We start from the raw sequence: 72,089 nt of genomic DNA, 5'->3' as shown, positions 1-72,089 counted from the left end.
GTACTGGTCACAATCCACAACTCTTGGTATTACTTAGTCTGTCATACTGATGAAAATCCATCATCACTAGGTAACAACCTAAAAAGATCAAAACATCGAATTGCTCTAAGGAAACCCGGCTAGAACAAACACTCATGCCCCCTGATGAATTACATCATCTCTGGGAAACACTTGGCTTACTATAATATTTTAGGTAAAACATCTAGAACTATTCATTGAAAACATGCAAAATCCCAAGTACTCATTTAAACAATGATCAATCTTTTATTCAAAATAACCAAGTTAATCTTCAATGATTACAATACTTGAACTACAAATCCAGGTTCTAATACAATCTTTATTACAATCCCATGTAATACATAACTTAACTAAAAGATTACACTGAAAGATGTACAATACAACAATAACTGAGTACATCAAATACTGAAATCTTTAATACATCTGATTACAACTAAAATACTGTTTACAACATAATACAGTATTTAAATTCCTGCGGAATTCTTTCATTCTGTCTACTGATCTTGAACATGAAGTTTCCTGTCTGCTACTGATGTCAGCAGACCTTCTTCATCACAAGATCTAAAATATAAATAAAAATATATCCTACTAGAGATGTCCAAAGCTTCTTGAGACATCCTCTTTGTAGGATCTAACGGGGTGGCTTCCTTGGTCGACGGAGAATGGATGACTACATGTTACACATTCCGTTCAACCCTACGAAGCACCTGGCGTTGAAAACTGGATCTTCTCTTCCAGCTCCATCCTGCTGGGATCCAAATAATACGATCCTCTGCTGCCAACCTTGACAATGACGATCTTGGAAAAGCCTAGACATCCTGTTATTCCAATTCCTGATACTGCTATCGTCATTGAAACCAAATTGTAATCCTACAAAGGATAATCCAAAATCAATACTATGTCCCAAAGAATCTTATTGCATGCTCTGGTACCATAAATGTAGTGACTCGCACCGTGATCACCTACTAATCAGAACTTAAGCATGCAATTAATTAATAAAATAATCTTAATCAGAGTAACTGTGGAATCTTAAAATAAAATAATACCAGTTAGGCAAAACCTAGTGGTCAACCCTGCTATCCAGCCTTGGTCACCACCTAACCTCCCTGTCCCCGGGAGAACTACCTACAACTGCCCCATGGAATAGGGCATCCAGCCAACAGAAAATAACCGAAATTGAGCCTAACATGCTCTGTACGAGAGTATGAGTATACACTATTATATGCGCATGAATGCAAATAACTGGGTACCAAGACACTCAGGTCAAGAAACTAGCTCATAGACCGGGCCCAGGGTATATAGCACGCTGCGCCGTCGCCTCAGGAGGTGGCTCATATACCCAGTGGATAAAGGTGACCTGATACTAGTGCATGTGTCCAACCATCACGGTGACCTGACACAAGACTTACGTATCCAACCATCCACAAACTCGTAGGGTGAGCACCCTACTACAGGATAACTCTAAGGTAAAGGCTCAATATACTCATGTATGCAATATACAGTCATGATATGTTGTATATAAAGGCATATAAAACATGCAGTCACATAATCCATGCAAACACATAATACATGCATACCCAATCTGGATATCTCGAATAATACTTCCGTACATTTCTAAGGCAGATCCTAGAAGCTCCCCCTCTAGGTACAAGCCTAACATGCAGCACTACAACATAAATAACCATGCATTACCTAGCATGCCAAACATCACCTACTAGGCTTTAAAAGCCTTAATTAAACTATAGCCTACTCCCTATTTACTATAGAGAACCAAAGTCATACCTTCGTCCGTCGTCAGCCCGCTGATGACGCATGCCCCAGATCCTGGGCATAGCCTAGCTACCACCCCTAGGTGCCTTGCCAGAGCTCCGCCGCCTGGCTGCTACTGCGGACATTGTCCGCAATAAAAATACTATTTCCTACTCCAAATCTTAAAGAAAGAGTCTCGAATCCCTTAAATAGAGCAATTATCGGGAGAGGAGAGGAAAAATTGCTCTTCAAAATGAGGAATTAGGACCCCTATTTATAGGCGAAGTTCGGACGGTCCGAACTGGGTTCGGACGATCCAAACTGCCACTTGTCCGAGCCTTTTAGACATCTGGACCCTGCGGAGTTCGGACGGTCCGAACTCGGGTTCGGATGGCCCGAACTGGTCCGTGTGCTCCGAACTATTTTGGTCCTTCCGAAGTCATTTTTGGACCCCCGGGACCTAACCCATCATTTTCGAACGTTCCGGATCTGATTTTCCACTTATTTTCACCAAATAAGGACTTTTTAAACATGTTTTGACAATTTTCAAATTATATGTCATTTTCTAACATGTTTAAAATCACTTAATCTTGTAAAATGGAACCGGACTACTACAGATACTCTCTAATACTAATAGTGATCTCGAACTATAACTGCATCTATTTTCTGCCCACTGATGACGAAGGTTCCAAGAACAGCTCCGCTACAAGCCTCGTATCACCTTGCTAATTCCTGACCCTCGAGTATAAGGCTAAAAACCTGAGAATATATACTGAAACACACTCAAACACATCCAAACATACACTAAATATGAGAAACTAGACCCATATTTATAGGAAAGGGTTCGGAAGCTCTGATCCTGGTTCGGAAGCTTCGATCTCTGCATGTCTTTTACCTACCAAACTTTCCTGATCGGAAGCTCCGATATCACCCTTCGGAAGTTCCAATCTCCTGCATGTGTGTGTGTGTGTGTGTCCAAACGCTAGCGACACATCACTAGTGCGCATGGCCTAACATTCGGAAGCTCCGATCTCACGTTCGAAAGGTCCGAACTCACCCTTTGCTTCCGATCTCAGCTTCTATGGTTCGGTTCTTCCGAACCTACTTTAGAAGGTCCGATATCTTCGGCGGTTCCAAAGTCCTGATTCCACATTTCTGATTCGATTAAATCACTTGGTTAATTTAGATTGAAATCTCTTAATCATGTTTAACCGATTAACCTTGTAAAGTGGGATACGGGTTACTACATAAAATCATGAGGAGACCTACTTTTAAAACCAGAACTATGACGTGTAGCTCATCTGGCACCAAGATCCCGAGTGTGAGACGAGGTCTTGAGTTCGAGACCCAATTGTAACAACCCCTCCCCAAAACTAAAAAAAAAATAATATGAGAAGACCTACTTTAAAAACATTATTTTTTATCAACTATATATTTTTTTATTTTGATACATATTCTACGTACAAAAATATAAATTTCCATTTCTATGAAATGGATTATCAAAACAAAAATAAAATAGAATGGAATGCAAAAATTTAATATCATGCATCAGATATTAACTAAACACGTCTGCTAAGTTCGACATCAATATATAGTAGTTTTTTTAGTTGTTTTTAAAAGTAAAATGTTACGTGAAAAAATAGAAAAAATAACATTTTTATTAATTTTTTAAAATAATTTTTTTCCCTCTATCCTTTCATACTTTTATTTTCTATCACTAAAATAGTTTAATTATATGCATAGTACACATCTAAAAAATAATTCCAGTAAAAATTTTAGATCAAATTGATAAATAGGCCATCCAAACAATATTATTGGTTTTAAAATATTGTTCGGAACCTAAAACAAAACCAATTGACTTAAAAAAAATTCACCATTGTAGGATTATAACTAAAATCTATGGTTTTCTGCTTTTGATTTCAAATTGTGTAAGAATTTGTGGAAAAATGTATATATTTATCAATGTAAACAAACGTACATATATATAGTTATTACAGATTAACTAAACTATTAATCACAATTGATTCTGCCTAAGAATAAATAATCCTAACCGATTTGCAATATGATTTATTTACATAAATACAAGATATTTGGAATTGGAAATGATATTATATCCAAGCATTCCTTTAATACTTCCTCTCAAGTTGGAGCATGGATATCAAGAATTCCCAACTTGCGGGCAAGTGAGTGGAACGATACTTGCCCCAATACCTTGGTAAATATATCCGCAACTTGATTTTCACTTGATATGTAGGCCGTTTTAATCTCTCTTTTATCAATGAGTTCACGGATGAAGTGACAATCAATCTCAATATACTTTGTTCTTTCATGAAAAACTTGATTAGTAGCAATGTGCATGGCTGCCTGATTGTAAAAATATAAAAGTGCATGTTGATGGTGAATAATATTCAAATCTCGTAATAGATGCTTTAGCCAAGTTATCTCACAAGCAACTAATGCCATAGACCTATACTCTGCTTCGGCTGAGGATCTAGATATAGTTGTTTGCTTCTTGCTTTTCCAAGATATGAGCGCATTTCCAAGGAAAACACAATATCCAGTCACTGATTGATGTGTAGTGTCATCTCCAGCCCAATCAGCGTCACAAAAGCCAACTAAATTCACATCATTTTTAGAAGCAAAAAATAATCCTTGTCAGGGTGAATTCTTCAAGTATCTGAGCAGGCGATGGACTGCATCAAGATGAGGTCGTCTAGGTTGTTGCATGAATTGGCTAAGTGTATTAACCAAAAAAAGAAATTTTCGCCCTTGTTATCGTTAAATAAATTAACCTTCCCACAAGTCGTCGATAATGCGTAGGATTTTTTAGTAAATCACCCTCGGTAGGAGTGAGTTTCAAGGATTTCTCCATGGAAAACTTTTTTTGTTTCGCGCCAAGTAACCCTGCTTCTTGGAGAATATCAATAGTGTACTTGTGCTGGTTGAGTGATATTCCCATCTTAGAACAAGCTATTTCAATCCCGAGAAAATATTTGAGCAATCCAAGGTCCTTGACCTTGAAACAGGATGCCAGAAAATCTTTCACATTATCAATGGCCTCTTGGTTATTCCCTTTTATGATCATATCATCTACATATAATAAAATAGCTATAAATGAGTTTCCACGCACCTTAGTTAAAAGGGAATGATCAGCCTGCGACTGTTGGAAACCAAAATTTTTTATGGCTGACAGGAACTTATGGAACCACTCTCGTGAGGCTTGTTTTAAGCCATATAAGGATTTGTGAAGTCGACATACAAGTGACTCCCCTGTCGATGGAGACCTGGAGGAAGATGAATGTATACTTATTCGGTGAGATCTCCATGTAAAAAGGCATTTTGGACGTCCATTTGGTGGAGTTTCCAATCGTGAATAGCGGCAAGAGCAAGAAGTCTCCTCGAACCCAAACTCATACCTGAAAAAATCTTCCCGAACCCTCCACATTCGAGGTTTTCACTTCGAGGCCCTGAACTCGCGTGGAATATTGTCATACCTAACTTGAACTAGGAAGAAATATCTAGAAACCACTTGTATGTTATTTCCAAGTCATTGCTTTCTAGAATACTCTAGAAGGAATTAAATTAGAAGAATTTAGAACTACAATGATCCTTTGTAAATATCTATAGAATATCCAAATAATATTCCATATATGGTTCTGGAGACTTAATGTACACAATAGGATTAGATCGATTTCATTCATTCATTGTTATGTTGAGTATTATAAATAAGGTGCTCACTTCATTTGTAACCATCCAAGGTTTGAGAAGTGTTCAGGCAATACAAAGTTTCTTTATCTCAAAAAGCTTCAAGCGTTCTCTTGTTTTTTTTTTTTGCGTGTTAGGTTTACTTGCAACATTTCAAGGTATGATCTCGGATATGCATGTTTTGATTTGATCGGGGTTGTACAGGCGAGCAAGTACAAGACAAAATTTTGTACTAGTTCGAATTGTGGAGAGAGGAGAATCATGTTTACACAATGTACTACGATTTTCATCCTATTAATGGAAAGTCATTAATTTTTATGCAAAAATTATTTCTCTATTTGATATCCAATGCTCTCGAGGGAATATAAATGAGTAGAATATCAGTAGTTCGAAGTAAAGATATGATATGAGTCATAAAATGTTTTAGGTAACTGAGTAATGAAGCTGGCAGATGATGCGTGCAGGTCCACACCCCACAGAAAATAGTCATGGAACTCAAACAGTTGAAACTCGGCTACTAAAATCTTGATCGGACAATCAATTGTGTCTGAAAGAGGCTTGAATGACTGGCATACTTGGAACTCGCCGAGCCTTGATCTACACAGAACCAACATTTAGCCAATTGCAATCTTCTAGTGAAAGTTTTTTTAAGACGAGGAAGTGAAGCAGGAGGTGGCAACTATTAGGATTATCACTTGAAATTTGGATACGAGATAGTTTTAAAATGTTTAAGTTGTGAAACCAACCACGGGTAGGGCTAGAAAACTACAAGGCACCGCCGATTTTAGTTTATTCAAGGACATGCAATGGAAAAGATAGCGAGTCAAGTCTACAGCTTCACCAAGATGAACTATATAAATGCTCACAACATTTCTTGGTACAATTTCCGATATTTAACTCCTGATTTGCTCGGGGTTATACCGGTTACAAAGTACTAGCCGAAATTTTGTAGCAGTTGGAGTTGGGAATATAATCGTAGTTACAAATTCTACAACCTTATCCAAAAATATGATTCAAAATATCTTCAGGTAAGTGATAAATAGCGGTGATGATTTGATTCTCAATGGGTTCCATTAAATATGATTCAAAATATCTTCAGGTAAGTGAGAAATGTTGGTGATGGTTTGATTCTCAAATTAAGCTTGAAATTTAGGAGAAAATTCAAAGTTATTTAAATTTGCAAATCTAATGTTTCATAGATCTCAAAATACAGAAAAATATGGTATACACATACGGCTGACAATAGGGCGAGGTAGGGACAGCGATGTCGTCCCCATCCCTATCCTCGAATTATACCCTCGCCCCATCCCTAGTTCAACCTAACCAAGGAATCCCATCCCCAAACCCACGGGGATCAAATCCCCATCATCTCTATAGAGATGAAAACGAGGCGGGTTTGGGGTCGGAGCTCAGAACCCGTGAGGATCCTCGTGTTCGTCTCCATCCCACTGAAATTTTCATTTTCTCAACTCATTGTCTTTTTACATAAATTTAATTCTAATGTTTAAATCAACTATCGTTTTCTTAAATTTTCAAAAATTGAAAGCAAAAAATACAAACAATAACGAAACTCACATTTATTTTATAAACAAAAAATGCAAAGTGCACTATATGTCAACAAATAATAGAGTAAGTCTAGATAAATATTTTCGAAATTCATTTCACAATTGAGTATTAAATTTTAAAATAAATATATCAACGTGACCATTTTTAAAATGACATAAATATATCAACGTAACCATTTTTATGGGTAAAGGTACGATAAGCATGGGAAAGATTGGAATATGACACATACCTTGATAATGAGTGTTTGGTGTTGGATCTAACTGAAAGAGACGATCTTGTGACAGGGAGAGTATGATTGATCTGATAGTCTTGCAGATGAGCTGGGACACGTCGTTGACGAGTATATGTCCGAAATGTGGTTTCTGGGATGACTTGGGGTTCAGTCACCAGATGTTGTGTGGTGAGGGATGGTGTACTTGGTGGATCAAGATTGTGTGATGAGGATGATTCTTGTTCAGAATTGGTGTGAGTGACGGGAGGAACATGAATGTCTTGTGTGAGTGGAGTAGTTAAGGTGGTCTCCTCGTCGATTGGTTTTGGCGAGATGAGAGTGTCGTGTGGATCATCATGTGATTCAGTAGAGTAGAGAAATATATTTTCATGGAAAACGACATCGCGTGAGATGAGGAATTTTCTATCTTTCATATCATAGACAAGGTATCCCTTTTGTCCCGATGGATATCCAAGAAAAACACATCGGTGGGATCGTGCATCGAATTTGTGAGTAGGAAGAAGATTGGTAGCAAAACACAGGAATCCATAGGTTCTTAAATGCGAGTAAGAGGGGACCTGTTTGTGTAGTTTCTCATATGGTGTTTTCTGAGATAGAAGTGGTGTAGGAAAACGATTAATGAGATAACAAGCCGTAGTGACAAGTTTGTCCCAAAATTTTAAGGGGAGATGTGCTTGAAACCGTAGGGCTCGAGCAACATTTAAAAGATGACGGTGTTTACGTTCAACAACCCCATTTGTTGAGGTGTGTAAATACAAGACCGGTGGAAATTGGTACCACACTCACGAAAAAAAATTTCTAAGGAAAGAATTATTTTCCATTGTATGATCGTATGCCTTTAACTGAACAATTGTGTTGTGATTTGACCCATGCGAAAAAAAATTTAATGAGGGATTGGGTTTCAGATTTGTGACGCATAATATGAACCCAAGTGTAACGAGAAAAATCATCTACGATAGTTAAAAAAATAGCGTGCTCTAGAATGAGAATAAATCATATGTGGTCCCTAAATATCACAATGTATTAAATCAAAAGGTGCATTATTAGAAATATTACTAGAAGGAAATGGTAAGCGTGGTTTTTTTGCGAGATGACAAACATCACAAGTAGTGCTAAAATTAAAAGAGATATCTGGAATAGTTTTAGATAATAACTGTAGTGGGGTGGCAGAGAGGTGTCCAAGTCTTCTATGCCAAAGATTAGTTGTGTGGCGAATTGTGTTTAACAAGTGTGGACTCCGATGCGGGGTAAGGTAATAAAGACCATTACTCTGTCTGCCCAGTCCAATCGTCTTCTTTGTAGTTGAATCCTGCAACACACAAAAATAAAGATAAAATGTCACATTACAATTTAAGGCTTGTGTAATTTTGTTGATGGAAAGTAAGTTAACTTTGAAGGTTGGGACATGAAGCACATCATCAATAGTTATATTATTGCATAATCTCATGGATCCAATAGATTTGATTGGAGTGTGTCCGCCATTTGGTAACTGCATGATGGGATGTTAAGCAGCTAGTTCATTTGAAGTAGGAGGATTTCTTGATACAAGATCTGTGGCACCACTGTCTAGTATCCACATGTTATGAGGTAAAAAGGAATCATTACCTGATGTGTTGATAAGAGACTCATGGTTACCATTTTATTTGCGAAGAAGTGCCATAATTTGATCATACTCCATTGAAGTGAATTGCTTTGTATCTACGTTGGAAATGGATGGAGGATTGATACTTTTATTCCCTTTGGGCTTGACATTTTTTTCCGTGATAGAGATGTCCAGAGGGAACCCATGAATGTAGAAACATCGATCAATAGTATGGCCGTCCAAATCACAGTAAGAGCATTGAATTGGTTTATCTCCAATTGGAAGTCTGTGGGAGTCGGCTTCTTTGACTTTTCGACTTCGATTTTGCATCTTTTTGTTGGGTCAAGTTTGCATTATATCCAGTGTTCTTTCGATTGGAAGCGACTTCAAATTTTCTCTTGTGTTGTAATATGAGAGCATGGGCCTTGCGAGTGTTAGGTACATTTATGTGAAATATTTTAAAACTATGATTTTTTTTGGGGGGGTGGGGTGTTGGGGTTGTTCAAAGTAGGAGAATCAATTACTTTTGAATAGTCTTGAAGTCATGTAGTATCCAACATTAGAAAAAAGTGTATTTAATCCCATGAGGAATTGCATGACTTTTTCTTTTTCTTCTCTTTCGATAATAGCTTTGACACTTCCACAAGTACAAGTAATTGGGTCATAATAAGAACCCAACTCATCCCATAGATCCTTCAATTTGGTGTGGTAAATCGACACAGATTGGTATCCTTGTTGGTGTTCTGTGATTTCGCGGTGGATCTCGAAGATACGAGCATTATTCCCTTGTGGAAACCTGTCATGTATATCGTTCCAAACATCGAATGCATGTTCTGCATATATGATGCTGGCAGCGATGTCGGGCTAAACGGCGTGGAGAATCCATGATAACACCATATGATTGCATCATTCCCAAGCTGGAAACTTTTTGTCTGTTGCCTTACTATATGAAATTCATTAAAGTACAAACATTGAAGCATAAAGTACAATTATAACATGTCACAATTATCTTTCATTGAACCCAAAGATTTGTATGAATTTCTAATAATTATTTCTTTCTATTTCTTCTCTGTCTTTTCCAAATTCAAATATTATTTCTACACGTACCTCTCTTCTCTCTTTAATTCACAATTATATATACATTATTGGGTGCAATAATTGTTTATGCTGGTAGAGCGATCGAACCAAGCTGCTGTGCGGTTTAAAAGATTTGATTTGCACTATTATCACCAGCTATAATTTTTGGTAAAGCGGCAAGCGCTCAATCCTACAATTGGTATTAGAGTCAAGGTCATAGGTTCGATTCTCATTTATTGCAGGGAGGGAGATTGTTGGGGTGCAATAATTGTCCCTAGCTCCTTGCCATGACGCTTGAGCTGTTGTACGGTTTAAAATATACGAGTTGTACCATTACCACCAGCTATAGTTTTTGGTAAAGTGGCATGCGCTCGGTCCACATACACATTTTTCTTTTCCTATTCAATTTTTTAAAATAGTTTTTACATGATTTACGAAGAAATATTTTCTAGATTGTTGATTTAATTTTACAATTTATTAAAGAAATTCTTGGATACAATATCATTCCTGATTCCAAATCTCTTGTATTTATGTAAATAAATTATATTGCAAATCGGTTAGGATTATTTCCTCTTAGGCAGAATCAATTGTGATTAATAATTTAGTTAATCTGTAATAACTATATATATGTATGTTTGTTTACATTGATCAATATATACATTTTTCCACAAATTCTTACATGGCATCAGAGAAAACCACATTCTGAGAAATCACTTCCGCTGCAATGGGAGACGAAAGCAAGAAATCAGATACTGGAACAAACCAGTTGGATCCACTTACTTTACAACAATCTGATCATCCTGGTTTGGTTCTTGTCTCCAAATTATTTGATGGGAATAACTACGGGCAATGGAGTCGTGCCATGCACATAGCTTTGAGTGCTAAAAACAAAACCAGATTCATCAACGGAACGATCAAATTGGATGTTTCTTGTTTGGGCCTATTATTGGAAGATTGTAGACTCCTTGCGTCGGAACTACAATCTTGTTCATTATCTTTTGTTAGATCAGCAACCAGGTGGCACATAGGTTAGCAAGATTGGTTGGTTCTATGTCTGGTTGTACTGGACAGGTTCTTAACTTGTCGCCAGTCTTATCTCGTGTATCTTCTCTATTTTGATAGTTATGCTACTGAATGAAAAACATTTACCATTAAGAGCGCATCCGATTCGACGATAACATTAGAAAGATTGAGTTCCTTTAGCCGACTGAGGGCCTCACGAACTCCCATTGCTTCGGCCGTTGTTGAGTTAAATTCACCAGGAATACATCCGCAAATAGCATTGATAACAGCTCCAGAGGAGTCGCGATGATGCACTCGTATCCCATGCGTGGAGGATCCTTGAAGATAGCTGCATCAACATTGCATTTGAGAAAGTTGCTGGGTGGATTAGTCCAAGCTGTTGTGACTTGTGATCTGCTGAATAGAATCAGAAGGAGATATATCATTCCCCAGATTGACATGTTGCCATTGATTGAGTAGATCCATTGCTGAGTGAAAGATAAGAGTTGCATTTTTAGTATTCCTGCTCCAAACCACATCGTCCCTAGCATTCCAGGTGTTTCAAGATATCATAACTGCACTCTCAATATCAGAAGGAGAGTGATTGTTGTTTAAAGAGTTCCACCAATCAGAAAAAGATGTTGATGCACTCATGATGCTACCAATAGAAGAGAGACACCAAACGCTCTGGGCAAAAGGGCAAAGAACTAGACATGGAGATCTGTTTCGGGATCATGATTATAGATCGGACACCATTTTGGAATATCAATTCTCCTACCTCTTAAAGTCATCCTAGTTGGAAGACAGCGTGACAACGTTCTCCAAATAAAGTTTAAAACTTTGGTGGGGTGGGGTGGGGTGGGGTGGGGTGGGGTAGGGGGGATGTTGAGTTTCCAAACCAGATGCCAATTGATCTCAATGTTAACTGATTCTGGTGCTGGTGCATGGAGAGATGATAACAATTTGTAACCACTTTTCACCGTATACAGACCCTTGCAATCGGAACCCCAGATCCATCTATCTACATTATCGCGTATGCTCAAGGGAATGGATAGAATTAATATCATATCGCGCTCCTCAAAAAGATCATTCAAAACATCCCTATCCAAGTCTCCTACTTGAGATGTTCGCAAAGAACTAACCTTTTCATGTTGCAGCTCCAAGGGGCAGGCAAAAATAATATATGGATTTCTAGGATCAGGCAGCCACGGTGTATCCAAAATATTCGTCTGATTTCTAGAACCAATACGACATCTAGCACCACAACGAAAATCTTGTGTTTCCAATAAACTCCGCCACAATAACCTACAAAACATGTTAGTCAGATAACCTACACTGGGCAAGTCATGTGCAATAGACTAGTCCAAAAAAGTCTTTGTAGAGAATCGAACGTCTGACCACTAAAAAAGTGCTTATCTACTCATCAAATTACATGTTAGCTAATTTTAATTATACTCCACGTTGAGTTGTTACATTTAAAATTGGACATATCTACCACAATTCTTTTTATTTGGAAAGTTAAATTATATAGTCTTCCAACTATTACTACATTCTCATATATTTTTATACACGTGATTTTTAATATTTATTTTTGTAGTTTACTTAATATTTGTTCCAAAAAAAAAAAAATCAAACAACCACCAAACAGTTGAATGTGATAATGCGAGGTTACATGTTACTTTAAAATTTTTAAAATTTATCAAATTGGAGGTGAAATTAATGAAAAGCATGTGAAAATAAATAAAACACTAAATTTGACATTTCGTCTATTTTTTAATTTATTGTTCGAGGGTTAATTTTGAAAGTTCTGTTAAATATATCAAAAGTAGTTATTATAATATTTTTTTATTTTATTAAATAATATAAATATTTGGAACATGATATGTGAGATAGATCAATTTCATAAGATAAATATCTTACTTAACCCAAATCATGAAAAATTTTATGTTTTATGCAGGGATGAAATCAGGAAATTCAATTAAAGGAAGAAAAATGATTTTTTATTAAAAAGAGGGCGACATCAATAAATCAATTAGGAAATGAAAACTTCGTAACTGGTTTTATGTCAAAATATTTTTTTTTTTAATATATATATCGGAGGCTATCTCACATAAATAGATATCTATCTTTACCCTTTCAACCAAATTTTCTTCCATGTATAGTGTTTAATTATTTGAGTAATCTCTCTAAAAAACAAAGGCAAAGGCAAAGTAATAGTAAATCAGAGTCAAAATCTTTTGACTAGCCTAGGGTTTTACGCTGCCATATCCATGAAACTTGCTCCGCTCAGCTCCGTCCAAAATGCCCACGACGACTCCTTGTGGACGGCGGCATGGGTACCGGCAACCGAAGATTCGCCGCCGCTTCTCTTGACGGGGTCGCTGGACGAGACGGTGAGGCTCTGGAATCCGGAAGGCCCTGAGAAGCTGCTGACGAACACCGGACACTGCCTCGGAGTCGTTTCCGTGGCGGCTCACCCGTCCGGCAGAATCGCGGCATCCGCCTCCATTGATAGCTTTATTCGAGTCTTCGATGTCGCCACCAACAACACTATAGCCACTCTCGAGGCTCCCCCATCTGAAGTCTGGCAACTGCAGTTCAATCCCCAGGTATCCTTTTTTCTTGTATTGAAGTTCATGTGGTCGAGAATTTTGTTTAGCATGAGCTCATGTGCTGATGAGTGAATCAAGTGATCGGAGAGTGTTGAAAAGAATCCCGGTAGCTCAGGTGAAAAATATTAACGCGCTGTATACCAGTACTCTGAATTGGTACTGAAATTAGGTGCAGACGCTGTTAATCGGTTATCCTCTTGAAGGCGTTTTGTATGCTAGACCGAAGGCTCCTTGTGTTTGTATCATTGTTCTATTTTAACTGGGTAGATTTGAGCTCTGTGGAAAACGAGTTAAAGAAAGTATAACTGAAATGAAGTCTCAAAACCCCTTGCATCTGTGAATATTCCGAATAATTTTTGAAGGACTGCACGCCCCTTTGTCGATTTAGGTTAGCTGGTGTCACCAACTACATATGTCATCTACCATGGGCTGGAAAACTTGGGATCCTATTGGTCAAATGTTGGAAAAGTCGAGGGAAAAACATTTCGTTGCTTATGGAATTTGAGTGATTTTGTTATGAACCATGATTAAAATAATTGGACAACAGTTGTCAAACAATCCAAGTAGAATGTAAAATGCCAATCAGTGAGCTAGATCATTATTTCGTGCCTTCTTTAACTTGAAGTTAATATCTTATTGTCATAATTGCAAGTATTCACTCGGGTAGACACGTGGAAAGTGCGACGAGATTTTTGCAGTTAATGTAAAATCGTAGGACTTCTACTTTACTTTTTGCTATTTCTTGCCTTTTTTTCTTTCTTTCTTCTATTTTTTGCCTAACTTGTTTTGAGAGTTTCCAATATGTATTGTTTGCTGAATAACCGAGGATTGCCCTTGTTGGAATTCGTCTCAAGAGTTGGTAGAACTGTTATCATTCTAAATTCTTTCTTACTTCCTTTTTGTTTTGGGAATGAGGGAAATCATCATTAGCAAATTATGAAAATTTATACTCATGTCGATCATGAATGTGAGTTGGATATAGTGTTTCATGCCTATGTTGAACTTAGATTCTAAATTTGGAGCATGTATCACAAGTTTCAGATTCTTGTTGATGTCAATTATTTCACTTGGAAATGCACCCGTTTTAGGTAATGTTTTGACACGGTTTTTGTACATGTCTATGTAACTTAGATTCTAAATTTGGAGCATGTATCACAAGTTTCAGATTCTTGTTGATGTCAATTATTTCCCTCAGAAATGCACCCATTTTAGGTAATCTTTTGACACGATTTTTGTATCTGTGGCTGTCTATGTATTCATCAATCAATTTAAGATCAAGCAATCTAAATAGCTTTGTTGACTTTTTAGATAGATTAGATCATGAAGTTCTTCCAGTGCCATTACGCACATATGCTTTGCTGTGAGATGTGTTTGCTCATCCTTTTTTTTGGTCAGTGTGTAATACATAGGAGGGATGCTTGGCTGTACATTATTATGAAATTCAAATTCTCCTCGATGACACATCATATTATAATCTTTTTCCATGATATTCAATGATTGCTGTTGTTTAGCTACTAGCTCAGAGAGTGCAATCCCCTGGTTCTGTGGATCTTTTTCAACTTTTGGTTGAAACTCCCGATCAACTGTGAGATTTATTAACATTACAACCTCCTTTTGGACTAAGCAAAAACTATTTATTCCTTTTCAGGGCACAACGCTAGCAGCTGCTGGAGGTGGTAGTGCTTCAGTGAAGCTGTGGGATACTGCCGAATGGCAGTTAATTGCCACATTATCAGTTCCTCGACCGGAAGGCTTGAAACCCCCTGAGAAAAGTAGCAATAAGAAGTTTGCCCTCTCGGTGGCGTGGAGCCCTGATGGTAGACAAATCGGTTGTGGCTCAATGGATGGCACCATCTCCATCTTTGATGTGGCTCGTGCAAAATTCTTGCACCACTTGGAAGGCCATTCCATGCCAGTTCGCAGTCTGGTTTACTCATCAGCACCCCTCGATTCAAGAGTTCTCTTCTCCGCCTCTGACGATGGCCACATTCACGTGTATGATGCTGAGAGGAAAAGTTTGATTACATCTATGTCAGGTCACTCTAGTTGGGTTCTGAGTGTCGATGTGTCCCCAGATGGAGCAGCAATTGCTACAGGATCAAGTGACAAAACTGTGAGGCTCTGGGATCTCAAAATGAGAGCAGCTACCCAGATATTAACCAGCCACACCGACCAGGTATGGGCCGTGGCATTTGGACCACCTTTGCGGACAGATATAAGATCTTGTCTGCTGGCAAGTGTGTCCGACGACAAGTGTTTATCCTTCTATAAATTTTCCTGAGTTTGTCAATTTAATTAGAGGTTAGCAAAATTTAGCAGTGGATAGCAAAATTGTGGGTAAACTTCGGATCTGCTTTATGTACTGTCCTGATTTGTGTTGTGCACTGTCCATACAAAAATTACATTGTTTATTTGGCTTAATCAATGACCATGATGGTAAAATTTGATGCAATTTTTTCTGGATTATTTTTGTCATTTTAGTATGAAATTGTTTGGTTTTGCATGTGTTATTTGCATTGAAAAGTGTACTCAACGAATTTGACATTTAACTCTCGTATTAAGCGGGAAAAAAATTACATGTTAGTGGTATGTGAAAGTCAAATATAACAAGAGTAGGATTCACAACTTGTGAGATGGTCTTTTCGAATTTTTTTCGTGAGGTTGATTAACCTAACTCATATTTACAATAAAAAATAATACTTTTGACATAAAAAATGATATTTTTTTATAGATGACTCAAATGCATGATATGTGTCACGAAATTGATCTGTGATACCATAGCACTAGAATTTTTATGATAACAATACATAAAGTACAGGGAAGTCGAACACACAATTACACGATTTTGTATTATGTGAATGGTTATATTTTATGATGTTCAAGTTTTATTTTATATTATGTGACGCGAAATAAAACTTGATTTGTTATGATGTTATGCTATAATATAATAATCTTCTTCAATTATTTTGGGTTTTTTATGATATTGTTTTTTATGAGATAATTTACATTCATCTTCCCTAATTTTTTTGTTTCTGGCATTTACCTTCTTAGTGTGTTATAATTTTTATACTTGATAAGAGAGTTGAGTGTCCAATACATAAAGTATAGGGGATATGAATGAAAATGAATCGTTTTTTATTTAACGCCAACATACTCTTATTTTACATGTTATTATATTTGAAAAAAAAAATCCTATTCTTAAATAATTTAGTGGATACCAAAATATGTGATGAAATCACTTTTCAACCAAAAATCATCAATGGACATCATTTTCTTTTTTAATTAAAAATAGTCTATATAATCTAATTTTAAAATTATCGCCAGATTACACAAAAATCACCGAATAAAAAAATCCGGTGTACATGTATTAGGAGTATTAGCGTATATTAATAATATAGTTTAGATATTAAAGGGCAACAACTCAATAATTTTTAATTTGAAGATTCAAAATAAACATAATTCTTAATCTAAAAATTTGGCAAATGAAAATTTCGAATAATCGAGTAGAAAACATTCATCTGGACCTAAATGTATAATTTCAACTTCGATTAAAGAGGATAGTAGAAAACATTCATGTGGGCCGATTTTAATTTCGACTTCAATTAATAAGGATGCTAAAAATAATTTCAAATTCAGCGTAATTTGTTTATCAAAAAAATTTTTTTGGGTATATTTTCCATACGTAATTCAAATTAAAAAAAAATTAGAACTAAAATCTCAAACGTAATATTTCAACAATAAATAAAATACATCCAATTGGGTATCATCACTTATATTGAAGAAAACTAATATAAAATATGCTTTCCACATCTGATTTTATAAGTTTATTTGAATGTGACGTATTAATTCTTTCACGTGTTCATATAGATATATAGAGTAAACCCATTTTGTCAAGTACTGAAGTTTACATATATAATACTTTTAATTGTTATTAACAAATTTGTGTGATTGCATGAAACATATTTAGCAGCAAAATGGTATATATATATCAACTGCCCAAAACTTTCCAAGTCCAAAGTGCAAGTAAATGACAAAATAACTTCATATATACTCGTGAACGAATCACTGCTAATGTTACAATAATAAGAGGTAAGACAGTAATAACATCCACTTCCAAAGTTAGAAACATCGAATTTGAAGTCATAATGAACAAGGACTTTGCCATGTCGATAAATCGGCGACAAGATCACGGAGATGATTGATCATATCCTTGAGGTATTTGTTCTTGGTAGCTAGTTCCTACAACTCGAAAATATCAGTGTAATATGAGTGAAATTGTGAATGATGCAGAAAAACTATATGGTGCAAACAAGGCAAAAGAGTGGCGATAAGTGACAACCGGTAAGAACAAATAGCACTCAAGAGTCGAACCTTCCCCGATTCAAATGAAAGTTCACTAAACGAGTGCTCTATTAGCCTTGGGTAAACAAAGGGATAGTTGGACCAACTTTAGGGGGAGAACCATTGGAATTACAGAACAACTAAAAAGGTTGCAGCAGTCATTTAGCCAGCATGAAATAATGTATTCAGACATCTTTGTGTACGTGCGCCATAAATCAACCTTAAAGTTAAAAAAATATCTAATTGTAATTTCACAAACTCACAAATAACCAGAGACATGATCATTAGTTTATAACCAGGGCATGTAAATAAATATAAGTTAAAATTTCATTTATAATGAAGTATGCAACTATGCAAGTACTCTTAGTAGCAACGATTTAGGACAATTAGAGTAATTTTACATGTCTCATCTTTCATAATATCCTGTTACCTTCCAAATAAAAGTTTAAGCAGATAATTTTCCAAATAAAAGTTTAAGCAGACAATTTTCCGGAAACCAAATCTCGTAAAATGAACACGATGGCACCAACATTTAGCGGAAAGGGTATTGTCAACTAATTACTATCATCTAGCAATTAGCGTTAGCATGTCATTTTTTTCGGCATTGTAGACAAATATCTACACATCCTATAGGTAATAGAGATCATCTTACCATCATTCTTTGTTCGCCTAATCCTTGTGTAATGTGTACTCATGACAACAACAAAATGGAATAAAATTGTTCTGTTCAAACTTCAAAACTAACATCTAACCCCCGATACTCCAATAGGTAATGCACTTCACCAGAGCAATAAGCGAGATAAACTAAACCAATAAATCCACTAGTTGGATGAATTATTATACCTTTCTCAAAGTATCTGCGTGCTCTTCAAGCGTCTCTATTTCTGTTTCATCAGAAGGAGATGTGGAACTGCTGATAGGAACTGTTTCGGAAGCTTTGGCCTACGTTAAATGAATATTGCCTCCATTCATAATTACTCAAGAAATGCAAATGGCTAAAATCAAATTTGAATGCAAGACTAACCAAAATCAACAATATTTTTCATAAATTCAGTTTCAAAAACCTTGGGTTAGTGTTATTCTTTCAAAAGTGACAACATTTACTGCAAATATTCAACTTACATTGTGCTAAGAAATTTCAAGGATGGTCATCAATTGAAGGTGAAAAAACATAAGCAAATAACAAAAATCAATTAAAAGAAGCCCTCTCTCCAAAAATGTACCTTTTGTGCATTGGAAATTGCGACGAGAACAGAACGAAGGGAAGTGACGGACGACTTGTACTGAAGCCGAGCATCGTCGAGTGCGCCACCACCAATATTATCGAAGTTGTTATGATTATTTGGATGAGACTGAGATGCAGAAGCCGACGAAGAAGCGGATGACGAAGAGTCCGACAACACGTCGCCGTTGGTATGCTGCCCGGCGCTCATACTACTAGCACCAGTGGTGTTGTTATGAGGAAGGGAAGCAGAATTAGTGGTGGACCAGAGGGAGGGGTTACAGAGCTCATCGTTCATGGCAGAAAGGATTAAGAAAGCGGCATCGATTGTTTCTTCGAGGTGTTTGCGGCCTTCGAGAGCCAGTTCTTGGGTGGACTTGTTGATGTAGGTGGTGGAGGTGGGGGATGAACTCAGCCTAGATGCTTTATCTTCCATTTGCAGGCGACACTTATGTGGAGCTGGTAGTAGAGCAATGAGAATCGCTCGGTAATAAGAATACTAAAAGTTGGGTTTTTAAATTACCCAAATTTTAAAAAATAAATTAATAAATATTTCAAATTTGCTATAATATGGTTAGAGTCGGGCTTCAAACACCGCCTCATTCTTTTGTATTTCAAGTAGCTCCTTGGAAAGGTACTGTCAAACAGGCCGGTCCTTGGCGGGGCGGGATGGAAATCCCCAACCCAAAGTGGGTTACGGGTAAGGCGAGCAGCCACCAAAAAAAAAATCCCTACAATTCATTGAATTTATACTGTTTTTTGCATCCATTAACATTCAGCTTTATCTATATTATCAATCCCTTTAATTTTCTCAAAATAAATCCAAATATCAGAACTCAGAAGTTTCTCTAGACCTTTAAGTTGAACCTTCATCGTGCTTAGCACTTTCCTATTCATCCACATCTAAATTAATAGTTTGATTTTGAGAAGAGTCCATTTCAAAAAAACAATCTTTAATAACAATAATAATAAATAAGTAGCCATCAAGGTAAACTGAAAAAAAAATGACATTCAACAAAAACAAAGGATAAGAACTATTGAACAAGTATTTTAGTTGAGTCATTTTCTCAAAAACCTCATGTAAACTTTCGGTCATACTTTCCCTTCAATTAACCTTCCATCATTTTGAGCAGCTATTATAAGGCATTCTTTACAAATTATATTACTTTTGGTGTCATTGTATGTATGTATATTGTTTTTGTCATATATTCTAACTACTAATACTATATTACTTTAGTTAATTAGTCTCTTGCTTGTCCACATTTTCTATTCGTTGTTTTGAAGAAATATAATTATTATTTCTAATTTCTAACTAGTTGATACTTCATAATTTCGTGCCCTAATAAGTAAAAAGAGCAACTAATGCGCATCATGGAATCTCCAAGACAAATCCGAAGTTCATGCTTAGATATGTTTATTTTAATTTCTTACTTGATTTTAGCACGATACCCCACAAATAAATGTTTGAAACTTTTGATGTATGCTGTAGAATATGGAAGAAAAAGGCACACAAACACAATGTGTTGAAAATAGAGACAGACTGACACTGTACATACCACCGTACGTGATGAACTCTCCGGGGAGGTTAAGCGGTAGGCCGGCGGCGCGTGGTGCTGACTCGTGACTGGTGCGCTCTGGAGCAGAGAACCAAGAAGAGAGAAGAGACTACTGGTAGAACTGTAGAACGGATAAAAAGAACTAGGGCTTTGAGAGAAAATAAAATTAGGCCAAGGCCCATCTATTTTGGGTTTTTGGAATTTTGGAATTTTTTTTTGGCCTTTCTCAACCCCGAGCCCGCCACGTCTAAGTCCGCAACCAGCACGGGCAGGCCCATTTATGGTCACTTTCAAATAGGTTAAAATTTCGAGTAAAAATTAATTTTGTACATGAATTATTGGTTAAATGTGAAATTGGTATACGAACTTTTATTAATGATTTAATTAGTACATGTCCACCTTATTTTGATCAAATTATGATGAAAAAAAGGTATGATAGTCTTAAGATAATACAAATTAATTAAAGCAATAATATTATCTTGTTTCAAAACCAGCTTCATTATTTTTGTCCGTCAGAAAAACCGAAAACAACTTTCAATTTATTATTAATCATGTTCTCTTATAAAATTATTTGGTTTAAATAAATTTTCATATTTTTATTTGTTGATTAAAAAGCATCTGTCACGTTATGGCGGAGTTTAATTGGTGTTTTGATGAGTTTTTTTATAAATATTTTTTGAAACTTTAAATTATTTTTTATTAAAACTTACGTAATATCTTTATTAAAATAATCTATTCAATAAATATTTACATAGTTAAAATATTAAAAAATATTTTATCGCAATCACTATTTATTTAATATTTTTTTCAAAATATTATCAAGGAAATTATGTATAAAAAAATAAGAATTTTAGTTTAAAAATATTTATTATTTACTATGGTGTCAATTTATTTATTTACAATTATTTAGATATTGTATGCCTTAATATAATTTATCTAATATTATCGTTGAAATATATAATCTATTTAATCTATCTAATATAATAAATATTATGTAAAAATAAAAATTTTAATCAAATCAATTTTTACGTATACAATATAATATACAAATATATTTAATTAAAAATAAAAATAAAATGTGTATTTTTTTTGTAATAAAGGGTAAATTGGATATTTTACATAAATGTCACCGGAAATTGACCGGAATTCGGCGGACATGTAACAATTAAGTCATTAACAAAATTTCGTGCACCAATTTAACATTTAACCAATAGTTTGTGTACCAAATTAATTTTTACTCTTAATATTTTTCTACCCAACATGTTTAAATTGTGTGGTGAGCTGGTCAAATCGACGGACCTAATCCAAATTGACAACTCTGTTTGGAAGCATGAATTTTTTGATGAAAATTGGTGGGATCTGGATTCTAGAGGGTGTTTGACTGAACTCATATAATCTCTTAAAATTTGTTTGACGACAATTTGGTTAAACAGCTTATAAAATTTCAAAATAAATTGTTCGACAACTTATGAGTTTTTTTAAAAAAACTACGAGTGATCATTATTTTAAAAAAATATCTTATTTTAATATTTTATTTCTTAAAAATATCCTTATATATTTTCATAAATCCATTTGACAAAAATTAACATAACAAATTCCAACATCTATCTCTCTCGTTTTTCTTTTTTTTTTTTTTTGGATTCAAAATAATTAGGTTATGTTCTATATTTTTCTTAGGATTTTTTAAAAAAAATGTCAATTATTTAATAAATTTTAACTACGTGAACATATTAATGATAGCATTTTAAAAATTCCCAACGAATATTAATTTTTATAAATTAAAATATAAAATATTTTTATTTTTTACTATAGGTTTAAAGATGTTGATGTAATTGATATTATAATTTTTTTATACATAAAACTTATAAGTTATTTTCAATAAAATTAGCCGAAAACTCTCGTTGAATTGGAAAATATCATAAATTTTAAATTCATCTCTTATATGTTTATATAGCACTAGTATGTAGTATCTCACATTAGCGATGAATTTTATAAGTTGTTTTTAATAGCCAAACACCCACTTAAAATTGAAAATACCATAAAATTTAAAATTCACCTCTTATATATTTATTTAGTATTAGTATCTCACCTATGCGATACGTGAAATATTATTTATATAATTTGTTACTATAATTAGTGAATATAAGTATTTGAATAATTATTTTAAATTATGATATAATGTAACGAATGTATTTAAATTTTAAATGAATTATTATATTGAGAAACATAGCTTCGACCTGATTTAATTCATGAAAAATACTATTTTTGTGTCGAAATTATTTTTTCTAAAATTGAACTGATCGGTTCGAGCGATTCGACAATAAACTAGTCACAAGTCTGGTTTGGACCGTACCCACGAGCCATGTTAGCGGTCAAACCATTCAAAACAAATCATGAACCAATGAACATTTTCAGTCCAATCGGACCGATTCACCTTTTGTTAATTTAAAAAATTTTAATTACGTCGTATATAATTTTTTTATAAAAAAATTCTTTTATTTTACATTTTATTATTATTTTTTGTTATAAATATGTGATTGTTTGGATTTTGAGCACCGTTAAAAATATTATTTCAGTAGTATTTGAGTTTTTTTTTTCTAAAAAATTTATAAAAATATAACAATGTTTCGGTCCGATCTTCCGACTGAATCGGTCGAACCAGCTGAACCATTTTTGAAGTGTTGACTGGTTCGATTACCGGTCTCGTTATGAAAAGACTGTTAATAATATTACTTTTTATTGTAGATGTGTTAAATCTCAAAGTGTTGGTGATAACAAAAAATAATTCATTGTTGTAGATTCTTTTGTCTTGCTTTGTAAAACAGATTATCGACAACTTGCTTTGAAAAGTCATCGCCCAGTCTTGAGTAGTACTGGAGTGTTTGCCTGAAACAACACTCGTCTGGTTGCATTAAAAGCTGACACTCACCCGGTCATATTTTAGAATAAATTCACTCGACTGATCACCATACAGATCTACTCATCTGCTCTATGAATTCCTCGACTGTTCACCATTACGAGCATATTTTTGTGACGACTTTAAAGGGATGTCTTCTAATTCAAGCTACACATTGATCAGAGTTGTTTCCACTTTTCAGAAAAGTATATTGTCAAGACATGCGTAGCTAACAAGAAATCAATAAAATCATAATGTTTTCCTAAAATGCTAACTGATGAGTTTATGATCAGATATTATCTGGTACCATTGCTTTCTTGATTTGGAAAGTGTCAAATTTTGTATTTATTAAAGTGTACTATATTTCAAGTAAGAACAAAGTCAATAATGCTTTTGCATTAAAGATCTTCAGTTGAATGTTGAGTCTCTCAATGCAAAATCATTATAAATAGAGATTGCTTGAAACAAGAAAACTAATCGAAACTTTATCTTTGCAATTTGAATCTCTCTTGCTCACCAAGGTAGCAATCTCACTATTCTTTGAGAATTCAGAAAAGTTTCATCTGTTTTGCCCAAATCAACCCTCACTTAAGTAGAAGAAGGTGAGACGATGAAGGATTCAGTATTCAAACTTAGATGGTGTTTGACTAAACTTATTAAAAAGAGCTTATAAGCTCCTAGTACTTAAAATTTGTTTTACGAGCTTATAAGTTGTTAGAATTTATTTTAAAAATAAGTTGTTAAAGTGTTTGGGTAAACTTATTTTAAACAACTTAAAGATGTTGATGTGTTTGGTGTTATAAGATCTTTTTATTGTCAAAATTACCAAAAAGGGTATAATTATATGAAAATAAAATTTTGAGTTATACACGTACGAAAATAGTTTTAGAATAAACATATATTAAAAAATAAAATTGTTTTAATATTTTAGTTTAGAAAAATTTATGTGATTTGTAATTTTTTTAAAAATAATATTTAATATTTAATAGGTGGAGGATATGATAGAGATTTATGAAAATATTCAAGGATATTTTAGAGAGATAGAATATTAAAATAAGATATTTTTGAAAAAATTACATCCCCCCTTAAATTTTTAAAAACAGCTTATAAGCTGTCAAACAACTTATTTTGACAGCTTATAAGCTGTTTTTAAAAATTTTTGCCAAACAGAATTTGGGAGCTTAAAAGCTCTCAAACAGCTTATAAGTTGTTTGAAAAAGCTTTTAAACTCTCCCAAACACCCTCTTACACATCTCTTTTGATCCTTACTCTCTTTTATCTTGTTGATTTACCTGTGATCTGAGTATATATAGAACTTAATTGAAGGCTAGCTATCAAACTATTTCCGCACTTTTAAATTTGTTTGAGCGCATTCAAAAGTTGAGAACTTTGGTCTAGTTGGTTAACACATACTCGACCGGGCAAGCTATTTCAAGAATTTTTTAAGAGTGTGAAGCCCATCGCTCATTCTAATTTCACCAGTGGTGTTTTTATGAGGAAGATAAGCGGAATTAATGGTGGACCAGATGGATCCTGGAAGTGTTACATAGCTGATCGTTTTTTTTTCGAAATCAGCCTGTTGTGACGGGAGGTTTGGCGAACCCCCACCGGTTTATTCAAATAAAACTCGAAAATACTATCAAGGGAGACTAGGTCAAGACTTCTCGACAAAATTGCACAGATATAAAGACCATCATTTAAATGACTTTCATGGTAGGTCTGACATAAGGCAGCCCAACCCTATCCATTTTGAAAATACCCTTGAGTCGCCCCTGGATGTGTTCTGGTTGAAGAGTGGTTGTACTCATGTGGAGTCCCATGTTAGTTAATTCATCTGCCACAACGCTAGCCTCCCTAAAAATGTGAGATTTGTATTCAAAAAGTTTTACATAATTCCCTTACGCTTTGTTGAACAAATAAATTCCGTTAGAGAGCTGAAGACTGTGGGATTTGAACCCACAACCTTACTTAAATTTATTTCTTATTTTGAATTCCATGTAGACTTTCAAATCGGAGCAACAAATGGCTGAATCTCAGCATGTCGATTATAAGAATTCTTTCATATCTTGTTACATAGTTCATCGTTCATGGCAGGTATGATTAAGAAAATGACTCGATTGTTTCTATATAACCGAGCACTTATCGCTTTACCAAAAGTTATAGTTGGTGGTAACGGTGCAACTTAAATCTTTTAAACCGCACAAAAGTTCAAGCGTCATGGTTCGATTTCTCTACCCAACAGAGGCAATTATTGCACTCCAAAAATTTATTCAAGGTGTATGTAGCCTTCGAGATTCGAGAGCCAGTTCTTGCATAAACTTGTTGACGTTGGTGGTGAAGGTGGGGGATGAACTTAGCCTATAAGCTTTATCTTCTATTCAATGTAGCTAGAATCAAGCGAGAAAAAAGATATGGAGGTTCGAGTTTCATTGTCAACCATGTGTTATAAGTAGGGATATAAATAATCCGAACAGTATCAGGCTCGGGCTCGGCTCGGCTCGTTTGATATATATAAGAGCTCGGGCTCGGTTCGTTAATAGCTTATCATATTAAACTAGCCTGACTAGAGTTCGGCTTTTTAAGGAGCTCGTTTTCAGGATCATTAAGCGAACTCATTGAGCAGGCTTGCTGACAAGCTTGTTTTCGGGTGGGCTCATCAGGCATACAACGGAGCTCGAGTTTGAGTTTTTTTTAGATTATAATTTCTCGATAAAATCGACTATAACTTGATTTACAACCTTACAATTATATAAAACTTCAACCTCCAAGGCTCCAATCCAACCCAATTTCGAAAAAAACCACTAATTTCATTCATCAAAGTTTTCAATATTTATGAATTTACAACATTATTACTAACTGCTTGTAGCGACCCGCATTGGAATCACCTACCAAGCAATCCTTACGCATGCAATTCTTATCTAAAAGTGACCGGAACGTCCAACTGTAGTTCGGAGCTTCCGAACTACTCGGTGCATCTAATCAAGTGCATTGCCTTCCGAATCAGTTCGGTGCTTCTGTACTGCTCTTCGGAGCTTTCGAACTGTCCAATGGCTTGAAGTCCTTTTAACCACTTTTGATCGTTCTGAATCCGATTTTTACCTCTTTAGGTCCAAACTAGGATTCCTTAATCATGTTTTGACCAATTGAACATGTTTAGGCAATAGATTAACTCAATCAAAAATCGGGTTACTACACTGCTCAAGTCCTAATATATCTCAAAATCTCTGAATTTATCACAGATTAAATTCTAGATGCAAATTTCAGCCTCAAACCTTAGGCTGCTTCTTAGTTGTACAAGTTCAAGGTGCACTCTTTTCTGCCGTATAGTACACAATTGTATTAGTAAATCCAAAAATTTCATCACACGATCAAATAATTAATAAACTCAAAATACAAGCTTCGGTTATCTTCATACCTTTCAAATAAAATCTGAAGCTCCCAACTAAAAATGCTAGACTCAAGTTTCGAGTACTTAACCTATAAGAAAATTAGCACTGCCTATGCTTAATTCACAAGTTTATTGTGTGGCTTAATTATTATAATATATATTACTTTTAAATTTTAAAAAAATTACATTTATTTTAAAATATTTTTAAAAAAAACACTATACTCTTCTTTTTTTAACGAGATATATGCATTACCCGTGACATGATCTGCCAGTACATGAAATATATTCTTTGATGATATTCTACAACTTAATTAAAATGTTGTGCATATACATATATTGAGTTAACAAGTTTTAACTCAACAAATTTAATTTAGATAATTTCATAACCTCTTTTAACTAAAAATTTTTTAATATCGTTCATCTATCATATACAATTCTAATTTTTGTAAGACATTTTAAATAAAATTATTATTTCAGTTTGTCAGAAATTTATTGATTGAATTGTCATTCATTAGTAATATTGCACATAGAAATATTTTATTTATTGTGTTTTAAGAGTATTTTAATCCAATTATTTTAAGTTAAAATAACAAAAAATAAATTGTGGCTACGTCCTATGTGTTGTAAATTCATATTTTTTTCAACAAAGTATCATGTTCCAATCATGTCACTTGCATTAGTATTAATATTTTTATTTGTTCACTCAACATATGAACTGAGTTTGAGCTAGCTCACAAGCCATATAGCACATTCATGAATATACATAAGAATCAAACTCAAACTAGATAAACGAACCAAATTCGGGCTTGCAAGCCATATAAATTAAATGAACATATTCATGAGGCACCTAAACAAACCGAGCCCGAGCTCGAGTTTCCGAGCCTATTAATGAACATGTTCGCGAGCTCACGAGCAAAGACGGAGCTAGAGGGGGGGCGGTGGGGGCCGTCGCCCCCCTCAATATTTCCAATTTTTTTGTATATATATATATATATATATATTATAATTAATTAACTAAAAAACAATTAAAAGTGAGCTTTTTTATATTTTTGAGATCAATTTATATTTTTCATTAATCCCACAAAAATAAACTCTAATACAAAAATTCACATAATATGAATCACATTTAATTGCAAATATTTTGAAACAAATGTATTCGACGATTTAATAAATAAAAAATAGTTATCTTTATATAAGTATTTATATTTTTTAATTTGGTATCTTATACAATCATCAATTTTGAATGTATCAAACTATTAAAATTATAATCAATATTCTAAAAAACTGAAAAAATAATATATATGTTAGTATGTCATAGATATATTAATTAGATTAATTTAACTATTTCAATTTTAGTTTCATAGACCGTGGAGTTTTAGGTGTTAAAGTTGTAATTAAATATGAAAGATTAATATTTTAACATTTATTCGTTGATATTACACTTATGCATATTTTGTTCAAAATTTCATAATAAATTTAATCACTACTTAGTTTGAAATTGTATATAAAAAATCGAGTATTGAAATTTATCTAAATATAATATACACGTAAATAAAAAAATTACGTATTATTTTAATTTTTAATCTATATGTTAAATATTTTCTTTGTAGTGATTAAAGTTTTAATTTTAGCATTTAAATATTTAAAAACTTTGAAATAGTTATTTTTTAACTTTTACATAATTTAATATGAAACCACATGTTTAATTTTTATTTTAAATTTCATTATAAGAAATGCAGTTTTTTTTTCAAAATTTTAATAATATTTTTTCAATGATATGAATCAAAATTTTTTATTTTTTTATTTTATCATGTATATACATATTTTAAATTTTGTAATAATCAATAATTATATATATTAAGTTCGCCCTCCTCACATAAAAATCCTAACTTCATCCCTGCTAACGAGCCGAATATCCTTAAGCTCAAGCTCGGCTCGTGAAATTTGTCAAGCTCAAAATGTAGCTTGGTCTTGACTCGATAAGCTTAACAAACGAACTCGAACGAGCTTTTTTACCGAACCGAACTCCAAATAGATCGTGAACAGTTCGGTTATTTTACATCTCTAATTACAAGCTACGTTAAAGGCTTAAAAATGACGAAGATTTGTCTTAATGATATGTGATAATTCAAAAAACTGAAATAAAATCCTCTACAAATTATATAAAATGCAAAATATGTTTGGATTTTAGAAACATGATGTTTTTAGAAAAATCTTTGATTTTATATAAGAATTTTATTTTTTGAAATTAAAAAAGACATCATCAAAAGTTTTTTGTTTTTGAACCCAACGTCATCAAAAGTTAATCGATTTATTTTCTGGTAATTACATTAATTATTTTATTTTTTTTATTATTTTGTTTTGTGTTTTTTTAAGAGGAGTTATTGTCATTATCTTGTTTTCAATCAAAAGAATCCGTGTGCCTTGTGAGGATGGAGTGAGCGTTATGTGCGTAATTGTTTCCCTCCCGTTAATATAGGCTAACGATTTGCTTGCGACAGCAAATGTTGTGCGGACATCCGATTGTAATAAAACCCCTTAAATATTTCTGTCTAAATTACACATTAGCCCTCGACTCCCACTATTCAAACTTCCATTATATGATGATTAATTTAATTTGTTATTATTATTATTTGAAAATTTTCGTAATTATGTATGTTCAAATCTTACTTCATGTATCATGGTTATTAGTATTGAATTGCACGTGTTACATGCTTATATAATGTGTTTTTGCGTACACACGTTGTGTGTTTATACGGTTCGTTTTTGCGTACACATTTGCATTATATTCATTTTTTTTATTAATAATTGTAGAAAATAAAAAAATATTAAATCATTTTAAAAAAAATTTAAGAAAGAGGGCACACCAACGTACCAACTTGATATGATCTCACACTTTTTATGACCAAGGGTGTGGCCTCACACTTAATATAATAGATAGAAAATAATTGAAGACATATATGCTATTGTGAATATGATTTAACATGTAAGATTATTATTAAAACAAACCTCTTAATATAATAGATAGAAGATAATAGAAGACATATATGCTATTGTGAATATGATTTAACATGTAAGATTATTATTAAAACAAACCTCCTTATTCGACGAGCAGTAGAAACATTATTCATAACTATTACCTTTTAAACAAATTTGCAAAATTAATTGGAGAAAAAAAGTAATAATTCAACAATATATATTATTCATATTCCAGCTCAATTGATCACTCTCATTAGACTAAGAAAGTTGCATTTAATTTCAAAAATCGCAATCATACTTAAAAATTTAGGGGTTATAACATATACTATATTTATGAAATCATCCTGTCAAAAAAAATATTTATGAAATCACGTGATTAATGAATTTTTTATTTGAAGATCATCATATTTTCAAATTTTGAGCATACATGATACATGCTCTCTGAAAACATATACATGAACTAATAGATCCATGCTCAAAAGTTGAAAATATTATAACGTAAAATACTCAAAATTTAATAAATTTCTAAAATAATTTTTTTCAAAGTTTTGAGCGATCTCAAAATTTTACAAAAGCAATAGTTAGTTAGCATAAGTTCCAAAGTAGTGATGGTAGGGCAAATCGGTAAATAAACCAATCTCAAGACCTGAAAAGAAGGAACCAAATTTACATTTGTACCCCTTAAACTGGTTTAGTGCAAAAAAATTCGTTTTAATTTCGTTTAGAGGGAGCACATGGCCCAATCCCAGAACATACCCCACAATATTTCAACAAGAAACATGCTTCACACGAGAATCGAACCTGCAACATTGAGAAATTTCTTTTCACGTCACCTCAAGCCTTACCAACTCGTTTATGCTCATTAAGCGAGTTCGCCTTAATCTCGCTATTATGTTCGTGTGTGGGACTCCACGACAAGAAACCAAAAAAAAAAAAAAAGGAAAGAAAAAGAAAAACATTTAAGAGAGAGAACACCGCAAATTTCTTGCGGAGACAGCAAATTTAGAGAGAGAAACTAACGTAGAGTACAGATTCCACTCTACTTTTCGTATTACGCATTCAAATTTGTACAGCAAAGCGTTGTTTTTTCGGAGTTAATTTATTGGATAAAAAAAGTTGGAGTAGTTTTGGAGGAGGAGAAGCTGTTGAATCAGTCATCGGAAGTCTCAGAGGAGCGTTGGTTTTGCTTGCGGCGGGGGAGGTTGGTGGCGGCGACTCGGAGGTGGCGCCGATCCGTGAGTCAAAGCTCGGTCTGGCTTTTGTGTCGATGAACTGAAGAGGAAGAGATCGAGTCGTGTCGTATTCAATTCATGGTATGCTTTTGCTTGAAACGACTCTTCGCCTGCCGTTTTGACGTGTTCCGGACTTGTTTTGATTTAGCTTTGACTGATTGGATTTTAGTTTTCATCAGTTTCTTTTATTTGTTTCTTTTTTCCCTTAAAATTTGGAAATGCACGAAATTGGATGCCTAATATTGTATACTCAGCCATCCTATTGATCGAGAAATAAATGGTGTTCCCTGGGAGTTCCGATTCTTTGGTGTTGCCTTTTATTACATACACCATGTTATTCTCATTTTTAGCGAGGTTACACTGAAATGTAGAAGGAAGAATTGTTTTGGAAGAATTTATTTTTGCTTATTTTAGTTTTATGGAAATTTGGATAATTTGCTTATAAATTTTGTGTAACGGAATTTTTTTGTTATTTAGGTAGGAAATTAGTTGGGAGATATTATAGATGACGTTATTGGGGAATTGAGGACTTTGATGTATTTATTTTATGCACAGACAAGCACATAAGCTGAGTGTACTATCATAAGTTTGGAGTGATTAGATGCTCTATAATTTTAATTATTTTTTTCACCCATCAGTGTCTTGATTTCTCATGGTTTTTTAGGTCTGTTAACTTAAATGTCTGCTTTCTATTAAGCTTCTGGCATTTTATAATTATCTGGTAAGGTCGAATTGATATCCACAGATGCATCCTTTCATAATAACCGTTACAATCAAACCTCAATTATATCTTATTCGTCCCTAAGCAGTCTAATTTTATTAAGAAAGACAGGTTATCTGCATGCAATGCATTTATAGATGGCAGATTCTGCTAACTTTGTAAATATCTTTCACTAAAGGATTAGTTATTTGGGCCGCCTCTGGTGACGATAGATTCCTTAGTTGTTGTTTTGTCGTATAGTTTGATCCCTCCTTAATCTAATATAATTTCTGGCCTGATGCAATATGCTGTGGTTTTTAGAAATTTAAATCTGGATTACACACAGCATTGAAATTGTTAATAGACTATTAGTATGATCTGAGTGGAATTTTATGATATATTTGATGGTTAGAGTTTGAGTACTTTTACTGGAAGACTGTCTATGTTTGAGCCAGTATTTTGCTTGCTTTATGCTTATCACAGTTGTTTTTCTCTGAGAGCTATATTCTGTGATACTGGGGTATGAATTATTGTTTTTTTTACATCAGTCAAATATTATCATTTGGTTTGAAATCATTAAGAAAATCATTTGGTTTAAAGTGTGTTTAAATTTGAAAACAAAGTATGAATAGTTTATAAATTAAAACATATTGCTCCATCACAAAACTCACAACCATTACCGCTCTCCTTCCCACAACTATTACGAGTTTTGCTTTCCCATTTCTTCACATGGGATATTTTTGGGGGCGGCGGGTACTTATCAAAGAAAACAATATGGCCGTGGGTGTCGATTTCTCTGATTATTTTTTATTTATCCTTGATGAAATGAGAGGCTTGTGATTTTGAGTTCATCTTGGGAAAATGAGGGTTGATCTGCTGTTGCAAATCTAATGATTTTTTCCTTTATATTTTTGCAGGCGTCACCTGTTAACATAATCGTTGGTTCGCATGTATGGGTTGAAGACCCCGTCTTGGCATGGATTGATGGAGAAGTACATAAAGTAGATGGTCAAGATCTCCACATTCACACTGCAAATGGCAAAAAGGTGATTAATAAAGTTGCACATGTGTGTTAAATTCTGTAATATCCTAGTGCCTATGCATTCATATTTTATAAGATTACATTAGATTAAATTTCAGTTTGTTTGGTATTCGGTCAGTTAATCACCTTAGCTTCTATCTTGAATGAATTCTTCGTTATGCTTCAACAATGAACATTGTGTTCTTAATCATTAGAAAGCGATTAGTATTTTTTCATAGTGCAACACTTGCTGCATCTTTATTCTCTAAAATTTGACTGTAGCATGGTCAACCAAAATGATTTAATGCGGCCAGCACAAGCTCAAGCTTATCCTCTTTACTTGAGCTTGCCCGAACGCAGAAAGAAAATAGATACAAGCTCAAGCTTGTGATTCTTTAAATCTCAACTTGTTTGCAGCTCTACTTGCAAGTTTTGATATACCGGTGAGGTGCCGGTTTCATTTATTCATACCAAACGTTTCAGATAGCACTCTCTTTAATCAAGGCTACTTTGTAAATCTTTTTGTTGAATTATTAATTTTTTGTTCTTACGCTCCTCACTGATCTCTCATTATGTTTTTGACTACCTTTTGTTAGCATTTATCTGCTGTCACCATTTGGTAGATAAAATTGTCCGATCTTAGTTTTCTGGCCTATTTTTGAATTGTTGAAGTTCTTACTTCGAAATTTTGTTTGTTAAGGGTCTAAACATAAGTTCTTAGGTAGCCGTAACGTCTTTTGGCCTCTAACTTGCAGATTGTCACAAATATCTCGAAAGTATTTCCAAAGGACACTGAAGCTCCTCCTGGAGGTGTAGATGACATGACCAAGCTTTCATATTTGCATGAGCCTGGAGTTCTGCAAAACCTTGCAGCAAGATATGAACTTAATGAAATCTACGTGAGTTCTCTAGGTCCCTCGTACAATACATGCAAAGATTTTTTTTCATAACTCAGTTGACTGAGCTTTCTTATAAACTGACAAATTGACATTTAATTATAATAAAACGTCTTTTTCTCAGACATATACTGGAAATATTTTGATTGCAATAAATCCTTTTCAAAGATTGCCTCATCTATATGATACTCACATGATGGAACAATACAAAGGGGCGGCACTTGGAGAGCTTAGTCCGCACGTTTTTGCAATTGCAGATGTTTCTTACCGGTGAGTTTGCTGGAAATTGTAGACCAAGTTTTTTGTTGGTACCTTGTGGCCGTGGAGCCGCCTAGAGGTTGGTTTATGTTGAGCAACATGCATATTTACCTTTTAGGTTTTTCAATCAGGGCAATGATTAATGATGGTAAAAGCAACTCCATTTTGGTTAGTGGAGAAAGTGGTGCTGGTAAAACAGAGACAACTAAAATGCTAATGCGATATTTGGCACACTTGGGTGGTCGATCTGGAGTTGAAGGGCGAACCGTTGAACAACAAGTTTTAGAAGTAAGACCGGACTTTACATAGATACAGGTTAAAATTAATTATTTTTGGAATAAATAATCTACATATGAAATCTAATGGTTACAAGCTTTTGCTCCCCTTGGTTTTCTTTTGGTGATAACTGACAGTCAAATCCCGTTCTTGAAGCATTTGGAAATGCCAAAACTGTCAGGAACAACAACTCTAGGTGAGAGCTTATTTGATCTGCTTGATAAAAAAGTATTTATTGGTACATGTTGGTTTGATCACTCTTGGATTTGGCCATTTTATTTGTGAGAGTGAAGTTATTTTTAATGCATGAGCACTGTTTAAAGTTTCTGTGAGTATAAGTATTCCGTGGTATTGTACCTATGCAGTCGCTTTGGTAAATTTGTTGAGATCCAGTTTGACAAAAGTGGAAGGATATCTGGAGCAGCTATAAGAACTTATCTGCTGGAGCGATCTCGTGTTTGCCAGATTTCAGATCCTGAAAGAAACTACCATTGCTTCTATCTTCTCTGTGCAGCACCACCTGAGGTATTTGCGCAGCATTTCACCACTTGTTTGCTTCTTAATTGCTTTTCAAAATTTTGTAACTGATACGTTGTTGCAGGTGCTTCATGAACGAGAAAGTTTTTCGTAACCGAAATTTTGCAGCCAGCACTTTCTATCTTATTAATTTGATTAATAATTTCATCTTTTTCTGCAGGAAAGAGAGAAGTATAAGCTGGGAAACCCGGAATCATTTCATTATCTAAACCAGTCTAAGTGTATTAAACTTGACGGAGTAAATGATGCTGAGGAATACCTTGCGACTAGAAGGGCTATGGATATAGTTGGAATCAGCGAGGAAGAGCAGGTTGCCGTTTCCATGAAATTTGGCATTTCAATGTTCTTACCAATTAGTTTTTATGAATTTATTTTTTACATAAATATCTAATATTCTCAACGTATTTTTCAGGAGGCGATATTTAGGGTTGTTGCCGCTGTTCTTCACCTTGGTAATATTGAATTTGCGAAGGGGAAGGAAATTGATTCTTCTGTTATCAAGGATGAGAAGTCGAGGTTTCATCTTAATACAATTGCTGAATTGCTCAAGTAGGGTTCTGTACTTTCTAAATTTAACAATATTCCCTTCTAGACACAGAAACATTTTGTGATATAACTTTATTTATCAGGTGTAATCCCAAGAGTTTGGAAGATGCAATGATTAAGCGCGTAATGGTGACACCTGAGGAAGTTATTACAAGGACGCTTGATCCTGAAGCTGCACTGGGTAGCAGGGATGCTTTGGCGAAGACTATTTACTCTCGTTTGTTTGACTGGTAATAATGTAAAAAAATATGTCCTCGTGGTGCTTTTTGGAAAAAAAACATTTCCCCCCTTGAAAGTTAAATGCTCTTTGTTATCATCAAATTTTAAATTCATTTTCCATTTTAGAATTAACTCTCTCATTATCTGTATGCCATTTCCAAAAAACGCACAGAAACACTTTTAAACGTTACACACACTTTACCAAACTAGGCATTTCAAACAACAAAATATCATTTCAACTTGTAGAAATTTCTTACCAAATACACTTTCAAAAACATCTTTTAAAATTTAATTTCAAATGTTACTTGCAAATTTGTTGAGCTGAAAATATTGAAAATGCAATTAAAAGCCATGACTACATACGTGATCTAATTTAGTACACATGCTACTGACTTATCTTTAGCATGAGTGGTTGCTAATCATTTTGAACTCCAATTTGCTTTGTTCACAGGATTGTGGAAAAAATAAATGTCTCCATTGGTCAGGATCCCAACTCAAAGGCAATAATAGGGGTTCTTGACATATATGGGTTTGAAAGTTTCAAGTATAACAGGTGAGTTTTTAGCAGAGTTTCTCATTTTCAGTGTACAATGTGACTATATTGGTCCTGTCCTGACAATTTTTCTGTGTATAAAAGTTTTGAGCAGTTCTGTATAAATTTCACAAATGAAAAACTTCAGCAACATTTTAACCAGGTTATTTCTCTTTCCTGAAAGTCCTGCTTCATGCATCAATTCAATGATAATCTGATCATCATCTAATTAAGGTTTGGCATTCGTTGTTTCAGCATGTATTTAAAATGGAGCAAGAAGACTACGAAAAAGAAGAGATAAATTGGAGCTACATAGAGTTTGTTGATAACCAAGATGTTCTTGATCTAATTGAGAAGGTCTGATACTCTGAGACTGCGCTGAAGTTGCCTGATCTGATTTTTTCCTTTATTTTATTATAAATATAAATATATACTCCTCGCCCTGGATTAACATTTTAGTCAAGTTTGTATGTGTTGTATTCCCTGTTAGATTTTATAACATGTGTTTCAAATTATTTACAGAAACCAGGAGGAATTATTGCACTACTGGATGAAGCTTGGTATGACTTGATATTCTTTCTCGTTAGTGACTTTCCTGGCGTTATTACTTTAATTCCTCTCATATGTTTAAGTTTTTGGTTCCAAAACATAGAGATGGTTCGAACGTTGCTTGCATATCTTACACTCACTATTTTCGTTTTGTCTTCTGTGTCTCATCACATATTTGCCATTCATATTTTTGTTTATTGTCAGTATGTTTCCTAAATCCACCCACGAGACATTTGCTCAGAAGTTGTATCAGACCTTCACAAAAAATAAACGATTCATCAAGCCAAAGCTTTCACGGACCAATTTTACAATATCTCACTATGCAGGGGAGGTAATGACACGTTGTCCATTCTCTTGTATAGAAGAGAGCACTAGAGATCTAATTGAAAATATGTTGAACCAACTACTGTGATTTCAGGTAACTTACATGGCAGATTTATTTCTCGATAAGAACAAAGATTATGTGGTGGCAGAACATCAAGATTTATTAACTGCTTCAAAATGCTCCTTCGTAGCTGGTTTGTTTCCTCCTCTTCCTGAAGATACATCGAAGTCGTCCAAATTTTCTTCGATTGGCTCACGCTTTAAGGTTCTGCAATCTCTACTTCCAAAACCTTTTTTTTAAAATTTTTTCTATTCATTTATTAATTTTAAAGGCGCACATGGAGACCCGACTCTTGAGGAATATTCCATCTGGGAGAAAATTAAGATAAAATGTTTAAATATTTCTTGTACTTAATCGACTAATTCTGAATGACGTCAAATGACTTGTGAATGCTGATACATGGGTGCCCTGCCTTGTAATTTTTAATGCTCAAAATTGGTTGACTACCTATATTATCACATTTTTCCTGATTGTCCTGCCAAAGTTATTTCAGCCAAACCCATGAGAAGAGAGAGTTAGAAGTTGCCCATTCTGACAACTTTCGTTTACTTCTCAATAGAATGAACTTGTTGAATTCTGAGTTGGCAAATTTTCTAGAATCAAATTATAATGCCTGCAAGATTTATGAAAGGACTACTGAAATGCACTTTTTCATTGTCCTTGAGAGTTGAGATGAACCAAAAGAGTGCCGTTTGACAATGTAGATATCGAAATATTAGTTGCATTGTTACATATTTTTCTCGGAACTATTTGATATTAGTGTATATGTCCTTTAGTAAGTTCATTTTATGATTCCTGCCTAAGATCTGCTGTACTCAAACGAGCGAGCGTTCTAACTGAAGAACCTTTAGTCTAAATCATAAAATGTACAATGCTATAAACAATTTTTTCTTTGTTATTATTTCCAAAAGAACTCAAAATAAGATGTAGTTCTTGGTTGGTAAATATGAAATAGTGTTGATACGTATGGACCATGCTCATGATCCAAACGCCTATTTGATGAATACTTGTTCAGCAGCTTTTCTTTTACTCTGTTATCTGCTTGAACCATAGAGCTGCAGATATCCCAGTTAAGCCGATATTGCCATTCTTAGAAGTTGATTCACGACTGGTGTGAAATCGATTGCTCATTTTCTTATATTCTTGTGGTTGACTAAAAGAAAGAACCAGACGCGTGCTTGATTTTTCATCTGAGTAACTGAGTTATTGGCTAATGAATAGGAATAGGTTGAAAATCTGTAATATTTATTTAGAATATCTAGAGTTTGTTCAATCTTCAGATCTCATGCCAGTGTGAGTACAAGTATTCGGATGATGTGGTGAACGAGAACTTCTATTTTATTATTGCAGTTACAACTACAATCTTTAATGGAAACCTTAAGTTCAACAGAACCTCACTACATCAGATGTGTCAAGCCAAACAGCGTTCTCAAGCCTGCGATTTTTGAGAATCTTAACATCATTCAGCAATTAAGATGTGGTGTAAGTGTTTTCTGGAGGATACCTATTGAGAATTTCAATTTGGTCCAGCCAGGCGCCAGCAGATTTGACTTAAATTTTTGGGTTTTGATCTCTCTTTGTTCAAGCAAGAGGTAAGAAATTTGTTATTATGTAGGGTGTTCTTGAGGCTATCAGAATCAGCTGTGCTGGTTACCCCACCAGACGTTCGTTTGACGAGTTCCTTCTCCGATTTGGTGTTCTCGCTCCTGAAGCTTTGGAAGGAAAGTGAGTCTCTTGGCATCTGCCCGCCCTTGTTTTTTTTTTTTTGGAGTTTGACTCAAGATTCATTTCTCCATGTTGCCTTGTGGTTTCCTTCTTCACTTTTATCTCTGTTTTTCCTTCCGAATAAGACAATATTGTTTCCTGTAGTTCTGATGACAAGACTGCTTGTAAGATGGTTTTGGACAAAATGGGATTAAAAGGCTATCAGGTATGGTATGTGAATATGATGTTGAATGTAGTGTGTACTATACTTCAATTTACTATGTGTGACTATGTCACACAACATTGGTGTTGGAGGATCGTTCCACAATTAATGTATGTGTGTGGTTGGGTAGTCCATGGGTTACTACTCAAAGGACTCCTACTGTCCATATTGCATGCTTAGATTTGCAGTTTCATCAAGCTATGTTGTCATATTTTCTACTTTTTTTCCCGAAATGTTGTATAATCAAAATAAATGCTTGTGTTTCTTCAGTTAGGCAAGACAAAGGTCTTCCTACGAGCTGGTCAAATGGCTGAGTTAGATGCAAGGAGAGCTGAGGTTCTCGGAAATGCAGCCAAAACTATTCAAAGGCAAATTCGTACTTATATAGCTCGGAAAGAGTTCGTTTCATTGCGGCAAGCAGCCATCCAATTGCAATCATGTTGGCGAGGTAATTAATTATTTATAGATCTGTAACTGGCTTTTATGACTAATTTAATAATAGCATCTGTATGACATGAAAAAATAAGCACATATGAAGTTGTAGAAAATTACATGATTTCATATAGAGCATGTAGGATGAGCATCATATGAATCTTAATTATCAGTATTTATCTACATTTGAGTCTGAAGAGAGAACTATTTTGACAGACTTGTGCAAACTGTGTGTATGTGTAAATATATTTGTGTGTGCGTGTGTAATTGTTTTACACGACTGAACTTTCAGAAGATATTCTATATTTCCCAAAATTTCTTTGTTTAAATTGTTAAAGATTGGTTAACTCCATCATGTGATTATCCAGAATTATAACCTTTTTCTAATATTTGTTAGCTATATCGGCATGCAAACTCTATGAGCAATTGAGACGTGAAGATGCTGCTGTGAAGATTCAGAAGAACTTCCGGTGTTACATTTCCTGGAAAGCCTACTCAACCTTGCAGGATTCCTCTATAGTTTTGCAGACAGGCATGAGAGCAATGACTGCTCGTAATGAATTCAGATTTAGGAAGCAGACTAAGGCTGCCGTCAAAATTCAGGTCTCCCTCTTACTTCGTTCTGAAAAAATCCGATGGCATTTGTAGACTGGGAGAATGTTAACAAGTTGATGCTGATGATTTGTACTTGATTTTGTTACTTGCCTGCAGGCTCACTTTCGCTGTCACAGAGAATATGCTTATTACAGAAGTCTGCAGAAGGCTGCTATTGTTACTCAATGTGGTTGGAGGCAACGAGTAGCTAGGAAAGAGCTTCGGAGCCTTCGAATGGTTCTGCACTATCCTTAATTTTTTCCCGTTTCTTGCGGAAATGTTTTATTCTTATACTTGGCATAACTATTTCTCATATTGCAGGCTGCAAGGGAAACAGGAGCCCTAAAAGAAGCCAAAGATAAACTAGAAAAGAAAGTGGAGGAGCTCACGTGGCGCTTGCAGTTTGAGAAGCGATTGAGGGTAATCCGTTGTGATTAAATTGGAGTGATTCTCTTTCTTCAACATGCTGAACTTATCAGGCATCACTTCCTCCTTTTGTTTGCGATGAATACAGACTGAATTGGAGGAAACAAAAGCACAAGAACTTTCAAAGTTACAGGAGGCATTGCATTCAATGCAAACACAAGTAGAAGAAGCAAATGCCAGAGTGATAAAAGAACGAGAAGCTGCACGCAAAGCAATTGAAGAAGCTCCTCCAGTCATTAAGGAAACCCCTGTTATGGTTCAAGACACGGCAAAGATTGATGCATTAACTGCCGAGGTAGAGAGTCTGAAGGTAGGAACTCATTCTGTATTAGAACAGTGCTTGAACATATTGCTGAGGCACATTAATGCATCTTTTTTTGGCATCTTTGCTTTACTTGCTAAGAACCATTTCGTGGAATATCTCTGCATTACAGTTTCTGCTGACGATTCATGGTGACATATGTTCACATCTTGTATATAGTATGTCTCAGCTGAAGACTTTATGACAAGATAAATCTCCCTACAGATATATTGTGGTCAGGTTTATTTTGACCAGATCCATAATATTTTGGATGAAATTCAGGACAACTCGAGATTTTGTCTTCAATTTTAATGTAGGATTTGCAAATATTTTAACACTTCTGCTATGAAAATTCTTAATAGAGTCAAGTTATAACAAAACACCAAGTTACATAGCCAGGACTTTTCCTGCATTTCATTTTCAAGGAAAAACTCTCTGAATTTGGTGGAAAGTCCCTTGTTAGTATGTTTAAATTTTTAATCAACAGTATTTTGAAACCCACATCATCACAGTACATAAAAATTCAATATCATCTTCATCATTAGAGAAAAAGGCTGTGAAATGGGTTCCTGTCACCACTGTGGTAACCAAATTCAGTTGATGTGTGCAGGCTTTGCTACTTTCTGAAAAACAGGTTACAGAAGAGGCTAAAAAGGCTTGTGCAGATGCTGAGAGTAGTAATATTGATTTGGCTAAAAAACTTGGAGAAGCGGAGGGAAAAGTGGAACAGCTCCAAGATTCAGTTCAGAGGTATGCCCTAACATCATAGATGTTAGAATTTCCAAGTAATTTACATCAGCCATCCATGTAGACCCTTGTTTATCCTCTTGTCTCTGGTTGTCTTTACATTTTTTTGGCTCCCACCCGTGGGACTAATTTCTTTATTTTTTTAATTGTTCCTACAATATTATAATTCTTCTTTGGGCATTTTGATTTGCGTCCAGCAAGTCATAGTTATCGTGACATTCTGTTTGTGCTTTGTGATTGGAAAAAAACTGCGAGAAAGGCCTTGAGAGAGTGATTGTTATTCATACTAAGAACACATATTTGCATGAGAAGAACCATAAACTCAATTTCTAGGAAGAGATTACGGTTTCCCAAAATAATATATTAAAAAGAAAGTGTTTTTAATATTGTTCTACACTGAACTTAGAATCTCCAACACTTTGTTTATATGTGATTTGAGTTTGTAATAGCAGTTTCTAAATGCGTTGACAGAGCACATTTTTTCAGTAAATTTTTAATTTTTATTTAGATTTAATTGTTGGAATAACAAAATTAACTCATCAACTGCAATTCCTTTCAAAATACCTAAAATAGAAGTAAAAAATCAAGTTGCTCTCAAAATAAATGCAAATAACTGCCACCGTAGTTTTTTGCAAAACCACGGGGTTTATTAATGTATTATAATTGTTTAATCTGTTTTCAGGCTTGAAGAGAAGTTATCGAATCTTGAATCAGAAAATCAAGTACTCAGGCAACAAGCTTTGACCATGTCACCTACAGGGAAGGCTATATCTGCTCGACCTAGGATGACTATTGTCCAGGTAATGCAAATTGAAATGATATTTTTTCATCACTGTAGTTGCTGGTAGAAACATTCTGATCTTTTTTAGTGGCACTACAGAGAACTCCAGAGAATGGAAATGTTCTCAATGGGGAAATAAAGCCTGTACATGTAAGTATCATTGTTGTGATGTTTAAATTTAATGAAGCATTTTGTAATTTATTATGCTTTAGAAGACTCGTTCTTATGTAGCATGTTACTTTTTACAGGACATGCCCATTGTTGCAGCAAACTCGAAGGAGCCTGAATCTGAGGAAAAACCCCAGAAGTCACTAAATGACAAGCAGCAAGTATGTACTTAATCAAAATTACTGGAATTTCGGTTGCGTAATTTTGATCCAACTCCCCCTTCTGCCCCAACTCCACAAAAAAAAAAGAATAATAATAATAAAAAAATCTTGTGCTGAGAACTATGATAAATATGCAAATATATAACCCTTTGTCTTCCACAGGAAAACCAAGACCTCCTGATAAAATGTATCTCACAAGATTTGGGATTTTCTGGTGGCAAACCTGTTGCAGCTTGTGTTATTTACAAATGCCTTCTTCACTGGAGGTCATTTGAAGTTGAGAGGACTACAGTATTTGACCGCATAATTCAAACTGTAGCCTCAGCAATAGAGGTAAATCTATTAAAGCAGAAAGTATCTGTTTTGCTTGGGTCACATGCTACTTTGATCCATTTATTGTGTGAATTCTGCATTTTTTTTTTATAATCAGACAATCTGCAAGACTGTTCTTTTACCTATGTATGTGGTGTCTTGAGAAGTCTAATATGTAAAACTTTGCTGAAGGGAACTGACAACAATGATGTGTTAGCCTATTGGCTATGTAACACATCCACATTGTTGATGCTGCTTCAACACACACTCAAAGCAAGTGGAGCAGCTAGCTTGACCCCCCAGCGGCGTAGGTCATCATCAGCTTCCCTTTTTGGGAGGATGTCACAAGTATGCGTGTACTCTTTACTTTCAGCTGCTTTCTCATCGTAGCATGATGCTAAAGATATGGCTTGTTATCCCTGTGTATCTCTGCACAATTTCTTGTAGGGCTTGAGGGGATCTCCACAGAGTGCTGGAATTTCATTTCTCAATGGTCGGATGCTTGGTAGACTCGATGATTTGCGGCAAGTTGAGGCCAAGTATCCTGCTTTATTGTTCAAGCAGCAGCTTACAGCTTTCCTGGAGAAGATTTATGGAATGATCAGGGACAATCTGAAGAAAGAGATTTCCCCGTTGCTTGGTTTGTGCATTCAGGTGAACTCTGCACTACATGTTGTGCATGCTATAATGATATCTATACTTGTATATGATTCCTTAATATTCCTGCATGTTTTTTTTCTAATAATCAGCACCATGGACATTGTTCCCTGGCATCTGTGAAGAAATGATGCAAGAATTGTGGTGCTTATTATTAGCAAAACTAAGTTCTAGCTAGACCTTGATGTGAGGTTGAACTACTTGCATTTTTCAATTTGCTCTTTTTATTTTTTCTTGGGTGCTAACTGCTACAGAATGCAATAATATGAATGGGGAGAGCGGATAGACTCGATGCTTTTGTTTTACCTGTGTTAGAAAATCAAAGAAATATTTTGGTTACAAGTTTAATCACGATAAATTTTTTTGTTTGGTTACAAGTTTAATATTATTGAGATCCGCAAAATGACAACTCCTACCTTGTTTGCTAATTACGGATTGGTCATCTCAATCAAATCCGTTGCCCCGAATTTTGCAAATTTCCAACTTTATCTTCCAAACTTCAATTTTGGAGGCAATGAATTTTTTATGTGATTTTATCTAGTTATGATTAATTTCCGACCATAATTATCCCCCAATTAATACATGCATAAATGGGTACTTTTTATACTGTTAAGTAGAGAACAATGGCTGTTAAGCCCTCAGGATATTGTGTTGTGGATATTAAGTTTTTGACCGAATCATGTAAATACTGTGTTGTGACGTGTGTTATCATCATCGTGTTTCTACTAGTGTAAAATTTATTAAGAACTGAGCAAACTGCTGAGGTGATATTTACTTGGCTTCAACACTTTATTTTTCATGGTAGGCACCCAGAACTTCTCGTGCAAGTTTAGTTAAAGGGCGTTCCCAGGCTAATGCTGTTGCACAACAAGCACTAATTGCCCATTGGCAGAGCATTGTGAAAAGCCTAGATAGTTACTTGAAAATGATGAAAGCAAATTATGTAAGACTTCGATTGGTTATAGTGTGGTATATCCGCGCCTTCTCAGTTTTGATAAACTTCACCCATTTCTTTTTCTATTACTGTAATGCATTACAGGTTCCGCCTTTCCTGGTCCGAAAGGTTTTCACTCAAATTTTCTCCTTTATCAATGTTCAACTATTCAACAGGTGAGTCCATCTTCTTAGGGAAACCTTTTCTCTCATTTTTCTGTTGTACTCTCCTTTTGAACGTTTAAATCATGAATCCTAGAAATATTTTGACCCTGCATTTAGATCCTTTTCTTTCAAAATTTGGCAGTCTTCTTTTGCGACGAGAGTGTTGCTCATTCAGTAATGGGGAGTATGTGAAAGCCGGGTTGGCTGAATTGGAGCAATGGTGTTGTTATGCAACAGAGGAAGTAAACACTCATTAGTTACTTTTTTATGTCATTAAGTTAGCTATCTATGTTGTTATCTACCTCGAATCAGTGTCTCATGACTCATCCTGACCCGGATCTTGTCACACAGTATGTGGGCTTGGCTTGGGATGAACTGAAGCATATCAGACAGGCAGTTGGATTTTTGGTGGGAATCAGATTCACTTTCCTTTCTTGGTCTTTTGTCAACCTGGGGTTCTGGGGTACATAAATTTGTTACTTTTAAACATTTTTATTTGTTTCAGGTTATACACCAAAAGCCGAAGAAAACATTGAATGAAATAACTACTGAACTTTGCCCTGTGAGTAAAACTAGCCTCCCACCCCTCCAATCTTTCATCAGACATTCTGTTTTACGTCATCTTGATTCTTAAACATTTCGTCATTTTTGCAGGTACTAAGCATACAGCAGTTATACAGGATTAGTACAATGTACTGGGATGACAAATATGGCACACACAGTGTTTCTTCAGAAGTAAGTTAGTCCTTTAACTTGATTCTGCTTCAGTCTAGTCCGTTGACCGCAGCCTTGTGCATAATTTTACTGTAATGATACCTCATTCAGCTTTGTGCATAATTTTACCGTATTTACACCTTCTCATTCTTTGATTTTATTTATTCTCTCGTTGTAGGTCATTTCAAGTATGAGAGTCATGATGACAGAGGACTCAAACAATGCAGTGAGCAGTTCCTTTCTCTTGGACGACGACTCAAGGTAGAATTTTAATTTTATTTACCTGTAGATTCATAAGACGGTTGGGGTCATATTTGATCTTTTTTTATGAGTATTTTCAATGCCAAATATATCCTTTCCATGAGAAATTTTTCTGCAAAGAAAGAGATTGTTTTATGAAGATGAAATGTTAGTGATTCTTTAATATGGAGTTAGTTATCAAATCTCCTCTCGATATCCAACAAGAGGTTTCCCACCGCATTGGTGTTTTTACATAAATGCTGCCCCCTTCCCCTTTAGATGTCATTCAGCTTAATCGTGTGGTCAATTTCATTATCAATCCATTAGAATAAATAAAGCTACAATATTGCTTTGTTTGGCATGATTTCATCATTATCTTGACCACGAACTTTCATGTTAACAAACACCATTGCAGTATTCCGTTCTCCGTTGATGACATCTCCAAAACCATGCAAAAAGTAGACGTAGCCGATGTGGAACCTCCCCCTCTAATCCGCGAAAATTCAAGTTTTGTATTTTTGCATCAACGATCAGATTGATGATAGCTGTGGAATTTGGTATAATCCCCATTCTACAGCCAATATGGTTGACTTTGCAAATGAAGCGCACGCATATATTCTTGCATACATTCGACTGTTCGTGTCAACACCCATTGTATATTTTACATCCCAATTCCCTTGGACAACAGTCTTTGTTTGTTGTCTGGGTTAATTAAATTTTTCCTCCTCGTCCCTTTTCAATGTTTAGGGACGTCGTTTGGGGACTCTAGGTAACTAGGTTGTGGCGAGATGCAAGTATAGGCATATGCATTGGTTTTGAATTGTTGTGTGCCTTTTTTCGTGTGTGTAAATCGAGAGGTTGCAGATTCTAGGATTTGATTTGTTTTAGTGTGACAAGTGTTTGAGGGTGTTGTATTTTTTCTTTCTTTATTTTGATGCATATATTTTTAAGTGTCATCAAGACACTGCACATGTAAAAAAACATGATTTGTTCATTCCTAGTATTGTGCAAAGAAGATTTTTTTTAATGCTTCTTTTACGTATTCGTTCCTCGTACGTTGTAACCCTCTTTTTTCCCTGGCATATAAGTTAACATGCATAGTAGAAGTTGTAACATAAAAAAACAATTGATTTCTTGCCCTGGTAGATGCTGATTTCCTATGTTGCGTTCCCAATGCTTAGTTTTCATGCAGTAACGTCTTGGTTCGATGGATATGATAATCAAAGGATCTGGGTAAATGAGTTGTAACGAACTGAAATATAAGAATAAATAAAATTATGTGAAAGTCTCAAGTAATTTGTATGATTTGAATTGAAAAGTACTCCCGTGTTTGGTATGGTTTTGATATCGTGGATTAATTTAGTCTTTAAATGACCAAAATATCATCAATAAGCATGCACAAGTACTTGAGCTCTTAAATTTCAAAAAGTACTTGAGCTATTAAGAAAGATAATTCTTCGTACAACACAATCATTTGGTACCTCCACAATACAATTTGAATATTTTACCCAATATTTCCCATTGGTTACGCATTAATTCTCTCAAGGAACTCCGATTCTTGGTTCTCTTTTCATTAACTAAGCATTTGTGGCTAATACCTTATTCCCTTTTCCCAGGTTTTATGCTTGACTGGTAAAAAGAACAAAAAAATTAGTAACGTATGGGTGTGGGCCCCAAGAAGACAACAAATAAATAAATGTCGGGCAATAGAGTGATTTAACTTTCTAATCCAGGATTTCTGTAGAATAATCCTGCATACAGGGTGTGATGGCTGGCTGATGACTTTTGAACAGTTAAATGTTTAAAGATTCTACCAAACATTGGATTATAGATAATGTTTATCCTTCATCAATCCCACCTCATCCCCCAATCAAACTAACAATTGATCTTGTATCAAAAGGATTAGTCTATGCTACAACGAGAGTGTTTCTCCCCCTATTTCAATATCATTAGATCACGTGAGACCCTTATATTTTTATGAAAATTGACACGTGTGTTGATGATCCAATGATTGTAATTTGACCACATCATAGGGGGAGAACTACTCCTGGTGTAACATAGAATAATCCCAAAAGATGAAACATGCTAAGTTGAATTGACCATTTAAATCTCGAGCATTGGTACGATCTCTTAAGAATGATCAAAGGGATGAAAATATTTTGAATTCAGATTCTATATTTATTTATTTATTGGATAAAAACACAAAAAACATCATTTGGCTAATGGGATAGTGATTTCGTATATAACAAAAATATATAATTAACTAATTCATCACCTTTGGCACTAAACAGTGTCATTTAAGTTTTAACATCATTCGTTCCACATATGCTAGAGCGATACTAGCCTAGTTTCCTTCTTCCTACTTGGTGTAGTGGTTGTTTGGGAGGCACAAAGTACTGTCATCCTATCTAAACTCAGGGAGATGACATGATACTTTAAACACGTTGCCCTAATAATAATGCATTCAAAGGTGAATATTTATTCATACGAGATCCACGTTTTTAAGTAGATCTCACACGTGAGGAAACATATTCACGTTTAGACACCCTTCGAGTATTTCTCTAAGGTAGCGTGAAATTTCGCACAAGCTCGTCTCAGCCTTTTGTCAAAAGGATCAAACCTCACTCGGCACAGTAGATGGCTTATGTGACAGTAACAGAAATCAAGTCTAAATACACAATACACCAAAAAACATAGCACAAATGCACAATCCTTTCACCAAATCTAAAAACATAAATTATTTATAAACGACAGCATTTCTACAGATCAACACAACTAAGTAACAAGCAAAGAAAATGCTACTAAGATTTCATTGCATCAATAGAATTATTGGCTTTCATTAAATTCTCCTCCTCGGCGGATTGGTCAAACTGAGCCTCAATGGGTTTCATCTCTGTTTTCTTCTTCTCCTTCAAGATTACCTGCCTCGGCATAACTTCTATTAAGAAGTTTCCTCCATTCCATACAGTTGCAGTAACCTTGAGTAATTGGAAAGTAACGTGTAATTTGTATGATAAGAATATTGGGACAGTGAGCGCCATAGTTGCTACGGTGAATATGGCTTGAAGCAGAATGTACATAAACAAGCGATTATTGTCTCCAAGCAATCCACTCAAACGCCACCAAAGGTTGTTTGCTTTCTGGGCTTTCTTCGACAGTTCCCTGTTCAATAGGAAGTTCTAAAATATGCTACATTCTATTGAATAACGAAAAAATGGGCTCCAGGTTTTATGGAAGTATCATTATAGTAGGGGGTGGATCCAAAAAGGGGTTGAGACAAGGCTAGGTGTGTCAACCGACTACATATTTGGGATGAAACTTGCAGTTTCTTTAAAAATTTACATATACAGTTAAAAAAACTTTTTGGTTGGATGGGACATGGTCGCCACCATCACCCTCTTGCTGAAACCACCCCTAACTGTAGCTTGCAACCAGAGAGGGCGAGAGAGAGAGAGAGAGAGAGAGAGAGAGAGAGATATGCGGAAACCTGTAGGAAGTCATTACTTCAGGATCTCTGAGTAGTCTTTGGTGACGTAAAACATTTACAATCAGAAAATAAAGAAGCTGCCACACACTATAAGCCACCAAAGGAACAAAAAATAGCCATGTCCACAGATCTGATTTGCTTTCTGCATAGGGCCATGTTATTCTCCGAGCTGTTCCCTCGGGATGCATGGCTTCAAAAAACAGAGGATCCCACCATCGAATTGTGAAGAAAACCAATCCTGAAAGCCACATTTGAATAATCTATAAATTACTTGAGTATGGGACTACATGCATATTTGAGAAAAACCAGCTTCATATCCAATAAGTTTTTTGCTATCTGAGGCTGAGCTACTACAAAATGGAGTGATTGTGAAATGGAACAAGGACAAATAGTTTGGCTGAATCATTCCATTTTCAAGAAAAGCACATTCCGAGTACAACATGGTCCCTATTTTCCATCACCGTTACCAAAAGTACTAGTAATACATCCCATCTTCTACATACTTTTGGGAAATACCACATTTTGAAGCCGTTTAACTATCATAAAAGAAATTGTGTACCACAAATAATTCATAATTCGTTGAGTGTTGAAACAGCCAGATGCTCTTGAATTCCATGAAATATAAGGTAAAAATTACTGCCAAAACTTCTGCATCCTTTATGAACTACGAGGTAGAGGCAATGACGAAATAGAGGAGGTTGTCAGTCAATGGGCTGCCTCCACCTCCACTCAACACACAAAAAGGAAAAGTCTGAAACAAGTTTCTAGTAAATGGAAAAAAGAGATTCACTTCAGTTTTAATCTTGATTTGGTGGCATCCCCAGATTTTGTTTTCACTCATTCTACAGAAATGAATAGTCTACGTTTATTCTCTTTCTGGTACACTTGAGAACAAATATTTCAACCTGAAGAACCATAGCCTTTTCGGTTCAGGTTTCAAACCATTTTCATGTAAAGAAGCCTCAAGAGAAAACTCTGGAGGCTTGACTCATGAAAAACGTCTGTAATATGGTATGTAGTGACAATACACTATGATTGTCACCTTGAGAAACGAAAATCTTATCTGACATATTGTACAATGTACAGGTGCCATATATAACAATCTCATCGAGCAACTGTCAGTCTAACTAGTAATTACTAGGTTAATGCATCATATAATTTGTGAATCTAATACGCCGAACCTCGGTCCATGCCAGTGCTAAGAGCTGAGCTAAATCAAAGACCGAAATATACGACCGTATATGTATTGTATGCACAGATGTAAAAATTGGAACGCCATCAAGAAGTTTAAATGTAAATTGTACAACTATATCAATTCTAACTAGTCAAATTAACAGGGAAATAAATGTAAATATTCAGTCCTCAAAATGCTCTCAAGATACTGAATAGCCAATTGAATCATTTAAGAACAGTAAAGGAGATTCTTCTTACCAGGTAAGAGATGTATGAAGACGCTTACAATTTTGTCCATAGAATTAAAAACTAAGCTACAGCGCCAAACAATGAGTGCCCATGCCAATGGCCCCTGTAATCATTTTACATGAATTCGGGAAAACAAATGACCAAGGAAATTTATGCTAACGAAATGAACTGAAGTAACAGTAATCTGATAAATTACCTCTGCAAATGAGAAACAAACCATGAAAAGTTTCTCGTTTGTAGGATAACCCAGAATCATGACCAAAAAGATTGTATTCGCGTAATAGCAGAAGTCCTGCATGGTAACAACGTAGATGAATCATGAGAATACTCTTTCCTTAAGATTGTAGAAGAAGCCCAGCATGACACTATGAATTCAAACTCATATTCACGGTACATGAACATATTGAACCTGCAAACCTTATGTACGTACTGAATAAATGTGAAACTAGATGTAGCTAACACAGACAAGACACAGTTACCGCAGGCGCTAAATTTCAAGGCTGAGCCTAAACATAAATTTTGTAAAGCAACTGGAATTGCAACCAACGATCACATGTCACTCATGAAACAGGACCAAAAATAAATTTCCAAAAACCAGATTGATCCTCCACCAGGGCAATCAAGTGGCATAGATGAGTAGGAGATTACCAGAAGATAATAGTGCCATTTCTTGTATCGGTAGTAAATCCATCGAAGAGGAACGAAAATAATGTAAAACAGACAATATAGGTACCGCACATCTTGTGGCCCTGGATCATTTAACCAACCAAAGATCAATATCATGACACAATTACAATTCATGCCAGTAATCCCAACAAAGTCATGCGCCAGTAGATGTTCTACTCACTTGCCCCCAAAACAAAGCAGAATCCTCCGAAACCAAGAACACCAAGCAAGTGCGTCACCTAAATAGTTCCCAACAAAACCATTTATCAGAAATTTGGGAAATCGCGCCATACACTGAGAATCAAGTCGAGGAATCTTAAAAACTACAGATTTTCTCTTTAAGTTGCATGCAAATACTGTAGATACTATGGTCCTGTTTCCATTATACACATTTCCCTCATCCAAAAAGGCAGAAGAATAAAGAAGCTTGCACATAATTATGCAATCGAAATACCTTATTGATGAATCTTTCATGTTCTTCAGCCTGTCTGGCGATCTTCTCCGCTTGCTTGGACAAGATCTGTTTGGTCTGATCTGCTTGTTTGGACAGCATCTCCTTGGTCTGAGCCACTGCCTACGCAAAACCAAACGCAACCCACGTAAAGAAATAACAATCAAAACACACACAAGTGCAGACAACAATCCAGAACATGAATTTTTTTTTCCAAATCTCGAGTAACTTTTTTCCTTGAAATAGAAGTTCGCTCGGCCCCCATGGAATTGCCTATCACAACCCAAATGAAGAAAGAATCCAAATATTCAAACCCACCCCAAAAAAAGCGCAAATTTTGTAGCCATTAACTAGCAAATTGCATTCATGCATCTACACAACATAAATCTCATACCTTGGACCGATCTGTGAATCTTAGCTTAACTTGCCCATATGAATTCCCTTCCGAATCCTCCACCTCCATGATTTCTTCATAGGCTGCCATTCTTTCTCCGTGTGAACAAAAACCCTCCAATTGTTTTTCAAGAAACTTCCTTATTCCGCTGCGGGAAATGAATTTAAAGAAGTCGATGGCGACGTGGTTCTTTGCTTCATTCAAGACATTGTCTTTTTGTGCGGGTGCGTCTGTTTAGGGAAATGGAAATCTGTCGCTTTCGCTTCGTTCAGCTGGCTAATCTTTGCATAAAAAAACTAATCAGATTACCAAAAAAAAAAAAAAAAAAAAAAAAAACCATCGAATCTAATCACCAATGGGGTTTCATTTCATGTTATTGTTATTATTATTTAGTTATGAACATGTGTGTTGCTAAGTTTGTTTGTTTTGCTTGTATTTTTTTTATCACGTTAAAGTAACCGTTGTTACTATTTGATGTATATGAAGAAAATTCGATTAATGTAATATTTTGTATATTATATTAATCAAGTAAATTGCATTGGACAATCACTGAACTACAAGTTCACTCGAAAAGATGGTAATAAAGAAAATCGAATTTTTGACAATTTATAAGCGTTCACCTACTTTACCACTCTGAACCATCTCAATTAATAAGACAAATTTGTTTATTTAAATTCACATTAGCCAGTGATTGAAAAAAATATGTGTTTATAATATTCATCTCAGGTATCGATAAGTGCCAAAAATGAGATTTTATATCTTTATACTATTCGGATGTTTGAATCAAGTTTATAATAATTAGGGTTAAAAATAATTATGTTCTCAATTTATTGTCTCGTATCGTGAGCCCAAAGGTTATAAACATTTAGGCACCATTGAGCTCGTAAGGTGATGAAACATGTGTGGCATAGAGGTGAAAAAATCAACATATATGGATAACATAATAATTTATAACTTTATTTTTTTTTCTTGTTTGAATCAAATATCAAATGAAACATGGACGTGCAATAAATTAATATCTGTTCCCGTTGATAAGAATAATGAACTTGAAGAAAAATCCTGAAAATAGTTAAAACATGTATAACATATAGTTTTAGTTTATTTTAGAGAGACCGATTTCGTTGTAGACTATGAATCAATCCAACACAAAAACTGTTATGAGATGATCTCGTTGGTAAATTGTATGCGACAGATTTTTTATTTGACTCAGACACGTAAAAGAAAATTATTTTTTATACAAAAAAATTATTACTTTTCATTGTAGATATGAGTCGGATTGACCGTTTCACCAAAGAGTTACTACAACCCAAATATATTCAAAATATACTTCGAAGTTTTTTTAAAAAAAATGAATTTCATACTTATTTTTTGGGAAAAAAAATGTTATTTGTCTTCTACATGCATTTATTTGGCAATTATTTAAATTTTAACAATTTATAAGGCGCTTATTTGTAAAACAACTGATTTGGCATGCGAAATAAATGTGTCCCGAACAGATGGAGATAAATAGCATAAAGACTTCAACTTCAAGGTTAGCATCTTATCTTTAAAAATTTATTTCATAATGACCATTTTTAATGGAAAAACTTAAGTTGTACGTCACTGGTTAATAATGATTATAAATTATAAAATGGAAAACGATGACGATTCCTATTTTAAACTTTATTACGAGAATTGTACGTACATTCAAGAAGAATACTTTAGCAAAAGGATACTTTAGCAAAAAAAAAAAAAAGAAAAAAGAAAAAAGAATACTTTAGCAAAAGGATGGCCCGTTTTTCATTATTCTACGTGAAAACAAATATAAAAATAGTTTTTTTGGTTCACTTCCTTGGAATAACAACAATTGAACAATTATCTAACTTTGTCTACCAATATTCATTTAATTAATTAATTAATTAATTAATCAATCTTATAATTAATTTAATTCACTATTTAATTTATCTTTTGACTTGCTTGCTATATATCTATCTTTTTGTAGAAATAATTAATGCTGACACGCACAGCTGGTTCAGGTGTTGAATTTGATATTGGATTTTTAGAAACTTTGAAATCATGAATTAAAACTTCGTGTACAATTCAACACAAAATATATTTTAAGTATGTTAATTGTTTTTGTATATCGATTTGGTTTGAAAAAATTATACATAATAGTTGTTTGTGTCACACATTTTTTTCTTTAATCGGATCAGGTCGAAGGTTTATCTCACAAAATTGATCCGTGCTTCTGCCGTTTTGGGAGCTGTCTATATTATTTATTTATTTTTTCAGTTCAATTTTTTTATTCTTTTTTTCATTTTTTACATAAGACACTCGATCGGGTGGTAAATCATGTCGAAAACCGTATATGTGTACTGTATAAAAAATTATGATATAAAATATTGTTAGACTTGTCAGTATTTATATAATTTTAAATTTATTAAATAAAAATCTAAAAATTAAAAATATCATTAAATTTATTTTTAAATTTTATATTAATTATATTTAGTACAAAAATATTTGTACAATTTAAATTTTTTCAAATTTTATTTAATTAATAACTAATAACAACAAAAAAATATAATGATATATTTTCAAATTAAACATATCATAATGAAATAAAATCCTTTCAATCCAAAAATATTATAAAATCAAATTATGGATAATATATTAATTATTTAATATGATAAAAATATAATTATACATTATATATATATACATATATATATATAAATTATATATATATATATTATATTTATATATACATTATATATTTTGACGGATGGATTTGACATATACAAGATCTGTCCCGAAACTGCTTGGTCCGATATAGATCTTTTCCATTGGAGTAGGTTTAATACGAGGTCGAGTTTAGACTCGACTCATTATCATCTCTAAAAACATAATATTTTGTGTTATTTCAAAGCATACAACAGAGGATCCCATTTCCTCAATTTTCATATTTCAAATTTCATCTTATCTTCTTAGTTTAAAAAATTTACAATTTTGATTTTAAAACTTTTTTTTTTTTTTTTATTAAAAAACTCCATTCTTCATTTTTTTATATATAGAACACACATTGTATTTGTCATACTCCGTAGTATGTACATCAAGCCATGTGCCCTTATGGGTGAAAGATTTTTGTTTTTGTTTGTTATAAAATAACATTTTTTAAATATTATTTTAAATGAGAAAAGATTGGTTATTATTTTTAAAAATAATCATCATTTTTAAAAGTTCGACTCAATTTTTTAAGTATAAAATAATATTAAATTTTCTTCGCTTAATATCATTTATGTTGTATAAATCGTCGCATATAAAAATTAGGGAGAGTCTATGCTACTACATGGGCATTGTCCATGTGGGGATCTAATGGTTTTTTTTTTTTTTTGCATTTCGGATGTTTACGTGAACATCTGAAATGCAAATAAAAATAGCATTAGATGTAGTACATGTGCAATAGCATAGACTCTTGCATAAAAATTAATACTTTATATATTGGAACAATTTATTTTATTATTGGGCGAAGGGATAGAGTTGCTTTATCTTTGTCCAAGGAAAAATTTTAATTTTGCATTTATTTTTATTGTATCTATTTGGTGCAAGATTGATGACTAGCATGGGCTGCTGTGCTCCGTAACATTTAATGGCCCGTACCCTGATTTCTGGACTTTGGACCTTTTTTCAGTAAATATAACTAAATTGTGGGAAAAAAAATTATTTTTCGTATCTAAAATTGATTTTATGGGACAAAATTAGTAGGATCAAATTTTTACTGAAAACTGTTCAGAAGTTTCATTGAGCTTGATGAATTGAAATTAAGCAGGCTTGATCAACTGAAATTAAACAAAGAGAAGCTCGGAAAAACAAAGTGAAGGTTACGAGAATTTGCTAATAACCGATTGTCTTGCTCTGACTTTGAATTTACGAACATAATTTTTTAGCTTCTTGTCTTTTTGTTACATATAAAAATGTTTTGGAGAAATCCATAACAACAACAAATATGTCCAATGATAGTAATATAATTATATTATTTTAGATCGCACAACAATAATGATAGGATTGGTCACGATGTGTAGAAATGAGTTAATACACTTTATAACATTTTAGTGATATGGGATTGAATTCGATCGGTTTAGTGATGGAATTTCAAGTTTATCTTGGTGTCTAATGTAATATGACAAACAATGAATGTGCGAAAATATGTCAAATTACAGATTTGAACACTTACTATCAAATAATTTGTGCAAGGTAAAGAGAATAGATAAACTGAAAAAGACACAAGCAGATGTTTATGGATGTTCGAAGATTTCAAATACTCCTACGTCACCCCTTCTTCCACCTCGGAAGGATATCACTAGAAGACTTTGAATTTTACAAATAATTTGCAAAATTCCGATCCGGTTTAGGACTTAGACACTGCCTAAACAAGAACTCCTAGTATAACAACTCAGTTTTCAGTCCTAGACTGATGATAAAACAAGGATGAATACAACTCGACTTCTTTTGCACAAGATTGATCCTTCACTGATCAAATTAATGCTTAGGCGTTTGTACTTTGAATTCTTTGATCGGCTTTTGAGCTTTTGAGATTTTGAGATGCTCTTGTTGTAAACAAAGTGAGCAGAAATTACAGCGCAAAAGAGAGCCTCTTTGATCGATCAAAATCTCTATTTATACCATTGTATGTTAACGGTAATAAATTCAAATTGAATCTTCAGATAGAGTTTTGAATTATTCCCGTTGTATTTGTCACTTTCAAGAACAAATTCTGGAGCCGACATTCTCCTTTGCATCGCGGCACTACCTTCTACAGAGTGTGTCAGAGTACGGACGATCTTATCCAAAATTGGTATTGTAGTAAATTGGTGAGGGTAAACTGATGGAGTCAGTTTAGCGTAGCATTTCCGGCTAGTTGAGCAAGACAGTTTTAGCGCGAGGCAGTTTAGCTTCTTTAAATCAGTTTATTGCCTTTCCGTTTGGTCTTCTTTTAGATCGGTTGAGTTTCGTAATTGTAAACACCAAAACTTAATTTCCAAACAAATAAAATAAACATCGTGCTACGATTGTTTTCCTATCAAGAATAAAGGAAACACTCATCCCGATAATTACATTATTGAGAGTAGTATTGAGATGAGTAGATGCATCAAAATGGGTCAGGCCCTTGCGATTGGATCGCTCCACCGTGTAAAATAAGTGGGTTGAGTTGACAATTTCTCAACCCACCAAATGGCGGGACGACCCATCTAATGGCGAGTTGTGGCGGGTTGCGGGCTAGACCATCCCAATAAGCCAAATTACACGTAAATTCACTGAGTTGGCATGTCCCGTCACCTAAAATAGGAGGACTGCATTGGTGTTTTCCCACTCGCCTAATGGTGGATTACAACGGATTGTAGAGATGAGTGGCCTCCTGGATGGTTGAAAAGTTCTAGTGTGTCAAACTGCTGAAGTTGCGCTGTTTGATATGGATGACTAGATGGGTTGTAAAAGAGATACACTAAATCTTAATGGGTAATATTGTCTCTGTTGGAGGCAGAGCCCGTGATCATAAGGAAAGGATAAGATTGGTGGGCAGTAAAAAAAAAAGGGACATCAGATCTTAACGGATAATACCAGTGGCGGAGCTACATGATCCCGAAAGTAGGCGACCGCCTCCCCTGAAATTCTAAAAAAATTTAGTACTATATATATAATATATTTTTAAAATACAAGTTTTAATGAGTTTTGTTACATATACAACGAAATTTGTACATCAAATCTTACGACATAAAAAATTTAATACAAAAATTTAATTTATCAAAATCTCATGATACATTAAATACAAAATCTCGCGATAACAAAATCTCACAATATTATTGTTGTAAATATCGTTGTACACGATATTTGTTGTACCTTTAGTATTTTCCAATTTTAATTGTGCAACCTCCTCCTCAATAACAAAAGAGTCACATCCATCTTGACTATCACTGAAAAAAAATCATCTTAACTAATATCGTTTTGAAAGAGTTTATGAAGTGACAAATTTTCAGAGATTTAAACATATATCTTTTTAACTAGATGAACGCAAATTTTTTGACATCTATAACATGTTTTGATCCATCAAATTTATTTTTTTTACTTATGATAAGAAAAATTATTTCAATTTGCTCAGTTTTATCTTCCGATTTCTCTTTAATAGAGTTAGCGCATCTTGAGCACCAACATCATACCTTTATTTGAGATATGAAGTATCAATCAATTTTTTGATTTCGCAGAAATTAGCGAGATTGTTAAAATGATTGTTTAATAGAAAAAACATCAATTATTTCATTTGATATATTTACTTTGAAAATTGGCATTGTTATATATCTGTTGTAATTGCAATTGTAGAGAGCATTTTTGAGTATTGAAAATTATTAAAACATCACTTCGTAATCGACTGAAAGATGATCAAATAATTGTTTGGTACCTCATGCGTTTGATACAGTTGATAAAGAAAATATTATTCATTATTTTTAAAGCATGAAATTTAGTAGAGTTCTATTGTAAAAAAACATATAAAGTTAATATATGACATTTATTAGACATTTTTTTAAATCTATTGAATTCGCCCCCTCTGATCGAAAATTCTGGGTACGCCACTGCCATATGGTATACGGTAGGAAACAAATAAGAATAATGATATAAGACTGACCTCGAAGGGATATGAGACAACACCAACATTAAGACACACCCATCTCCGAACTCATAAACTTAACATCCCGACCCATTTGTGCTGCTACAAATATAAGAAAATAAAATTGTGACTTGACTAACAACTATAAATTTTGGCTAAATGATAAATACTTGATCCTAACACTAAGTCATATAATTTATAGCTATAATAGATATAATTTAATTATTTCTTTTAGATATATTCAATTATCTATGATATTTTTTTTTAAAAATAGGTAGCAAAAAAGAGCAAGTAAATAAGGAGAACTTGTTGTTAGGTTTCGCATTGAAGAAGACAACAAGGGTTCTGAGAAAAGATTTTTTAATCTTGATGTCGCAAAAGCAAATGTGGTCAAGCACGGTCAGAGCTCAAAGATCAAGAAAAACACTGGTAAAATTGGGAGAGATTCCAAGTTGGGACCCAAGAAAGACAATTTCAAAAGAAAATTTTCTGGAAAATGTTACAACTGTGGCGGTCCGGGTCACAAGGCTTCTGAGTGCAAGAAACCGAATAAAAATAAGAAGATAAATATGGTGGAGTCCATGTCTCAAGAAATTTCTAATATGAATCTTTGTGCTGTTATTTCTGAGGTGAACTTAGTGGGTTCAAGCCTAAGAGAATTGTGGATTGACGCTGATGCCACTCGCCATGTGTGCTCCGATAATGAGATGTTTGCAATTTTTGATGAGTTCGAGAATAGTGAAAAGGTGTACATGGGAAACTCTGCTACATCTGATATCAAGGGACAAAGAAAGGTTATTTTGAAAATGACTTTCGGGAAAGAGCTGACTCTTAACGTGTTATATGTGCCAGAAATTCAAAAGAATTTGGTGTCTGGATCGCTTTTGAATAAGCATGGCTTCCGTATTGTGTTTGAGTCATACAAAGTTGTTTTTTCAAAATGTGGAATATTTATCGGAAAGTGTTATGTTTGTAATAGCTTATTTAAGCTCAATGTAATGGCTATTAAGCCAAAAATAAATAAAGTGAATGCTTCTATTTATTTTCTTAAGTCTTTCAATTTGTGACATGGTAGACTAGGACATGTTAATTATGATATAATTAGTAGATTAATTAACTTGAAAAACATACCCACATTTTATATTGATAAAAAGCACAAATGTGAAACTTGTGTTGAAACAAAGTTAACAAGATCATCTTTCCAACTATTGAAAGAAATAGTGAACCCCTTGATTTGATTCACACTGATGTATGTGATTTAAAAGGAGTGATAAATAATTCATTACTTTTGTTGATGCTAGCACAAAATATTTCTATATATATCTTCTTAAAAGTAAAGATGAAGCTATTGAAAAATTTGTCCAATGCAAAAGTGAAGTTGAAAACCAACTTAGCAAGAAAATTAAGGTGTTAAGAAGTGATCATGGATGTGAATATAAATCACCATTTTCTGAGTTTTGTACTCAACATGGCATAAGACACGAAAGAACTGCACCTTACTTTCCTCAGCAAAATGGGGTTGCAGAGAGGAAAAATCGCACTTTGAAAGAAATGATGAATGCACTGTTATTGAGTTCTGGTTTACCACAGAACATGTGGGGGGAAGCTGTTTTAACAGCTAATTACCTTTTAAATAAGGTACCAAAAAAAAAACAAGATAAAATCCCATATGAATTATGGAAAGGAAGAACACCTTCCTATCAATATTTGTGAGTGTGGGGGTGTCTTGCTAAAGTAGTTGTACCTACTCCGAAAAAGGTAAAGATTGGACCTAAAACTATTGATTGCATTTTTATTGGATATGCACACAACAGTAGCGCTTATCGTTTCCTTGTATATGAATCTCAAATACGTGATATTCATAAAAATACGATAATAGAATCGAGGAATATTTGTTTTTTGAAAATGTGTTTCCTTGTAAATATAAGGAAGATCCAAGTTCTTCCAAAAGATCACATGAGGCAATGGAACAAGAGGTTAACCATGAGGTTGAACCTAGACGTAGCAAGAGAGCTAGGACTGAGAAATCTTTTGGTCCGGATTTCATCACTTTCATGTTGGAAAGTGAACCTCAAAGCTTCAAGGAAGCTATGAATTCATCTGAAGGACCTCAATGGAAAGAGACTATAAATTCCGAAATAGAATCCATTTTGCAAAATCATACATGGAAACTAGTGGACCTTCCTCCGGGAAGCAAACCATTAGGTTATAAATGGATTTTTAAACGGAAAATGAAATCAGATGGAACAATAGAAAAGTATAAAGCCAGATTGGTAATCAAGGGTTACAGTCAATGTGAAGGGCTTGATTACTTTGACACTTATTCTTCAGTAACGAGAATAATTTCAATCCGAGTGATACTTGCAATTGTCGTATTGCAAAATCTTGAAGTACACCAAATGGATGTAAAGACTGATTTTCTAAATGGAGATTTAGAAGAAGAAATTTACATGGAACAACCTGAGGGATTTTCTGCGCCTGGGCAAGAAAATAAGTTTTGTAAATTAGTGAAGTCTTTGTATTGCTTAAAACAAGCACCAAAACAATGGCACGAAAAATTTGACAAAGTCATACTTGAAAATGGATTCAAAATTAATGATTGTGACAAATGTGTATACGTTAAGAACACAAAAAGTGGCCATGTCATTTTATGTATTTACGTAGATGACCTGCTTATCATCGGAAGCAGTGATAAGATGATTAAATCCACTAAGAAATTGTTGAACTCTAAATTCGACATGAAAGATTTAGGCTTAGCCGATGTCATCCTTGGAATTAAAATCCATAGAACATCAGAAGGGATGGTTCTAAGTCAGTCACATTATGTAGACAAAATACTTGAGAAATTCAATAAGGATGACTCTGTATTGGCTAGAACCCCAATAGATACAAGTAAACATTTATCTAAGAATCGGGGTAAGAGTATCTCCCAATTAGAATACTCTCTAGTCATTGAAAGTCTGATGTACTTAATGAGTTGTACACGACCAGACATAGCCTATGCAGTAAGAAAATTGATCAGATTCACGAGTAATCCAGGAGCTGACCACTGGAAAGCAATTATCAGATTGCTAAGGTATTTAAGTACACTCGTGACCATAGGCTGAACTATACTAGATATCCTACTGTTATTGAAGGATACAGTGATGCAAACTGGATATCTGATATGAAAGATTCAAAATCTACAAGTGGATTTGTATTCACTTTAGGAGGTGCAACAATTGCATGGAAATCTTCTAAACAAACTGTAATAACAAGATCCACAATGGAATCTGAGTTATAGCACTTGATAAGTGTGCTGAAGAGGCTGAATGATTGCGTTTATTTTTAGAAGATGTTCCAGGATGGGTAAAACCTGTACCGGCTATTTGCATTCATTGTGATAGTCAATCTGCAATTGAAAAAGCACAGAGCAAAATGTATAATGGTAAGTCTAGGGCTGGGTCGATACGGTATACCGAACTTTTCAAAGAATATCGTATACCGTACCGAATTTTTCGGTACCGAAAAATGAATACCGATACAGTACCGAAATTTCGGTATACCGAAATATCGGTATACCGAAATTTTGGTACAACTTAAATTTTATACCGTTCTTACCGAAAGAATTCGGTATACCGAACTTCAATACGGTATTCATATAATACCCTTCATACCGAAATTATAGCAAAAAGAAAACAAAATTAGTGTTACGCACATCACAATGATATCAAAAATCAAAATGCAGCTGATGACTTCTGACCATCAAAAAAAGAAATAAAATTTATTAATTATTGAATGTTGTAATCACAATAAGTGGACAACGACTGAAAGCTTTAAATATTTAACTCAAATAATAATCAAACTATCCAATGAAAAGAAATAAACTTATTTAACACAAAAAACACTTCTCTTATAGGTTACAACCTCAAATTTCACTGACAGCCACAAATAACATGCTTTATCCAAATGAATTTCACCAAACATTTCGACTTTCATTGATGTCTATTCAAGTCAAAGAATCAACCTCAAAAGCATGAAAGTATATCTCATAACAAAACATATCTTTGAAACAATGCAACAAAGTTTCAACTTCACAAGTCACAACTACTTTCAAATGATACTAAAACACCACAGACCGCACAATAAGAATGCGACAAATTAAGTTTCAATTTGTCAACTACAAAAGTCATAACTGCTTTCAAAAGAAATAAACATCACATACAAAATAATAGGTTTTTATAATATCTAAGCTTCAAAAGAGCCATATTTGCATATCAAAAAATCTATCAGATATGCATGAGTTTTCTCAAAACAAAAGTACCACATCAAATATATCACAAGTGGTTAATCTAAAAAGCTCTAGGTTAATGGCAAAAAATAGTATCATCTCCTGCAAAAGGTTTTTAAACTCCAACATCTCAAAAGACCTGCAAAAACTTAGAAACTAAATTTAGTTATAAATATTATAATTTGATAAGTAAACATAAATATATTCTTACTATTTTAATTTTTTTGAACCTCCAACATCTCAAAGGACCTGCACAATTTTAAAAATAAATTTTGTTAGAATATTATAATTTAAATAAGTGAACATAAATATAGTCTTACTAACTGTAAATTTTTTGAAACTCCAACATCTCGAAGGACCTGCAAAAGTTCAAAATTAAATTTATTTACAAACATTAGAATTGAAATAATTAAACATAAATATTGTCTTACACTTCAAATTAGACCCAAATATAAGAGCAAACAAAAATAAACAAACAAATAAAATGTCACAGACAGCTACATAAAGAAACCATTCTCGGTCATAAGACTCATAACAGAAAATTTGTGTTTTTTTACGAGCAACTGAAACTTGAAAATTGAAAATACTGTAAATTACCTTCAAAAGCAAGCAACAAATCCCAACTATATCACATCTCCTTCCGTTGAAGCCTAAGAGAGGTAAAACAGTCAGGACTCCTCCCCTGCTTGAGTAAAAAGCTGTTAAAAATAAACCACAGAAGGAAAAAAAAAATTGAAACTGAAACTGTAACTCTCCGATTTTATCTTAATCGACTTTATTTGAGATAATTAGAGATTCCAGAGTTCAAGAGCCGACTTGATTTTGATCAGGGTCCTTTTTGCAAATTTAGAATTTTTCAGGGACTAAAATGCAAATATTGGATTTGTTAGATATTTAAGCATGAGATTGACTTTTCTTCCTCATTATCTTCTTTCTCCTCACGCCTCCCTCCATTGTTGAACGCCCAAAACCCTTTCCAAGCTTTTAGATTTCCTCCCGAGCTCGATCCGTCCGTTGGAAATCATTTCTGAAAGCAGATTAGCGATCACGGCTGCGAGAGCTTCGTTCTATCGTAAGTTTTTCTACGATCAGATACATTTTAGTTTTGGGATGTCGTTAGAATCGATTGAGTTGTTAGTATGTTGTTCTTGACAGAGTTCTGATTGTTTATTCTCTGTCGGTTTCGAAATAGAGCGTCGTTCGGATTTGTTATGATTTTTGGAAGCCTTTTTCGAAAATGAGGATTTTAGATTTGTTGAGTTTGAGCTTTTGTTGTTTGTTTGGGCATTGTACTGAGTTGATATCGTTGTTACGATGCTGTCTGCGTTTCCGGTTTATCAAAATTTAGCTGTTATGCTGTCAGTTTGAAGTTTGGATGTCGTTGAGTTGTTTTGATTGAGAGATTGAATGCCGATATTGATCTTGATGGCTTCTTTTGTTAGATTGATTTGAAGCCAGTGGAATTGCTAGATTGCAGCTTTGTGCCGTCTGAAGATTGTAGCCGGTATAGTATCGATTTCTTATTATCGATTGAGGAAGTTTGATTGAATCTTGATTGAGTATTGTTGTTGTTTCCAGATTTAGAGCATCGACGTTTGAGAAAAGGTATAAGATGACTTAGACTGGAATGGAACGAGTGACTCGAATCCGACTTGATTCGAGTGTTCCGGAAAAATCACATACTTGCATGTTATTTGATTTACTTGAATGAGTTATGATTTGCATTGCATTCATATTGAGCCAATGGATTTATTTCATTTTGAGTTAGACGTTCTGAGAACTATAGTAGGGGGCATTGACAGGCGATTTACTGCAATGACCGACTTAACTCTATATAGTTATTTCAGAGTCTAGAGGATTGAATTATACACTATCCACCCCGAGTGGAGGGTCGGTGCGATTTTGTGTGATAGTTCATCCTCGGGATCCCAATAGAGGAAGAGAAGAGCTAATTACCTTGATTATCCGGACTTGACAATCCCAGAGTTTTAAAGACATGCATTTCATTTTGAATTGTCTTGGATTTTCATGATTGATATTTGAATATCTGGAAGTTGATGTATTTCGTTTTGAGATGCTTATCTGATATATCATGTTTGTATCTTTTACTGGGAATATTATTCTCACCGGATTATCCGGCTATTGTCTTGTCTTTGTATGTGTGCTTGGCAACAGGTGGGGCAGGACCGAGTCAGAGATTGCATGGCTAGGTGGTCAAGTTGATAGAGTGAGGCCTTGTTGTTGTAGAAGTCGAATATGTAATCGAACTTAGATTGTATTCGAACTCGAGTTGTATTTTGGATTGTAAACTTAGATTGAAAGTATGTTCTATTAGTTTGGATTGGATGTATAACTTTAGATCTATCTTTTAATGTATTATGCATGTTGGTTATGTTGATGCATGTTTTAGATTGAAGATTTGATAGGTGTTTGAATTGTTGAAAGCCTGCCCTGTTTTTGAGGTTTTCTGGGCTGAATGCGCGCTCGATCGCGCGAGTTCGTCGGATCGAGCGCGGTCCTTTTATTGTTGAGGCAGCAACTTCGCAAAACTTGGTGCGCTTGATCCCACGAGTACGTGCGATCGAGCGCAACACTATTCACCAGAACTTAGCACTTTTGTGGTGCGCTCGATCGCACGAACTCGTGCGATCGAGCGCGACACTATTCATCCAAATTCTTTTTTATTTTATTTTTCTTTTGGCTTTTGATTAATGATGTTTAATTATTGATTTTTCGTTATTAGCCGATTAGAATCGAGGTCTCACAGAAACATTGCGATACAGAGCTCCATTCCAAAAAAAATAACAAAAATATGAAGCGCTACCTTTTCTTGCAAAATATTAAAGCGGAGTAGTGTGTAGAAATTATTTTGCTGAAGGGCGCGGCTAGGGCAAGTGAAAGAGAATCAGATTCGACGCAAGCTGAAGAGAATTACATTTTTAATTAGGCTACAATTGGACCTTTGTTTAAAAGCAAAAAGCCCAAGACAAAATAAAAATTAAACACGAGCCCAATGTAAAATCATTATTATAATATTTAAATATATATATGTATATATTTATTCGATAATTTCGGTAAATACCGAATTACCAAAATTTTTTGAAAGCCATACCGATACCGATACCGAATTTTTGGTATCGGTATCATACCGTACCGATTTTTTCGGTATATCGTTAAATTCGGTATGCACGGTATTCTGCGGTACGGCAAGTGCGGTATATCGGAGTGTTCGATATTTTTCCCCAGCCCTAGGTAAGTCTAGACATATACGTCGTAGCCACAATACCATTCGACAACTACTATCAACTGGAGTTATCTCTATTGACTATGTAAAGTCAAAGGATAATGTAGCGGATCCGTTAACCAAAGGGTTAAATAGAGAGTTAGTTGCAAAATCATCAAAATAAATGAGACTGAAGCCTATAAAATAAATTAGTGCGAAGAAAAACCCAACCTATGTTGACTGGAGATCCCAAAAACTTGGTTCAATGGGACAACTTAATCGCATTAGTTTGGTAGATCACTGTGGGGGTTATCCCCAGTCTATTTTAAATTGTGAATGTTGAGGATAAACATGGACTTTTAATGATTCTGATGGATTTCAACATAGAATCACCTATGTGAGAGAGAAGTGGGGCCGCTTCGAATGAATTGCAATGCACAATTCTAGACCCTCTCACCAAACCAGGCGAGTGTTCATGGCCAAAACAAACACGATCATGAGAATTGAATTGTATCAGAAAGACTCCTGTGTGAAGTATATCTTAATTTACTAAAACGGCTGTGCAGTTCAAATACATCGCGTCTACTGTCAACCAGTGAATTATTATGCTTTCACAAGGGAAGGTTCAAAGGGTAACTCCTACCTATCCTATGCATGATTCAACCGTTGAACGTTATCACGTATATCTTCGTTTATCTTTTCATTTCCATTCATGTGGGAGATTGATGGACTATTCATTAATGTAATAATGTGAATGGAATTGTCAAACAATAGTTGGCCACGTTTTGACCTCCATGTTCTTGGTTTTTTTTTTTATTATTGTGGTTTGGATGGCCACCGATGGCCCTCCAAATTTAATTCACCATCTACCAGACATTAATTCACCATTTGTACATGTCTGGCTGCTGGCTTGTAGTGTCGATAGCATCATGTGCTTGTCCCTCCCGAATGCCTATATCAGGGAAGTATGTAGTCTTTCAAAAGAGAACAATTCTCTCTGCATGAAATACTTCTGCTTTCCTTCTGTTCTTTTTTTTTTTTTTCAGAGCAGCTGCGTACGCTTCTATATTTTCAGCTCGTGAACCTTGCCTCTTGCTTCAGCTCGTGCATGCTTCTGCTCTGCTTTTCTCAACTATTCAGTTTCTTGCGTGTTCTCAATTTTGAGCTTCTACGTGTGAAACGCCCCAAAAAATACCCAATTAAATAATTTATGAGAATTGGAATTAAATTTCTAAGTTTCATAAATTAAAGGACTGAAATTGAAGTTTGGAGATAATCATGGACTAGATTGCAATTTTGGGAAAGATCAGGGACTAAAATGTAAATATGGGTTGACCTATTAATTGCATCAATTATTAGGATTATATGCATGTGATATGCATTCACCCATTTTCAGAAGAAGAACCATGAGGGAGAGAGAAATCCATAGCCAATGCTTTTCAAGTTTTTCAAGCCCCGATCCAAGGAAATTCAACCGGTAGAATTTTGATTTGAGCATGGTTTTGCGATCCTCGCAACAAGAGCTACGTTTCTACGTAAATATGATTAAATTCTACCAAATTCTAATTTTGAGATGTTGTTGGATTCGAGTTTTTATGGTATAAATATGTTCTTAAGATAATGAAGATGGTATATCTAAGACGGTTTGAGAAAATACCATCGTTTGAACATATTTTTGATTTTTAAAGTATTTTCGGAATTTTTGGAAATTTTGGATGATGTATTTAGAAATTTAAGGATGATTTTTGATGATGATATTATGATGGAATTGTGATAATATTGATGTTGAGAATTTTGGAAATACTCGATTTTTAGATGTTATGCCGTCGGGTTGAATTTTGAAGAAATTGTTAAATGATTATTTTAGCAAGGATGGCAAGGAATGATATTGAGAATTAATGTTGTCCATTTCAGATTTTGAATTGGAATTTATTGAATTGGAATCGCAAGAAATCGAGTTGTTTAGAGTTAGATCAAGATTGAGATTGATTATTGTTAGAAATGCGATTTTTGGATCGAACAAGAAATTGATATGAATTTCATATGAATGTATCTTTCAAGACTTGAGCATTTTCGGACTTGGAATTGAGGTATGGATAGACAATGAAGAGCTTGGGATTGAATCCTCGAAAATATTTGAAATTCTCGAGCCCAATAAATCACACACGTATTTGTTATATTATTTGAATTATATGAATTAATTGAATATCATAAAATTATGAATTTGATTTTTATTCGATGATTATCAATATATGATTCATGCTAATGATTTGATATATGAGATGACATGCTCAGATTGAGCAGAGATTTTGATATATTGAATTTCATCATCTCATTCATATTGAGCCAGACTTTGTTCAGATTTGATGGCAGACTTGCCTAGATTGCAGCGGACGTTTGGGTCTATATTTGAGTGGTATGAAATGTAGAGCAACTTTCATGACCAGAATACTATATATAGGAGTGCCGAAGTACGGGGTTGAGAAGCTCAACGCCCACCCCGATTGGGAGAGTAGGTGGTGACGTTGTGTTTTCTTTTCCCTTGGGATCCCTAAGATCAAGATTCAGACTGAATCAGAGAATTGATAACCCCAGATTCTTGAGCATACATTTCTTCCATGCATTATCCATTTGAGATTACTTATGGATTTATATTAATATCATTGAAATGTTTAATTGCTCATTTGTTTCATTCATTCATACTGAGTTTTTATACTCACCGGTTTTCCGACTCTTGCTTTGTCTTGTGTGTGTGCATTGCAACAGGTGGTTCGGGGTCAAGCTTTAGAGAACCTTAAAGATTTAAAATGAGAGTAGAAGTGGAGCTCGGGTCTAGCAGACGAATAATTTTAAATATATATTGAAAACATGTTGAATTTTTGAGTTTTCAAACTTGTTGCATTTTATACTCGTTTGAATGATTTTTAGATATCTCTTTATTGTATATTGTGATCAAGACTTTGAGAGGTCACCATTCCGGGTTTTTGGAGCAAGAAAAGAATAAAAAAATAGAGATTTTCAAAGCCTCATTGGACTGCGCGAGCGCGCCTGCATCGTTGCGCAAAATTGCTCAACATTTTGCGCAACGGAGACACGCCTGCGCCGTTGGGGAGGCACACGCCTCCTTATTTAAAAAAAAAATTTACTTTCCGCGACGCGTTTTTATTTGCCAAATGTAAGACATGCGTCGCCAAATGTCATATTGATTATTTTAAATATTTCCACCCGAGGGCTCCACATTAGGTGGTATCAGAGCGAGGTTGAGATACCTTGAGTTGACATTAGAAGATTGAAAGCGGGGTAGATCGAGTCCTCTTGATTTTATTTTCGCATGATATTTATTTCATTGCATTATTACATGAATTCCATGCGGGCATTCTTTACTGCTTTAAGATTATGTGTCTACTTGATTCTTTGATTTAATTATAAATCATGTAATGATTGAACAGTGAATCAGAACGATTTCTTTTTTGAGAATTTCAAGAATGAATCAGAATGATTCTTGATAAGAAATTGAGCATGATTGAATTGAAAGTGCAGAGAATGAACGATATGAAAATGATCCTTTGATATATTAACTGTTTATGCATTGATCTTGTATTATCAGAAAATTGCTCCTTTTAGGACAAAAAACAATCCTAGAGAAGAGGAAGCACCTTAGACTGAGGAAGTGCGTCGAGCAATAGAAATATCGCAAACTAAGGAGGGCATAAAGTTATTGAAAATGAGATGACTTGAATCACGACTATTAGATGAATATATTGATCACTTATTGAATAATCATGATAGTTTTGATGCCTGCGTGAGATTTTAATGCAGGATTATATTCAGTATGAGATAGATACGAGAGAGCCATATCAAGAGTTAATGATTTTGGCTATTGATGTCATGAGGTTGAAATGACAACTTTGAAATATATTCTCAAGGAGGATGAATTATAATTCCCTAAGACCTGATAGTTTGGGACTGAACGAGGTAAGATATGATGTTTTGATGCATTTGAACTAAGTGTGTCAGATAACCTCGAACCGAACAAAGATAAACCCTTGATCCTGAGGATTTTGGAAGAATACAGAATTAATACGGTAAGAATTCTTGAGATTATAATTCTACTGTTTCTAACTCGTTAATTTCAAGAACAGGTTGTCGGCTTTGTGATAGTGTAACAAACACTTTGAGACCAAAGCTAGAATTACAGATACCCATCTTGGAAGATGAATCGACTTAACAGTGATGCTAATATTGATATGTTTATACCTTTTGGGTTATGAGTATGAGAAATGAATAAATTATATCATGATGCTTAGAGTTACCATGTTGAGATTTTTTTGATGATATATTGATTTATCGGGAATTGATCTAAGCATGCAATAAAATTGAAATTTACTATTGAATTTTGTAACGCCCCATTTTTATCTTAAATGAGTTTATTTGAGTTAATCGGAGATTACAGAGTTCACGAGCCGACTCGATTTTGATCAGGAAAAATTGGATTTTTCAGGGACTAAAACGCAAATTATGGATTTTATATATTATCTAATCTTAGAAATTGGTTGACAAAGTCTTCTTCATCTCCTCCAAGCCGTCTCCCTCCATTCTCACGCCTCCAAGCTTTTCCAAGCTTTGGGATTCCAGTCCGAGCACGATCCGGCCGTTGGAATTTATTTCTGAAGGCAGTTTAGCGATCACTGCAGCGAGAGCTCCGTTATATCGTAAATTTTTCTACGATCGGATACATTCTAGTTTTTGGATGTTGTTAGAATCGTTTGAGATTCGAGTATGTTGTTCTCTACAGAGTTCTGATCGTTTATTATCTGTCGGTTTTGAATTAGTGCGACGTTCGGATTTGTTATGATTTTTGGAAGCCATTTTCGAAAATGTGGATTTGAGATTGATGGGTTTGCTTTGTTTCGGTTGTCTTATAATTTTTATGAGGTTATATCTCTATTGAACTGCTGTCTGCGTTGTCGGTTTGTTCAGTTATAGCCGTTATGCCGTCGGTTTGAGTTTTGGAGATTTGAACCGTTTTTGAAGTTGTTGAACTTGGCTTGTAAGTCGATCATGGTAATTGATCTTTGATTGTATCTGAACAGATTCGTTTGGAGTTGTCAAGCCCTGTGTTAGCAGCATTTGGTCATCGAGAATTGGACGAAGAACGATAAAGAGATTACCTTGAACCGTTGCCTTTGTTGTGGATTGTTTAGTTGTTGATTAAACCTTTTGTTGTAGCTTATCCAGAGTTGGAACTACTGTATTGAAAGGTAAAAGCAGTCATCGTAGCGGGATAGCATATTCGGGACTGTTGGTTCTCGAGTTTCCCCTTTTTAAATCACATATTGCATTGATACTTGTTCTAGCACGTGGAACTTGTAATTGTTGATTGATTGAGTTTTTGTTATGTGGCTTATGTTTATGTTTCTGTTATGCATTCATCTTGAGCCTACTTTGATTTCAGCGGGCAGAACCGCCCTTTTTGTTAGACGTTTGGGAACTATGATTGAGTGGCCTAGGTTGTAGTATTTCGCCTAGTGCTAGCATACTCATTATGGTTGCTCAAAGTCTAGAGGAGTGGGATACGTGGCACCACCTCGATTGGGAGAGTCGGTGAGTCGTTACGTGATCTCATCCTCGGGATCCCAAAAGCAGAGCAATACTCCCGTGTTTATCAGAATCGATATCCTGGTTTTAAAGACATGCATATCATTAACTTCAACTTGAATATGTGGTTTGATAGCATGTTGTATATTCATTACTTGATATGTTGCTTTTACTGGGATTATCATTCTCACCGGTTATCCGGCTGTTGCTTTGTTTTGTATGTGTACTTGGCAACAGGAAGGGCAGGATCAAGTCAGCATAGACCTGGTTAGCGTCCAGAGCAAGAGATAGAAGTGAGACTCGTTTA

General features: G+C 34.5%; 4 protein-coding genes across 4 annotated transcripts; 2 read left to right on the top strand and 2 right to left on the bottom strand.

Moving 5' to 3' along the window:
• The first annotated feature begins 13,081 nt into the window (after window positions 1–13,081).
• Window positions 13,082–16,044, top strand: LOC140891614 (WD repeat-containing protein VIP3). Its single transcript, XM_073300203.1, has 2 exons — window positions 13,082–13,540; window positions 15,192–16,044. Exons 1-2 carry the CDS (start codon window positions 13,202–13,204, stop codon window positions 15,822–15,824), a joined length of 972 nt encoding a protein of 323 aa, XP_073156304.1. The 5' UTR covers window positions 13,082–13,201; the 3' UTR covers window positions 15,825–16,044.
• Window positions 16,045–17,571: 1,527 nt separating this feature from the next.
• Window positions 17,572–20,783, bottom strand: LOC140891915 (mediator of RNA polymerase II transcription subunit 30). Its single transcript, XM_073300607.1, has 4 exons — window positions 20,663–20,783; window positions 19,108–19,565; window positions 18,728–18,826; window positions 17,572–17,782 (listed from the first exon to the last, which is right to left on the bottom strand). The coding sequence occupies exons 2-4, from the start codon at window positions 19,540–19,542 to the stop codon at window positions 17,684–17,686; spliced, it is 633 nt and encodes a 210-aa protein (XP_073156708.1). The 5' UTR covers window positions 19,543–19,565; window positions 20,663–20,783; the 3' UTR covers window positions 17,572–17,683.
• A 10,079-nt stretch (window positions 20,784–30,862) lies between these two features.
• On the top strand, window positions 30,863–46,653 carry LOC140887567 (myosin-17-like). Its single transcript, XM_073294890.1, has 39 exons — window positions 30,863–31,238; window positions 32,775–32,903; window positions 33,634–33,777; window positions 33,899–34,044; window positions 34,164–34,320; window positions 34,446–34,504; window positions 34,674–34,833; window positions 35,006–35,155; window positions 35,258–35,394; window positions 35,475–35,621; window positions 36,062–36,163; window positions 36,248–36,305; window positions 36,398–36,499; window positions 36,665–36,702; window positions 36,896–37,022; window positions 37,110–37,280; window positions 38,427–38,558; window positions 38,692–38,801; window positions 38,946–39,006; window positions 39,274–39,451; window positions 39,833–40,038; window positions 40,147–40,266; window positions 40,351–40,449; window positions 40,544–40,765; window positions 41,367–41,506; window positions 42,186–42,303; window positions 42,384–42,434; window positions 42,533–42,613; window positions 42,776–42,946; window positions 43,118–43,273; window positions 43,373–43,579; window positions 44,388–44,525; window positions 44,622–44,692; window positions 44,823–44,922; window positions 45,032–45,088; window positions 45,186–45,242; window positions 45,335–45,415; window positions 45,573–45,655; window positions 46,050–46,653. The coding sequence occupies exons 1-39, from the start codon at window positions 31,236–31,238 to the stop codon at window positions 46,171–46,173; spliced, it is 4,593 nt and encodes a 1,530-aa protein (XP_073150991.1). The 5' UTR covers window positions 30,863–31,235; the 3' UTR covers window positions 46,174–46,653.
• A 1,639-nt stretch (window positions 46,654–48,292) lies between these two features.
• Window positions 48,293–52,309, bottom strand: LOC140887568 (glycerophosphocholine acyltransferase 1). The gene is made up of 8 exons (XM_073294891.1): window positions 52,055–52,309; window positions 51,664–51,783; window positions 51,391–51,448; window positions 51,192–51,292; window positions 50,740–50,835; window positions 50,553–50,646; window positions 49,122–49,359; window positions 48,293–48,796 (listed from the first exon to the last, which is right to left on the bottom strand). The coding sequence occupies exons 1-8, from the start codon at window positions 52,142–52,144 to the stop codon at window positions 48,436–48,438; spliced, it is 1,158 nt and encodes a 385-aa protein (XP_073150992.1). The 5' UTR covers window positions 52,145–52,309; the 3' UTR covers window positions 48,293–48,435.
• Between the last annotated feature and the right edge of the window lie 19,780 nt (window positions 52,310–72,089).

Source organism: Henckelia pumila, chromosome 3, assembly GCF_033568475.1.
Source record: "Henckelia pumila isolate YLH828 chromosome 3, ASM3356847v2, whole genome shotgun sequence".
Classification (NCBI taxonomy): Eukaryota; Viridiplantae; Streptophyta; class Magnoliopsida; order Lamiales; family Gesneriaceae; genus Henckelia; species Henckelia pumila.
The sequence above is the reverse complement of the archived record's forward strand: the minus strand, read 5'-3'. Positions and strand labels throughout refer to the sequence as shown.

Excerpts from the sequence above, each read along its gene's own strand:
- LOC140891915 (XM_073300607.1), bottom strand. The coding sequence starts at position 19,542 with ATGGAAGATAAAGCATCTAGGCTGAGTTCATCCCCCACCTCCACCACC. Across the intron at positions 18,827-19,107 it reads CAATTTCCAATGCACAAAAG|GCCAAAGCTTCCGAAACAGT; the intron begins GTACATTTTTGG and ends CATTTAACGTAG. Across the intron at positions 17,783-18,727 it reads ACGCAGATACTTTGAGAAAG|GAACTAGCTACCAAGAACAA; the intron begins GTATAATAATTC and ends TTCGAGTTGTAG.
- LOC140891614 (XM_073300203.1), top strand. The coding sequence starts at position 13,202 with ATGAAACTTGCTCCGCTCAGCTCCGTCCAAAATGCCCACGACGACTCC. Across the intron at positions 13,541-15,191 it reads AACTGCAGTTCAATCCCCAG|GGCACAACGCTAGCAGCTGC; the intron begins GTATCCTTTTTT and ends ATTCCTTTTCAG.
- LOC140887568 (XM_073294891.1), bottom strand. The coding sequence starts at position 52,144 with ATGGCAGCCTATGAAGAAATCATGGAGGTGGAGGATTCGGAAGGGAAT. Across the intron at positions 51,293-51,390 it reads CTGCTTTGTTTTGGGGGCAA|GGCCACAAGATGTGCGGTAC; the intron begins GTGAGTAGAACA and ends TAAATGATCCAG. Across the intron at positions 50,647-50,739 it reads TTTGTTTCTCATTTGCAGAG|GGGCCATTGGCATGGGCACT; the intron begins GTAATTTATCAG and ends AAATGATTACAG.
- LOC140887567 (XM_073294890.1), top strand. Across the intron at positions 43,274-43,372 it reads TTTTTGGGAGGATGTCACAA|GGCTTGAGGGGATCTCCACA; the intron begins GTATGCGTGTAC and ends AATTTCTTGTAG. Across the intron at positions 45,243-45,334 it reads TAACTACTGAACTTTGCCCT|GTACTAAGCATACAGCAGTT; the intron begins GTGAGTAAAACT and ends TCATTTTTGCAG.